The sequence below is a fragment of the Crinia signifera genome, unplaced genomic scaffold (genome assembly GCF_055691185.1).
Source record: "Crinia signifera unplaced genomic scaffold, ASM5569118v1 HAP2_SCAFFOLD_83, whole genome shotgun sequence".
Taxonomy (NCBI): domain Eukaryota; kingdom Metazoa; phylum Chordata; class Amphibia; order Anura; family Myobatrachidae; genus Crinia; species Crinia signifera.
In genome coordinates, this window is record NW_028142741.1 from 96,269 (window position 1) to 168,357 (window position 72,089).

Below are 72,089 nucleotides of genomic sequence, written 5' to 3' on the forward strand. Positions count from 1 at the left end.
ACCAGTTTGATTAAACAATTGAGGTGACGTCACCTTGGTATAGAGCTCAGTCCAGGTCAACCTGTGCACGGGGGTTGGGGAGGAGTCAAGTCCACGAGGGCCCCAATATACCAAGTACTTGGATATCCTTTAGGTTGCCGGAATCGTGGGCCAAAAGGTCAGTTACACCAGGTCCCTACTAACGCTGGGGTGGAGTCCCTGGATTGACCACCAGGTGGCGCCGTCTGCCTAACAAGCGGAAGGAATCTAGAAAGGCAAGTCGGCTGGGCAGATTACACTAGGCTATGGGCACCAAGCCCATGGAGTTTCTCCATAAAAGCGCTCCCAGTCTCAGGGAGACTCTGAGCCTGTTGGGGCTTAATTACAGGGCCTCCTTTGGAGAGTGGCCTGGGCCTGTCCTTAGCCCTCCAAAGTAACCAATAGAAAAGTGCCGGTGGGCAAGTAGGGTCTGTAGGCAGGGTCCCAGGGGCAAGTGTAGCGAACGCAGGGGAACGCAGGGGAAGGCTGCTGGCGGGGCCAGGCTGGGGATGAGTACCTGGTGACTGGATGCTGGTGCAGGCTCCTGCCCGTCACGAGCTGCGACTCTGCGTTCCCTGGTGCGGGGGATCTCTGCTGGGCGTTGTCTGCTTCAGGGGGGGCGCACTAGTGGGGGCGCTGCAGCCGCAGCGTTGCCGCACTCCGTGGCCCCTCCGGCTTCCGATTGTTGGCTGGGAGACAGCTGGGGCGATCAGTCTCCGGCGCCGGCGGCTGCTTGGGCGCGTCACCGCCTTCCGTCCTGTCGCCTGCCTCTGTGTCTCTCCGGTCTTCTCCTCCGCGTCGTCTAGCAGGTCACTCGGCCGGCGTTGGGGTCACTGCAGATCAGCTGCGACGCTGCTTCCCCGCGACGCCCGGCTAGCGTCGTCCTCCGCTCTCTGTCTCGCGGCTTCCAGCTGCTCTTCTCCTCCACCACGCCGCCGTCCACACGCGCGCTCTCCTCCCCAGCACGCCCTGAGCTTCCCTTCTCTCCTCCTCTTCGGCCTTCCCAGCCAATCCCTGCCTGTCTTAGCCCATCAGTCACTCTCTGCGGCGCGAAAACCCTGGGGCACTGTTAACCCCTGGCGCCCTGGCTGTTAACCCCCCTGGTGTCCTGCAATGGGGGTGTGTTTGCACAGTCCTGGGGCACCACATTCACCCCCGCTTTTTCGGATGCGTGTCCCCGCGCATCATAACACCACAAATAATTGTTCTGGACGATCACATGACATTTATAATGGTAGCAATGACAGTGCTTTACATTTCACAGTACATACACAATGGGTTGTGGGACGGTATCTAATCCTGGTACCGCCGGGGAAGTGTACCCCGGGTACTCCTTTCGGAGCGCCTTAGCTCAGGCTCGGGGGCCACCTCCTCGGCCGCGCGAGGCGCGATTAATTCAACTGGCGGCCTAGGCTGGGCTTGCCGTGGCATAATGGACCAGCCCACCATCATCAATAGCTCGAGAGGGTCAGTGGGCAGTGGAGGCGAGAGGATTGCTCCACCCTTCGGCTCTTCATCCCCATCATCCTTTGGTGCTTCCTTTAGCTTTTGGTCCGGTCTTAGGCGGAGCCTGTGCTGACTTCTGTGGGCCGATGCTAGAGGGGCGCCGTCGGACTTCGAAGCCTGGCCACCCGCCACTATCAACATGGATTCGACTGCGTGCGAGTTCAGCCCCCGCTTGGGGTTCACTTTGGTATGTGGCCGCTTCTTCCTCATTGGCTCACTCGGTACTCGAACCGGAGAGCTCTGTTGGCCACATCCGTACGCTTTCCCGTTACTTCTTCCTACCCCATCTTCTGTTCCCTCGGGGTACACACCACTCCGTTGGGGCGGATCTTTCGGGGGGTAGTACCGTGGATGACTTCTGTGGCTGGGGTAATTCCAACGGCGCTCTCTTCTTGCGGCATATCGGGTGCCTCTGACTGGAACGCCACCAGGGCCAGTGACGTCGACTGCCCGGGGGCCCTTTCTTCCCCTGATGATGTCGAACTCCACCGGCTCCCCGACTTCGAGGCTTCTGTAAAGATCTCTCGCATTCTTCTTTGGGATAGCTGTGAAGTGGACGAAGACATCCCTTTCTGTATCGGCACAATTGATAAAACCGTATCCCCGTCGTACATGGAACCAGACCACCCTTCCCTGGTTCTTTACGCGAGCTGAAGGGTACCGATCCGATGTGGCAGGTGATTCGCTCGCACTTATATAGCATTGTCTGCCATAGCAAGCCTGCCCATCTTCTGGGGCTGGACCTAAGCTTCCCGTGCTCCCCGAGGTTCGGCCCTCGACCTCGGGGTGTTGGTGTTTAAATCTTCGTCCCGGTTGCCGTCTCTCTCTGTGCTTCCGGCCTCCTGGCTTCGGTAGTACGTCGGACGTCCCTGCCCCTCCAACCGGTCAGGAGGCTGCCGCCCATACTCTCGGGGCGGTTCCCACCTGCTTCGGGCCGGACTTTGTCTTTCGGTTCTCCATCTTGGTTCTGCATAGCTCGGTGCCGGTGCACTCGCCATCCGACGCATTTCTTTCTGCATCTCCGCCATCCCAGCAGTCAGTTCCTCCATTTGCTTCTGGAGCGTCTGCATCGCATCTCTGTCGGGCTGCTGGCCACCTTGCACCGCCAAGCCTTGGGTCTGTTTTGCCCTGTCAGTGGGACTGGCCGTGGCTCCGGTTGAGTTCGCTCCTTCTTTGAAGCCGATCAGTTCTGGATACCCCTCTTCCCTATTTTTGGGGTTACCAATGATAGCGAGGGCCGCCGTCTTGAAGTCCCGGAAGGTCTTGCCAGGTATCTGTGACCTCAGCAGCCGTAACTGGACCTTGACATTTTCTTGGGCCACCCCTTCGACAAATTGAACTGTTAAGGCCTCGTCGGCGTTTCGCACCTCCTCCGGGTCCACTGCTTGGATAGCCTTTAACGTCTCCTGTAGGCTCAGGGCATAGTCCCGTAGGGACTCATTTGGCTGTTGCTTGCGAGCATACAATTTCATCTTCAGCTCAGGGATGGTCTTCGTTTCAAATGTCGTGAAGATTTTCTTTAGCATGTCTGTCGCACTTTTTCTATCTTCCGTTGACCATGAGGCCACTTCTCTGCGTGCCGATCCAGTCAGCTGCCCCATCAGCATTTCCACCTTCTGCCGTTCGCTAGGCTTATACATCCGGAACGTGGATTCTATGTTGTTCCTGAAGTCCGCGAATGTGGTTTTCTGTAGCTGGTCATCGTCTCCGCTATAGGTCAGGAGCCACGGGGCTCCGAAATAGTACGGTAGGGTGATGGCCGCGGCCGGTGTTGCATCTTCTGCGTCCTGTTCTTGATCCTGTGGGTTTGGCGGTTGTGCCGCCCCTCCTCCTTGTTGCTGCTCCATCTTTCACCGAGCTGTCACTCTCCTGATGCACCCGTATCCTGTTCGTTGTGACGCCAAGTTTTATGTGGTGGCCGGTGCACGAAGGGAACGGGTTCCCCTTACCTTACTGCTTCAGTGGCGACTCGGGTTCGGCTGTTCTTCTGTCTTCCGGTGGCTGGAGGGACACCTCAATGAAAGGGGACAATGTTCTGCGGTACAACTCAAATTTATTAGGAAACAAAGGCAACTTGTGCCCACTGACCCTCACGGTGGAGCAGTGACTGCGGGTTAAGGCAACGAACAACAGGTAATTATGAAACAAGTATCCTGATAACGGTTGGTTATCACACAACAGTAATACAGAGTCAGAATACATACATACCCACTGGGGCCCATAGGCTTCACGTGTTCAAGGTACCGTGACGGCGGTCTGGGTCAAACACCCCTACTTTAACGTTACTACTGGATCAGTTAGTCGACACGGTAACATTGACACTGAAGTCTACTCTTGACATATTCACACATAAAACCACAACAATAATTATGACAGTAGCAATAAATTGAATAACTGGTGCACCAGTTTGATTAAACAATTGAGGTGACGTCACCTTGGTATAGAGCTCAGTCCAGGTCAACCTGTGCACGGGGGTTGGGGAGGAGTCAAGTCCACGAGGGCCCCAATATACCAAGTACTTGGATATCCTTTAGGTTGCCGGAATCGTGGGCCAAAAGGTCAGTTACACCAGGTCCCTACTAACGCTGGGGTGGAGTCCCTGGATTGACCACCAGGTGGCGCCGTCTGCCTAACAAGCGGAAGGAATCTAGAAAGGCAAGTCGGCTGGGCAGATTACACTAGGCTATGGGCACCAAGCCCATGGAGTTTCTCCATAAAAGCGCTCCCAGTCTCAGGGAGACTCTGAGCCTGTTGGGGCTTAATTACAGGGCCTCCTTTGGAGAGTGGCCTGGGCCTGTCCTTAGCCCTCCAAAGTAACCAATAGAAAAGTGCCGGTGGGCAAGTAGGGTCTGTAGGCAGGGTCCCAGGGGCAAGTGTAGCGAACGCAGGGGAACGCAGGGGAAGGCTGCTGGCGGGGCCAGGCTGGGGATGAGTACCTGGTGACTGGATGCTGGTGCAGGCTCCTGCCCGTCACGAGCTGCGACTCTGCGTTCCCTGGTGCGGGGGATCTCTGCTGGGCGTTGTCTGCTTCAGGGGGGGCGCACTAGTGGGGGCGCTGCAGCCGCAGCGTTGCCGCACTCCGTGGCCCCTCCGGCTTCCGATTGTTGGCTGGGAGACAGCTGGGGCGATCAGTCTCCGGCGCCGGCGGCTGCTTGGGCGCGTCACCGCCTTCCGTCCTGTCGCCTGCCTCTGTGTCTCTCCGGTCTTCTCCTCCGCGTCGTCTAGCAGGTCACTCGGCCGGCGTTGGGGTCACTGCAGATCAGCTGCGACGCTGCTTCCCCGCGACGCCCGGCTAGCGTCGTCCTCCGCTCTCTGTCTCGCGGCTTCCAGCTGCTCTTCTCCTCCACCACGCCGCCGTCCACACGCGCGCTCTCCTCCCCAGCACGCCCTGAGCTTCCCTTCTCTCCTCCTCTTCGGCCTTCCCAGCCAATCCCTGCCTGTCTTAGCCCATCAGTCACTCTCTGCGGCGCGAAAACCCTGGGGCACTGTTAACCCCTGGCGCCCTGGCTGTTAACCCCCCTGGTGTCCTGCAATGGGGGTGTGTTTGCACAGTCCTGGGGCACCACACAGACACCTCACTACCAACCAGTGATGCCCATTCATCCTTATATCAGGAGAGATACCGATGCTTATGATTCCAGTTGCTTGTAATCGCTTTCGGTTGTGTACATAGGGGTATGGGTCATAGGGTCGACATATATTTAGGTTTTGACCACTTAAGAGCAACACATGAAATAGGTAGACGTGGGTCGGAAAGTCAATACAACTGATACATTAAGTCGACATGAGTTTTTCACGTTTTTTTGTTTTGTTCTGAATGTCGACATGAACCCCATATCAGTGTACCGCGTCCCTTCGCATGGCTCGCTGTGCTTCGGATCCTATCGTATTCGCCTTCCACGCCCTAGTGGATGGTCAGGTCGGCTAAAAATAAAAACCATGTGAAAAACGCATGTCGACTCTCCCATTGTCGACCTAATGCTTGTGTAGACCTAAGACCTGTCAACCGTTAGTGGACGACCTAATGTATGTTGACCTTCATAGTGTCAACCTAGCGGCTGTATCCCGTACACAGATGCGGACTCTTTAACCTTTACATCTGCACACTATTCCTTGTGCAGATTGTGATAGTGATTTGTGTGCACATTACACAGCTGCAAATGTATTTATTTTTTGTGGACTTTGGACTTGCTAATCATGTCAAGTGAAGTGAGGCAAACGCTCACATCACATCCACCAGCGCCATGGCAACTGCATACATATACTCAGCCTTGGCGCAAAAGCATAGGGCCTAATTCAGACCTGGTTGCTCATCTGCAAAGTTGCAGATGACTGCAACTAGATAGCCGCCGCCGAGACAGACAGAAAACCTGCGCAAATCTGTGAGTTCCAGTCTGTGTACATGTGAGTAAGTCTGACCCTTCTACAGTTCTGCGACAGGCAGACCGAAGCACGCACTGGCGTCACACATCCTCCCTTAAAACGCCTGGGCAGGCCTGCATTTTTCTTTTTGGACACTCAGTTAAAAAAAAAAAAAAGTTTGGTTACCACCCCCCAAACGCCAGCTTCCTGTCAATCCAGTTTGCTATTTGGGCTCGCGCATGCACACTACGATTTGTGCACATGAATGTCATTCCATGATCAAACGGATTGCAAATTCGCACAACAGCGATCAACTTTGAATCAGCCCCATAGACTTCCGAAATGAGTGTCTGATCATGAAGAGTGGACGCGCCAATAGAGACACTGGAGGCGTGTTTCTCTATGTACATGATCTCATCTGATTATGGAAACTGGATTGATACGCATTTCTGCTTGCAGACATTCCCTGTTTCCTACCTTAAACAATACCTTCCTGTCAATAACTGCGCTGAAATTCTCAGCGAGAGCGGCATCGCAACTCTACCGCGGTGCATGTACAGTCTACCATTAATTGCTCAGTCTTGTGGACATTGACCATGTATTCAAGCTGGAATTGGGCCCTGTGTGTATTGTGTTTTCTCCTTTGGACTCTTTAGCAAACAAAGCACTTTTTTTTTTTTTTTCTCAAATGGACAAAACCATGCTGCACTGTAGGTGGGGCAGATGTAACGTGGGAACCAACCCCCAGTGCTGTGAGGCAGTAATACTAACCATTACATCGTCCATGCTGCTGTTTTTGTTCCTACACAATTGTTAAGTTCTGGGTAGCACAGTAATCTGTCCCTCTCCCCCTCTAATTCTTGTGTTCAGCTAAGAACATGTAAGACATGGGTCTTCAACCTGTGGCCCCCCAGATGTTGTGAAACTACATGTTCCAACATGCATTGCCACATTTTTTTCCTATGAGAGCATACCAAAACTGTCAGTGCATGCTGGGACATGTAGTTCTACAACATCTGGAGGGCCACAGGTTGAAGACATGTGATGTAAGATAAATGTGTAACTGGTGATTGCACAAGGAAGCAGGTGGAGATCCTGAGGTCCAACGGCACCGTGCTCCTCTCTGGTGTAGTGTGATTTCCCAGCATGGTTTATTTTATATGTATATGAAATTGCCTACTTCTGGTTATTTGTAATGTGTCACATGAGCTTTGCTGTATTGGTCACATTGTGTACTGTTGCAGGTTGGACAGGCGGCCTACTCTGCCTCCAAAGGGGGAATTGTAGGAATGACCCTCCCTATCGCTCGAGATCTGGCTCCACTTGGCATCAGAGTCGTGACAATCGCTCCTGGTACTTTCCTTTTTATATCTGTTTTACTTGCATAAATGTGACCTGCTAGGGCAGGGAAGGGGAACCATTGGCCTTCAACTGTTGTTAAACTACACATACAAGAATGCCGTGCAACTATTGAGCATTGTCAAAAAGCAAAACTGTAGCAGAGCATGCTGGGATGTTTACTTCAGCAACAACTGGGAGCCAAAGGTTCCCCATCCTTGCACTAGGGAACCATTTGTTTATACTACCTGATGCCTACACATAGTGAAGGCAGCCATTTTGTGTCCAGCACTAATGTTCTTGGGAATGATGCCTAGTCATACATCTATGACCAGCCCTACATGGATAGTAGTTGGGGGATTCTTCATTGAGGTCATTTATTGCTGGCAATAAAGTTACGTTTGCCAGGCATCCTTGTGATCCCCCCCCCCCCCCCCTCAACTTAGTCATATGGGACACCTGTAGTAAAGAAAGAGGGTCCCAATTATACAGATATAAGTAGTTTACATAAAGTGTCAGCAGCCATTTTATTTCTTAAGCAACTCTTTATGCAATTGCAGCCAGGAAATTCACTACAATCTATAAATTCTGATTAGAGTTTTTGTGAAATAGAATGCATTACCACACAAAATGGCTGCCTATGTTGTGTCTGTGACTGATGCTCTCTGTGAGACTGTTACAGCTGAGGAAGCCTGATACAGATGTGTTTGCAGTGCTAACAAAGCAGCAGCAAACTGTGAGGCAGCCGCCTACAAGCAAACAAACGTCCACCAAAGCCATCACAACATGCTCGGCAACTGAGTGCGAGTGGTCCCATTGTGCCTTCATGGCTGTTCAAGAATATACATGGGAGTTGTGATGTCGCCATTTTTTGTATGCATATAAGATCGCCTTCTTTTTGCAGACACTCCCCGCTATCTCCGTGACTGAGTTTTCACTGCGAGCAGCATTGCAAGTTTACCTTGGTGCCGTGTGCTGTCTCCCTGTTGTACACTTCCTCCTTAGTCAATACTAGATATGAGTGACTTTTTTCGTTGTGCTGTTCTTACTCTAGGAAAGGTTTAAATTATTAATAATGACCCTTTTTTCTTGTGAGGCGTTATGGAGTCTGGTCCCCCCCGCTAAAGCCCCATACACACTGGGTGATTTTGAGTTTAAAGCAGCTCAGTTTGTTGTACCAGCTGCTTTCCGCTCCAAAGCGGCCTAGTGTGTACGGGAGAGTGGTGATGCGCGCTCTGGCATCATCGCCAGCCGCGCCACTCATCTGCTGGTATTACCAGCAGATGAGACAGGGTGGACATCTTTCAATAGCGTCCGACTATGGAAAGCTGTCCACGCCCTGGAGAAATCACTGGGCAGGGGGAAATCGCTTGGTGTGTATGCACTTTGCTTGAACACCGTTGGCTTATTTAGTACCTTCAATTTTTATATTTAAACATCTGTTCTCAAGTATGAATATTGCAAAAACCTAGACAGCTAGTGAGCCTTGGGGACCAATATTGGAAAACACTTTTTTTTTTTTTTTTGTGTAAGATTTTTCTGTGCTCCGGAACACTGCAAAATGTCACCGAATATTCTGTCTTTCCAGGCTTGTTCGCAACCCCTCTCCTCCTTGGTCTCCCTGAGAAGGCAAGAGAATTCCTGGCCAAGCAAGTACCTTTCCCCAGCCGACTGGGCCACCCTGAAGAGTATGCCCACCTGGTACAAACCATTGTAGAAAACCCCATGTTGAATGCAGAAGTCATTCGTCTGGACGGTGCCCTTCGTATGCAGCCTTAAGAAAGTTAGAATCTTACGGGGAACCACCAAACCTTCCGTCCACGTCTTAAAGCATTGCTACCGGGTTACACTAGGAGTTGTAAGGCTATTGTGGCATTGATGCCAGGAATGTACCCAGAAATCTATCACTAGATTATTCTAGAAGATGTGTAAGGCCAGCCAGATTTTCTGGAACTGTGATTTTGACCTAATTCTGTTTATGCGGTTTGTAGGATAAAATTAGTTTTCTGATTATCGGATGCTTCTGCTCTTTGATTCATTTTGTTCTTCTCATTGAACATAACAAGTGTTCATTTGGTGTGGGTGGAAATGCATAAGGAACACCATGTGATACATAACACCAATGGAAACAAATAAACTATGGAAATACATCAGATAACAAAGGTGCATTTTTTTTTTTTTTTAACAATTTTATTTACAGTTTCTTATATAGCGCACACATATTCGGCAGCGCTTTTACAGAGAATATTTGAACAATCACATCAGTCCCTGCCCCAGTGGAGCTTACAATCTATATTCCCTACCACATGTACACACACATACAGACATTCTAGGGTTAAGGGATTGTGGCAGGAGTACCCAGAAGAAACCCACACAGATGCGGGAGAATATACAAACACCGCACAGTTAAAGCCATGGTTGGAATTGAACCCATGACCTCAGTGCTGTGAGGCAGTAATGCTAACCATTACACCCATCCATACTGCCCACTTTGCAATATTAACATGGCTGTGGAATCATGTTACCATGGGCGTGGGGTGGGGTGGCTGAGGTAGGGGTTGTTTAATGGGTAGCAGGGAGTGTGTGATGGGGGGCAGAGAGTGCAGTGGTTGGGGCAGGGTCTGTGTGATTGGGAGAGGGGGGCATGCAATGAGACACAATTGCATATGAAAAATCTCATCGAGGGTAATCTAACTGACTATGGAACTGGAGAAATGTTCTAATACCCAGAATACTAATGATTCCCTCAAATTTACCGTTTAATTTTAAACAAGTCCAGTTCCTGATACGTTTGCTTTGCCATGACCATAAATAAAGCACAAGATCAAACACCTAATGTAGCTGGAGTTGATCTAAGTGGGAAATGTTCTTCCCAGGACAACTTCTTGTGGCCCTTTCGCGTGTTACATAAAAATATATATATATATCTTTTTGTATTCATGTCCAGAGGAAAAATTACAAATGTGGTCGATTTAAAGAAATATATTATAAGGCACTAATTTTTTTTTTTTTTATGTAAAAACATCACTGTTACTAGAAATAATGTACCTGTGCAAAGCAGAAGGGCGGCTCACTAGTAAGGAATAAGAACAAGGCTTTCCCTTTAGTGTAGAAACAAGTCTGCAGGTGACCACTAGGTGCCGCTAATGCCTAGCAATGCTTTGTAATCAAAATTGGGCCAAATTCACTAAGGTAGCATTAGAACAAGAAAATATAAACATATCTACAGTAATTCAAGAATATACTGTTTTTATTATAGGCTGTATAGTTTATAAAGTAGAAAACCATTTTCAAGAAAGCCCTTTTTTTTTTTTTTATTATGAAAAATTTCTGGTGAAAGCATACCTCCCAACATTTTGATTTTAGAAGTCTGGATGCTCGCATGGCTGAAAAAGGGGTGTGCCCTATGTCACAGGGGTCACGGCCTTACAGGGATACTGTCACTACAGGAGCATGGCCAGCTCTGTGTAAGCTGTCTCTGTCTCATGCAGTGCGGTCCTTTTGCCTGCCGGTGCGGTCCTTTTGCATGGGATTTATCGCATGCGATCCCACAGATTGCTTCTGCAGCAGGGACGACTGCTGTCAATCACATTCAATTTGGATGCTTTTCATGCGTTTGATCGCTGCAATCGCATGCAAAGAGCCCAAATTGCATGTCAATAATCCTATAGTATGGGGACCTGACCCCTCCCTTCTATAAAGGCCCCATATACTTGTGTAACATATCTACGGCTCAAGTCGCATGTGATTTCCCTTGAACTCCCCCGGCAGCTTCTTGGAAGTTCTTTAATGCAATTTTGTAGTTGATGTGCTATTGTCACATGCAATTCACATTGCCATACATCTGATGCGCTGGACTACAGGGTGCTAGCTGGTTGACAAATCATAGCTGTAAGTGCCCAAACACACCCCGTCCTCCTGGCTGCACACTAAACTGCCCACATACTCTCAGAATGTGGGCAGACGGGATTGAAATGCCGGCATCCTAATTGATGTTGGAATTCTGGCATCGGTCTTCTGACTGTTGGCATCCCATTGAAAGATGAGAGCATGATGGTCTGGTCTGCAACAGACATCAGATGGAACACCAGTTCAGTACACAAATAGCGTACTGGACCGATGGCGTGCATGCGCATAAAGGCTGAATGTATTATACTTTTATGGTAGTGACCACCATACTTTTTGAGGCTTCAGCTGTCATGGTTCCATGATTGTATTCCCCCCCCACCGCCCATTACGCCAACCATTACTCTCCCCCCCCCCCCCCCCCCGATTATTACAAGGCAATACTATAATCTCCAAAAAATCACTTTAAAAACAAAAACTTAATGGGCTAATATTTTTCCAAATATGCTGATATTTGTTTAATTAAACCAAGCATACCTCCAAACATCTTCAATGTAGAAATCACACGGCTCAGGAAAATGGGTGTGGGCCTATGCCATAGGGGGATCCACATTTTACATCACTACGGGTGCATGGCCAGCACTGTCATGCTGGTCATGCCCCCAGCCCCTCTGCCTCTCTAAATAGATGCTGGACGGTCCTGCGATAAGCGAGACAGTTGGGGGGGAATGAATTATATTAAAGCTATTTAATCTTTATTTAGTATAATTTTATGTACATTTTTCATATTTGTCAATAAAATGAATACGGTTAAATATCTATAGTGTACATAATTTGGTCATTAAAAATATATCTACAAATGTGCCCTAGACATTAGATAAGAGGTGGGCAGAGCCTGGCAGCTGCTGGAAGGTTAGTTTCCAACAGGTAATGGCAGGCCCTCAGGGGCTACTGTACTGCCAGAACTTCCAGACCAGCAGCCACAATGGCCGCTCTTGAATGGCTATTGGTCTGCGGCCTCCTCTTGGCTCACGACTGGTTCCATATGTAAAATGCCACCAATGCTGTCTCTGCCTGGCTGACATTTGTTGCTCCAACTGCAATAAGATGGTGGCGGGGACCTATCCCAGGTTCCCCAATTTCTGGTGGCAGGCTCCTCTGAAGCGGTCACAGCCAATGCCCTGCTGCATGGCATTTATGTGTTTTCTCCACAATTGTACAAGATCGCAGGCTACAACCCTTCCCTCATTCAGTCCAGAGGAAGAGTACCGATACTTGGTAATGTGACTGGATAGAGCTACACCTCCAGTCCCCCACAAGACAATAGGCCCATCATGACGGTATGATGATGACACACATCCAGCTGGTCACATGGTTGTTAATAAGTCAAAAGTGTACAAAATTGTATTTCTACTTTCTTCCCAACATTTTTCTATTATTATTCAAGGAGACATTGTGGCATATAGTAATCACTACAGGCCCATGTAGCCTTATATCCAGCACAGCATGCAGGGGAGTGGCAAGGGGCGATACTGGTGGAGCATGAGCTCCAGTTGCCAAAAACTTCAGAGGCTGCGCTGCAGGCTGCTGCCAGGACCATTACCCACAGTGCAGCTACCTTGGCCCAGCCAGTGCTGGGCTCTTCCCTGATACAGCCCTGGTTGAGCACACACCAACGATCATGTCACCACACATAGGGGGTATTCTGGTTGATTCCATCAGATGCAAATTCGCACCCTTGTTAGTCAACTAAACCCTGCCTTGAGAATGGTGGTATGCTGGCCCACCATTTGCAAGGCACATTAGTTCGCACTGGCTTTGAATGGATGTTTTACATAAACATCCATTTGCAGCCTGTGAGGTAATACCCAAATCATTCGATGGTCAGTGACCATCGAATGAGGTGGAACATGCACGCATATCTAAGGTTGCTCTGAACAACCTTACATATGCGTGCATGTTCAGAAGGCAGTGGGCGGGCTGCTGACATCTGGTGATATTAGCTGCCCGCCCCCACGTGATCGGCCCATTAGCATGAGAATGCCCATGAAACGCTGGACGCTCCCATATGCTAATGGGACGCACCACGGTACTGGCTCATTTGCTGGTATAAACAATACAGGCCTGATTCAGGACCTTGGAGAGTGCCCTGCATTTGTTCCTGAGCCCTCAATAACAAGGACTACAGCATCTAGACCACTAGGGACACAGCCGATATAGGGGCAGATGGATCGGGTGCCGGACGGGGTCCCCGACAGGCATTTTTTATCCGACGTCGGGATCCCAACTGTCAAAACACCGACAGCCGGGTTCCCGACGGCCGTCGGCTATTTTCCCTCGTGGGGGTCCACGCGAGCCACTGTGCCCGCAGCAAGCCCGCAAGGGGCTATGTTGCGCTTGCCATGCTGTCTGGGTACGGCCAGTCGGGATCCCGACATTGGGCTAATGACTGTCGGGATCCCGACTGTCGGACCCCTATACCACACCCGATGTATTAAGTCTGGAGAAGAGATAAACTGGAGATAGAGTGAAAGCAGATAAAGCACCAGCCAATTAACTGTGTTTGAAAATGACAGTTGGGAGATGATTGGCCGTTGCATTATCTCCAGTTTATCTCCAGTATATCTGTTCTCCGGGCTTAATACATCTGCCCCATAGTTAACTAGTTACCGATATCATTTCGTGACATCACACGCGGACGTTGAACATGCAGGTTGTTAGCTTCATGGCCAAAATTTACCTGCACGTTCTGCCGACGAGCTGGGTGATTAACGTTAACGATGCGTGGGAAGTGCGCATGGTTAATGATACTGAGTGTACACACTAGATATTTTATTCTTCTGAGTAATATCTTTTAAAAGGTTGTTTAGTGTATATGGGGTTTATGGGGCCCATGTACCCATGTACTGTGATAATATCGGCTGAATTTGCAATATGATTATTGATTACATCGCATGGATGTAAACAATAAACCAAAGTGAATATCGCTTCAGGTCCACTGACAAATATAAAATATAACCATGCAGCTAGATAAAACAGAAAGCTAATAAGTATTCATAAAATGACATTCATCTCGTATTTGGAAAACCATACAGAAATTCACATAGGTTAATCTTAAATGGATCTCGACTCCTTTGGTATTCAAACAAAGGGGGTTATTTTGGTTCACTCTTTCTGACAAAATTCCTTCTTAGATGGACAAAACCATGTGCACTGCAGGGGGGCAGATTTAACATGTGCAGAGAGAATTAGATTTGGGTGAGTTATTTTGTTTCTGTGCAGGGAAAATACTGACTGCTTTATTTTTACGCTGCAATATAGATCTCACTTTGAAGTAAAACCCCACCCAAATCTAATTCTCTCTGCACAAGTTATATCTGCCCCACCTGCAGTGCACATGGTTTTGTCCATCTAAGAAGGAATTTGTCAGAAAGAGTGAACCAAAATAACCCCCAAAGGGACATCAATAACACAGATGTGATTGTATAGCAGTGCTGCTCAAACACCAAGCAACTTCCATCGCTAGGGGATCAACCACAAACAGTGCTTTGGTGTGGAAGAAAGTGCATCCGTGCTATCACAAATAATTTCTGGTAAAATCCCCAGCAGGACGACAACGTTACCCAATTAGTGTATATAGGGGGTGATTCTGGTTGGTTTGCAAAAGCAAACTCCTTCTGCAGGTGGGGCAGATGTAACATATGCAGAGAGAGTTACATTTGGGGGAGTTATTTTGTTTCAGTGCAGAGTAAATACTGGCTGCTTTATTCTTATGGTGCGTACACACGGGGCAATATGATCGCTGGCAATATATTGCTCAGCAATCATATTGCTCAGTGTCCCGTTTTCATCTGCGACCAGACATGGTCGCAGACGAAAATGTCACACGTCGGGAGAAAAGGCAGGCGATGTCGCTGGTCGGAGGAGCATGCTCCCACGAGCAGCGACCATTCAGGGGCTGAAAACAGGAGCGCGCACTTGGCGATTTATCGCCGGTGCACACTCCCATCGCTGGCAATATGGTCGCTCGGCGACCATATTGCCAGCGATATTTGCAATAATCGCCCCTGTGTACACACCATTACAATGCTATTTAGATTTCTGTTTGAACACACCCCACCCAAATATAACTCTCTCTACACATGTTACATCTGCCCCACCTGCAGTGCAGCATGGGTTTGTGCATTAAAGAAGGAGTTTGCTTTTGCAAACAAACCAGAATCACCACCGTAATCCATTTTGTGCTGCTTAGCAAGATGTCCTCGCAAAGATTGCAGATAGTTGGTAGATGGTGTAAGAATCCTCATTGTTGTGCAATAAGCTGGTGCGGATAGTGGAATTTCCCACAACTTGCTCAGGTGGGAAAATGGCATTAAGCCACTATGAGAGAGACACATGGGTTTAATTAACCATGCCACGTGGAGATTTAAGCTCATAAAAATAAAGTAAAAACTGTATGTATAGCAAACCATCACATATAGACATTGAACCCTTTCACACTAAACCCAGGTCGCCCATTATATACAAGGTAACCCGGGTTTAACCCTTCTGACAAGGGCATAACTGCCATAGGTGCAGGGGGTGCAGCTGCTATGGGGCCCAGAGCTGAGAGGGGCCCATCTTTACTGTCTAAGTAATGTTTTACATACATTTATTACCATCAGTTGCTAAATAGGGGGCCCTTACAAACTTTTGCTATGGGGCCTACGCATATATATATATATATATATATATATATATATATATATATATATATATATAGTTACGCCTCTGCCTTCTGATGACCAGGGTCAAATTGTCAAATTGGTCGACCCGGGTTATTCAGTTTGATGTTATCACACTGCACCTTGACCCGTCAACCCGGCAACAACCTGGGATTTAGTTGCAGTGTGAAAGGGGTATAGGTGATTACCGAATGTCCAATCAAAAAGAGAAGGAAAGACACCAGAGGTCGGGGTCACTAGGAAGAGGAGGGCACCATCCTTTGTTTCCCCTGAATGCCGGGAATGAGGCAGTGCAGGGCCAGATTAACTAGCCCCTCGGGAACCGGAGATACCGCCAAGCAAAGCTGGAACGTTTTCCCCATAGGACCAGGTTCCAATGGCTGCCATTTCCTGCCTGGCATCACTGGTAGAACTCAGTCAAACCCAAATCGCTGGGCCTTCAGTCTGATACCAGGCTGGTCCATATGAGTTCATTCTAGAGATATTGCGGGTAAAGTGATTTTTATCATTTCTGAAATGTAATTTCATGGCTGTTCATGTTGTTTGAGGACAGATTTCTCTGTAACCAAACAGCCCAGTTTCACAGGACCAAAATCATTCAAAGCCTACATGTAAATGGGTCAGTTGGTTCTGAAGATATAGCTGGTTGTTTAAGGGGGGGGGGGTGTTCTCTCCCCCTCACACCAGAAAATGCAGGTACTAGGCTGATGTAAAAGGGGCCAGCCCGGGAATGTCCCTGCATGATCCTGGGACCATATTCCCAGGTAAATCCCTGCATTTTCTGGTGTGAAAGGGGTATTATTTCAAATAGCCGGGACCTGCAGTGCTCTGAATACAGCCGGGCAGCCCCCGGCTGTCAATGGCTGTCCTTTCTGCCAGCGGCGGCTGTCCCCCAGTTACCGCGAGCATGTATTCCCCCCTTGGCAATGAGCATGTAATCCCACAGGGCAACACGCATGGAACCCCTGGCAATGAGCATGTAGGTAAACAGCACTTATGTAGCATAATTTTAATAGGCATTATGGTGTTAGGCATAATACGTAGTGTGGCTGAACATGTAATAGGCATTATGGTGTACATTTTTAATGCGCAATGCCCCTGTTTATGAAGCATATTGTGCTTTATTGCTCAATCTTTTTGGTATAGTGTGTATTTTGGCTCAATCCATGTGGCAAAATGTGAATCCTGCCTTAATCTGTGTGGCATAGTGTGAATTTTGACTCAGTCGGTGTGAATTTTGGCTCATTCCATGTGGCATAATGTGTAAGAGGCAAATACAGTACAAGGGGGTTACTATTGTGTTGCATGATTTGTAGATGGGGTATATGGTGTGGTAAACTTAGGTGACCACATAAAAGGTGCTGAAATGTTGTCTACCAAGTTTCAGCTTTCAGTATTTTCTTTTTATGACTGGAGTGCCGCCTCATCCCGCAAGTATCTTAGTACCTTTGGGGGGCACCCGCCAATATATCTCCCTACATTTGTCCTATGCCAGCACCCTGCCTTTTCCAGGTATATATAATAAGTTGAAAGTATTTACACAAATAGAAACACACCCATGAGCAGACCACCCAAACAGAACATTGGTCACACCACCCACATTATTAGGTGCTGGCCACCACCCCTATTATTGTGCATAATAGGTCCTTGATCATTTTTAGCTCCTGGCCCATTTAGACCTTAATCTGACACTGGCGACTGTATACGGATAACACAATAATGCAGAGACACGGCACAGACACACAGGAAACCGGATACTGTATACTGAGTGAGATACAAGATCGCGACTGTATACAGAGAACACAATAACACAGACAGACGGTGCGGACACACAGGAAGCTGGATACTGTATACTGAGTGAGATACAAGATGGCAGCTGATACGGATACGGAGAAAACAATAACACAGACACATTCCTCCCAACTGTCACGATTACAGTGGGACAGTCCCGATTTTCGGGTCCTGTCCCGCTGTCCCACCCGCGGCAGTCATTGTCCCACTGCGGGGGGTGGCAATCTAATAGAATAGACGCTGTGCGCACACGCACAGCGTCTATTCTCGTATGAAAATGAGGTTGCGGCTAATTAGCATAAGCCGCACCCTCATTTGCATACGCCCTGCCCCCTTTTCGGCTTCGCCGCGCGAGTGTCCCTATTTCATCATCACAGAAGTTGGGAGGTATGCAGACAGATGGCGCAGACACACAGGAAGCCGGATACTAAGTGTAGTCCAAGATGGCGACTGTATACATAAAACACAATGACGTAGTGACATGGCGCACCAAATAAAATATAATAATGACACATTTCAGGTCAATTTTCTCTTTACACACTTCTTTATATTACACTATTTCTCTGGTGTATTAGTTATGTAACAATCAGTTTTATGATAATTAATACTATTTATATGTTAAACAATTGTATTACACAAATGCCACCACCAGCCTCTGTCCTTCCCCCACTTATTCTTCTCGGGTATATAGATAAAATTATCTATACAGAATATTTCCTGCTGAAAATAAATGTATAGATAATATTATCAATATATAAAAATAAAAATCAGGTTGTTTCGATGTGTCCCTCCCTTGCCACGTGCTGGGTCTCGGGACTCGAACCTGCAACCTGTGGCTCCCCGTAGCTTGGACTAATAGACACGCGCCACTGTGCCAACCAGCCAGAAGAGCCTCTCTGTGTAACTTGTAGCTCTACTGCAGTGACGTCATCCGCTCTGTGCTGCACCATCGCCACCTATTGGCAGCTGCTGGAACTACACCCGGAACGACTGTGTAATCCGTGCATACAGTCATGGCCGCCGAGAGGGGGGGGGAGAGGGTACATTTTACCTGGGCCCGGGCCTATCAGGGGGCCCGGGGCCCGAGAACACATAAAAAAATTTTTTTTTTTTTTTTTTTTTACTTTAAGTGGCGCGGTGCCTTCTAGCGGGAGTCGGGACTCCGAGCGTGGGCGGCGGTACATGAAAGCAGAGGCCGCGGTGAGCGGGGGGCTGCTTACTTTATAGTCTATATCACACACTGCACTGTGTGTGTAGTGCTGTGCAGCCGGCAGCGCCGCGGCTTTCCACCGCTGCGGAGCTTCCGACGTGCAGAGAGACTCTCGCGAGATGATGTCATCATCTCGCAGGTCTCCTGCCTGGATCTCCTGCCGGACCGGATGCTGTCAGCAAAAGGAAGGGGAAGGTGTGCGTGTGCAGTCAGCGTGAAGCCGGAGGAGCTCAGAGGCTGAGCTCTGAGCAAAGTGTTTGACAGTCAAACACCTGTCTCCCAGTATAAAAACGCTGCTATCAGTAAGTTTACTTTTCTCCTGCCTGGCTTAATATCTATGATTTATTTGTATGTATATATATATATATATATATATATATATATATATATATACATACATATAATCTATATATATACATATAATCTATATATATATATATATATATATATATATATACATATATATATATATATGTAATCTATATATATATATTATATATATATATATATATATACATATATATATATATATATATATATATAAAATATATCTATATACATACATGGCCGCCGAGAGGGGGGGGAGGGTACATTTAACATATACAGATGGGGCAGGCCTCATCCTGGCTGGCGAATCGCCAGAATGTCCCCGCTGGCGATCCGCCAGCAGCCTCGCCAGCCATCAGACTGAGATGCGCGTGCGTCTCAATCTCCGTCGGCGGGGCGACGGAAACCCTGTCCGTCTCCGCCTCAGGGAGATGGACAGGGTTGGGGGGGGGGGGGGTGCGGGCAGGCGGTGGGGACCCCGGGTTACCGCCGACAAGCCGGCGGGGACCCGGGGGAGCAGCTGGAAGCGCCGTCGGAAGGGGACGCGCGTGCCTCTCGTGCGCGCACGTCCCCTTCTCGTTATACAGATGGTGCTGGTGGGGGATGGCGGCTGGCGTCGCCATCGCCATCCCCTGCCAAGATGGGACCTGCACCATCTGTATATATACACATGGTGTGTGTGAGTCAACATTTCGGGCGGGTAGCCCTTTATCAAGACAGTTGCTCCCTTGACATTACCATACGTTCCTGCTGCCTCTGTCTTTGCAATTAGCGCTGTCTCTGTATTGTCACCCCTCTGTATTGCCACCATTTGGATTTTTTTATATATATATATATATATAGTTCAATAAATCAGCGGGACTCGCGGGCAGGTGCAGAACCTTGAAAACAGGGGCTGTGTACCCCCGAAATGTCGGTCTCATTTTGGGATTAAAACCTTTTTTGTACTTTTCTAAAGCCCGCGAGTCCCGCTGATTTATTGAACTATATATATATATATATATATATATATATATATATATATATATAATCCAAATGGTGGATGTCACTCGAATATATAAATGACAACAAGAGGCAGTAAGTTGGACCAACTTACTGCCTCTTGTTGTCATTTATATATTCGAGTGACATCCACCATTTGGATTTATATGTATTACCTAGGATGCGCACCGAAGCCTGCTGTGTTATGTTATAGAGTGCCGGACCCTCTTGAACACATATAAATATATATATATATATAGAGAGAGAGAGAGGAGAGAACGGATCGGCACTCCAGCAAATACCCAGTCAATATGAACATCAAATGCCCGGGTGCCTGTGGGGGGCAAAGACTGCCCAGTAGTAGCAGATTGGGGGCAAAGGCACTCCAGGGTCTTAGTAATAACGGAAGCAGACACAGGGGTGCAACGTTTCGGTCTTTATTTAACCACAGTTAAGCACCTTCTCCTTTCTGCTTAACTGTGTCTCATGATGTTTTGGTTACGTTATCCTAGGCATGTTCATTATCGTATATTTCATATGTCCTGTTTATTCTCTGCATTATTGCCTGCTAGGATACATTGTTAGTTTTGCTGTGCCCATTTTTTAACGTGATATTCACTCTTTGTTATTTTTAGGTCGCCTAGCAACCAGTCAACGTCCTGGCATACCGGCTGGTATGCGTCGCTGGCTAGTGACGTCACCGTGACTTGGACCTGCGGCGGTGAGCGGGCGACTTTGCACATGGTGTTTGGTGAAGGTATAAAGGTATGTTTTTGTATTGTTACTGGTGAGCTTGAAAAAGGTCAAATAAAGACCGAAACGTTGCACGGACCCCTGTGTCTGCTTCTGTTATTACTAAGACCCTGGAGTGCCTTTGCCCCCAATCTGCTATATATATATATATATATACATATATATATATATACATATATATATATATACATATATATATATATATATATATATATATATATTTTGGTTAGGGGGGATCCGGCTCTGCTTGTTTTGAAGCTGCTGCGCTGGGTGCCAGCATACAATTTGTACAATAGATGGGGGAGGTGAGGTACTCCTAGCAGCTTGTCCAAGTAAATCACTTAATGCAGCATCTTGTGACAATGTTTCATTGCCTTTATTATGGCAATTTCTTCAGGTGATATACACGCGCCCTGCCCTTATTTTGTGCGGTAATGTGCGCCCTTCCAGAACCCACCACAGCACTGACAGGACTTTGTTATCTGCAGCTCTTCCTGCTGCCCGCTGTGCTGAAAGGCCTGCCTCTCTCAGCCCTCCGGTGTTCCCCGGCGCCTCCGCCGCTGCAGCTGCAAGTGTATGACAGCGGAGCACAGCACCGCAGGCTTCTCCCACCCCTCTCGGCCATTTCAAATGCTGTGTGATTCCTGAGCCAATCAGAGCTTGCATACTGGCAGCTGCGGTGATTGGCTGCCAGGCCGCGAGCTCTGATTGGCTCCCTAGTCAGCACACCATATTTGAAATGGCTAAGAGCCACCGAACGGGTGAGGAAGCCTGCGGCGCTGCGCTTCGCTCTCATACTCAAAATGGTGGAGGGGTGAGTCTGCACTACAGGTGGCATTAAGCAGAGGCTTAATGTGTGAATTTGCAGTCATGCGATTAGGCCTAAATTGGGCCCTATGTGAGTGTGTTCATGTGTACAGACATGTCCCTCTATGTTTTTTGCATCTTATCGTAGCGGTATTGGTATGTGAAAACAGGATGGCATGCTGCACTCATTTACATCACAGCCAGCTCTTATAATAGAATATATGGGAGCCGTTTATCATACAATAAATGGGCACCGTGTACGCACATTTTTTGTTTTTGCAGAAAATACATCTAGGTTTTCTCGTATTGCTTGATTTAACAGTTTTTTTCTGAATGACCTTTTGGGGGAAATTTACTAAAGTAAATTTGTAAAAAAATAGGTGTATTTGTATTCAGAAATACACTTATTTTTGATATTTACTATCCCAAAAATATGGCAATTCGTATTCGTATTGATAGCACTTCAATACGAATTGCCGTATTTTCGGGATAGTAAATGTCAAAAATAAGTGTATTTCTGGATACAAATACACCTATTTTTTTTACAAATTTCCTTTAGTAAATTTCCCCCTTTTTGTCTGTTTTCCATGTTTGGGAAGGGGCGGTAGGTTTCCATTTGCTCACAGGAATTGCCAGATTTTCGTTCCAACCAGTCAGATTGGAGGGAATGATCTTATAGGCCCTTACTCTGATTGAGTCGGACAGCTACACATTTGTTCAGATGGCCAATGTATTGTATTTGCGCATGTGCAGAGACGTTGCACACGTCCGAATACGGCGTAAATTCCATACAGAAAATGATCGGTCTGAATATTTCAAGCAGGGGTTGGAGAGGGGCGTGAAGGGCTGTTTGGGCTCATTATCATATGTGTACGCCCTGTGTTTCATGGACGTTCCCATGAAAACGCTGGGCGTACATATGGTAATCCGGCCGTGACGCACGTGTGGGGGGGCGGACAGCTGACATAGCCGGATGTTAGCTGTCCGCCCATATCCCTGCTTTCATACGGAAAAATGTCAGAGTGGTCTGGAGCGGTCTGACCGCTCGTTCCATTATTCGATGGTTGGCAACCATTGAAGGATGGGGGAGGTTCCCACAGATGGGGGAGTTGTTCACATGAAACATTCACTCACAGCCCATTCACTCTGCATCTCACCGCATTTGGACAGTGTGAGCGATCTGTACGGTGGCAGTCCGAAATACGCATCCATCCGAGTCAACTAGAATAAGGGCCATAGTGTGTATCCTGTGCTCTGTTTTAGTTCTTTAGATACTGTTATGTGTCGTCCTGTGTACCCTGCATTGTTCTAATTATGTGACCTATGTAAGGCGCTGCCAACCACTTGTGGTGCCTTATAAATAATATGCAATAATAATAATGTTGGATATTGATACCTTTGTTTTTCTCCAGTAAAACCGTTCCCTCCATAGCGATAGTGGATGTGATTGTGGATACAGTTAGCAGCATGAGTGAAAGATATGGGCACTGGATACAGCAGTGAGGTAACAGTTGTTCAAAATAGATTATTTTTGTGAACTTGATTTAATGAAGTTTAAATGACACATGAGAAGTCGGAATTGAATATTGGACATTGACATTACTTTTTCCCTCCAGTACAACAGTTTTTTCCACCTGAGTTGTGCATGCGACTGGATGCAGTAGCAGAGTGAGTGAACGTGAGGACTACAGTGAGGTAAAAATTTCTTGATAGTTAAAAACATTTTTTTTGTATGTGGGAAAATCATATTGACTTGTAGGTATATCTATTTAATTCCAAAATTAGAATCTATTTCTAATTGGGCCTACACACATAGAGATGTGTGCTAAGCTATTTGGGGTAGCCAATTTCCTGGTGTCCAGATCTCCCATGGAGAGCACATACACAGTTTTTCTAATCAACTTTGCTTAAGCAAAAAAAAGGCAGGATAGTGGTTCAGAATGACTGATTGCGATCAGTATCTCTCATTTTGTACACACAGAGCGATTCCAGTCACTTGCTAAGCAATTTGACTAGATTTTAACTGCATGCCTAGTTAGCACGCAATAGCTGCACATCGCTATCGCTTGGGGCATACACACGGAGAGATCTGTGCTTACTTTCTAAGCAATCTAGTCAGATTGCTTAAAAAATAGCACAAAATTTCTCTGTGTGTATGCCCCTTAACACTGTAATTGTTAGAAAATGTAATAGTGCTCTTTTAAATGTATATACAATTTTACTAATTAATAGTGTGGCTGTGTATTAGTTCTATTAACCAATAAATTTACCCCCTAGGGAGGAAGGTTTCGGATTAGTATTTTAGGGCATGCTGAACCTTGTAGTACCATATTAGGGGAGTCTCTTAGTGAGTTAGCTTTCAAATTCGAAATATACTGTATACACGCATGTGGTTTTATACAAGAAAATACACAAATATATGACCAAAAGTGTGTTCTGTTATCATACAGTGTTAGGACCACCATAGCAGAGACATCTAGAAGTGGTTTTTGTTTCACCATACCGTATGTTTGCAGGTATATGCAACTGAAATTTCTGCATTCCTATTATGTAGAATAGTCATTTGCAGTGTGCTGGAGGAATTTTAGCTTTTTAAGGTGTTCTATAGTATATTGTCCATTTTCCTGCAGTAAGTTGCAGAGTAAGGTGCATGAAACTGTTAATACGGCAGATAACTAATTAGCAATTCCTCCTACTTACCCCTTTATATATATACAGGGTTACATCTGTGAAATCCTCATTGTAAACATCAGTTGATGTTGGATCATCATATTATTTGTATAATTGTCTTCTGGATTGTAAAATCGTAATTTGAACTGAAAATCCATGTACCAATGTGTTGAATAAAACTACCTTTTAAAAGTTTGTGTAAATTCGGAGGTGAAAAAATAACGTAGGGCGCACATCTATTCCTTCTTCTTTGCATTTCTATCTTTCGTGCCTTTAGAAACAGCAGGCACTATAGAAGTGCTGCCCCACCATTAGCGGAGTAAAAGGCCACATCTCTTTCCCCATATATATATATTTATACATATATAGTGCAGCGGCACCCGGAGGCAATAAAAAGGCAAGACTGCATCAGAATTAGATCATGCTGCAGTCTTGCTTTTTTATTGCCTCCGGGTGCTATATATGTATTATGGAGGACCCAGGAACGGCACCAGAGCAGAGTACCTTTTGAAGTTTGGGAGCGTCGCCCTATACTTTGCATATACTGTATATTTATATATATATTTATTTTAGGGATTTGTTGCCATGGATTTTTATCACCATAAATCTGGTTCCCAAAAACGGAAAGAAAAAAAAGCAAGAGAGAAAAGGAGTGCTGAAGGCCTGAGGACTCTTGAAAGTGTAGGATTTACCGTTTCCTCCCATTCATCTACGCATGAAAGTCAGACTGATGATCTATTATCAACAATAACAAGTGAACTTGACCTCGATAAAGTAAATGAAAATGAAACTGTTATTGTTGTTGATGATGATGATGATGATAATGATGAAAATGGTGGTGGTAGTTGTTCAAGTAGTATGATAACGTGTACTTCTGGTGCAGACACTACACTAATTTCAGAACCACAATCAAGCAATGTACCTAAAGGTGGTGTCACTGACGCTTGTTCCACATCAACCTCAAATGTGGCATCTAATATTGAAGTAGATAGCAACAAGAAGCTATTTAATTTTGATATAGGCCTTCTAAAACCTGGTTTCTCAGTAACCGAATTAGAAGATGCAATTCAGCGAGGACCAGAACCATACCCAACAGTTTTTCCCCCTGATAAAGATGGCATCCAATTTCCGACTTACATACTAAATCTTCGTTTACAGAATAAAGAACTTGTTCCCCGTGATTGGTTAGTTTGGAGTAATACTAAGAAAGCATTGTTTTGTTTTCCTTGCTGTTTATTCAGCAAACTCTCAGATACACATCGCTCAGTTTTGACAACAGATGTCGGTTGGGGACCTTCTAAAGGTTATAAGAAACTTTACAACAAAATACCTGACCATGAAAATAGTCATACTCACAGAGCATGTTATGTTGAGTGGAAAAGTTTGGAAAACAATCTTGATAAAAATACCACAGTTGATAGTTTACTATTGCAAAAAATACAGAATGAAACACAACGCTGGAGAGCTTTATTGCAAAGATTTCTTGTTCTTGTTCTGTTCATTGCAGAACGTGGTTTAGCTTTAAGAGGAACAAGCAACCTAATTGGACATCCAAGTAATGGCAATTTCTTAGGAATGTTAGAAGTTCTTAGCTACGTTGACCCTTTGCTAAAAGAGCATTTGAGAAAAGTGAAGCAGGCACAGATGGATAAAAAAAGATTGCAAGTGCATTATTTGTCAGCCGATATTCAAAATGAATTCATTTCATGTTGTGCCGAATATGTTTTTAAAGGCATTCTAAAGGAAAGAGAAACTGCTAAGTATTTTTCCATCATGGTAGATGCCACACCCGACTCAGCACACATGGAACAGACCACATTCATTTTGCGTTATGTGCTTTGCGGAAACAATGAATATGATATTGTAGAACGGTTTTTGAAATTTGAAAATTGTAATAAAAAATCAGGGGAAGCCATTGCAGATTTAATTCTACAAACACTTGAAAGCCACAGTATTCCAATAAGTGATTGTCGTGGACAAGGCTATGACAATGGTTCTAACATGAGTGGAGCTTACAAGGGTGCCCAAGCTAGAATTTTACAAGTTAATCCGCTGGCAATTTTTTCTCCCTGTGCCTGTCACAGTTTAAATTTATGTGGTAGCCATGCAGCAGAATCTTGTGCTGAGGTTGACACATATTTTGGTATAGTGCAAAAGCTGTACAATGTATTTAGTAGCAGTCCACAGAGATGGGAGATTTTGAAAGAAAACATTGGAGCTTCACTCCATTCTATGTCCAAAACACGTTGGTCTGCAAGGGTAGAGAGTGTCAAACCCGTTGCTGAAAGACTTCCAGGGATCCAGAAGGCAATCGAGGCAGTGCTAGAATTAAGTCTAACATCAGAGATGCGAATAGACCTAAAGGCTGTAAGAAGCTACATGATGTCATTTGATTGTGTTTTGATGTCATCTATTTGGCTAAAAGTTCTTACAGCTATAAATTACAGAAGTACAGTTTTGCAAGCACGGAAGGCCACAATCGACATAGAAGTTGAAAACCTTATCAGTCTTCTAGAAGATTTAAAGATAATCAGAGATAATTGGCAAGCCATCTTAAACGATTCCAGACTGGTTGCTGAGAACCTTGGCATAACAACTGATTTTAAATATTTTCAGGAAAGCCGACAAAGAAAAAGGACACGATTTTTTGATGAGTCACCAAGTGAAGATTTTTCTGACTCGTCTCCAGAGGAGATGTTCAAGTGGAAAGTATTTTACGTTCTTTTGGATGATGTCATTGGCAATCTGACAACACGATTTGATGCAGCAAAAGCCATAAATTCATTATTCAGTGTTTTGTGGACCTTCCGTACCTTAGCAGAAGAGGAAGTTCGAGAAAAGGGAAAGCAACTTCAAAAAAGATACAAAGATGATATTAATGAAACAATTTGTGATGAGCTAATACACCTTAAATCAATAGCTCATTCAAATTTAGGGAAAGATTCTCTTTCACCTTTCAAACTCCTAAACCAACTGATGCATGTGAAACTTGACCGCCTGTTTCCAAATACAGTCATTGCTTTAAGGCTGTTTTGCACCATACCTGTAACAGTGGCTCAAGCTGAACGCTCTTTCAGTTGTCTGTCGAGAATAAAAGATGTTTTAAGATCGACAATGACCCAAGATCGGTTAAATGCTTTAGGTTTACTAGCAGTAGAGGCTAAAATGGCAAGAAATTGTGATTTTTCTAGTGTCATCAACTTGTTTGCAAGTCGCAAAGCTCGAAAAGCTCCATTGTAATAAGCAAGTATGACACTGTAATTTAGAGCTGCTGAAAATCCAGGCACTTATACTTTTGACATATCTGCAATGTGTTATATTATGATCCTGTGAGGTTGTGAAAATGTTTAGATTTTGAAGGTTCATAACTTTATAGTTATTTATATGTTGCACTTTTGTAATGAACCAAACTGGGTTCAAAATTATTTAAGTTGTTTTGATTAGATTTTGAAGGTTCATAACTTTATAGTTATTTATATGTTGCACTTTTGTAATGAACCAAACTGGGTTCAAAATTATTTAAGTTGTTTTGATATTTATATACTAGAAACCCTGTCAGATGTAATGGCAGTTTTGGAATTTAATTTGTAACTTGATTTTCTTTACCACTATAATGTGTTCATGCAGGTCATACACGTAAACTTGGTTTTGAAATGGTGTATTTATTGTAGAACGGAGTTATCTCAACCAAACTGTTTGGATAGTTATGTCTAAAATTTGCTTTTGTTAGGCCAAAATATGTTACTATTTCTTTACTAACCAAAATTGCATTTTATTTATTTAAATGTTATTTATATAAAACGTGTAAAATAAAGTTGTTACACTTTAATTTTTGTCTGTTTCATTATAACATCAAAATATATCCAGCTAACAATGCAGCTTTTATGGGGCTGTTGTGTCATTCTAATAGGGAATACTTATGACCCAGCTACTGGGAGGTGTGCCATGCTCCTGTGAGTGGGTTCTTCTTATGTGCTAAACACGCCCCCAACATGCAGTTTCACCACCCCCCCCCCCCTTCCCCCCATGGGGGCCCTGGGAAGTTGTTGTACCGGGGCCCAGGATTTCTCTTGGCAGCCCTGCATACAGTACACTGAGCTCCGCTCCCGGTCATCTCGCTGCTCCTGCGGAAGTAGGGTCAGAGTGTCTGCTCCTGCCGCTGCTCCAGTGATGTGGGTCCCAGTACCTTGGATGAAAGAGGCTTTCAGAATATCAGGCTCATGGGGAGGTAAGCAGGGGGGAGGACATTTAACTCCTAGCAGGTTACTATGTGGAAGGGGGTGGGGGTCTTTTGTGTACACTTGTATAATCATGCTACAAATAAGATGTAATAACAGGCCTGGGGGTTTGGTTACTGAAGTACTGCTGGTCTTCTGGAGGGGGGACTGGAAGTGATGCTTTTCTACTTGGGGAGGGTTTACTGGAAGTGCTGCTGTTCTGTACGAGAGTCCCAGTCTGTATCAGGGTCTGGCATTCTGTACACAAACCGTGCATAGTCCTGGTGTGTGATTGTGTCAGCACAATACCTTTCATACTACTGGCAAGCAGTGATGGTCCCTTTAAGACTGCGCTGCATTGCTTTTTTCACCCAGCCATTTAGCTTTTGGATAACTGCAGATGTAATAATTGTTTTCATTAGTTTTAAAGTTAGCTTAAAATGATGTTTGCTTTTCTCTGATTAGCTAACTTCTTATCTTCTATGCAATAGATTGGCTGCTGGTTCATCTGTCAGGGATCTCCTTGTGGAAACATGGCGAACTTGAGAAGCCTGAAGGTGAGTGGCTAGGGAAGAGGACCATGTGACCAGTACCGTGGGAGGTATATACAGAATGTGCTGCAGCTCCCACGGAAAAGCAAGTAGCCCCCTGCACCATTCACTCTTTCATCCAAGCTTCTGCCCAATGGCTGGCAGTGTGTGTGTGTGTGTGGGGGGGGGGGGAGTCTTCCTGCAGATTCCCTCCAGTGGCAGACTGGTGGTGACTGTATCATAGCAGGGTCAGCAGCATTGGTTATATCTGGGGCTCCCTCTCCCACGCTGCCTTTGTATACAGCTGGGCACCAGGACCCAGCCGTCGATATGCTTCCACAACAACCATCGATGATCACCAGCTGCACCAAGGGTGACCATCGATTGTTAACCATTAACCTGTTTGAAGTCTGTATAGCAGTGATTTTTTAACTCTGCACACCAAAGAAGAATTTAAAATTTACCAAGGTACACAATCAGACCCCCACCTGCAAAAACACATTGGCTCCCCACAGGATAAATAAACAAACCCATTGGTCCCCATATGAAAAATAATAATCACACAGTCCTCACAGGTATCAAATATAAATACATTGGCCCGCACATGAAAACTAATATCACATTGGTACCTACATAAAAAAAAAAATGATCATTGTTCCCCAATGTCTCCCATGGAACACAAAATGTAAACACATTGTGCCCCAGATGAAAACAATACAATCTGTGCTAGTCTCCTCTGCTTCCACAGAACAGACTTTCTACCAGGGGGGTGTGATATAGGTGAACGCAACTAAGCCCCTTGCGAGCTAGCTGCGTGCACGGTGGCTCTCTACGCATTCTAGTCACCCTCTATGGGGGTCGTGGACCCCCACGAGGGAAAATAGCCGACAGCCATCGGGAACCCGGCTTTCGGTGTTTTGACCCCGTCCGGCACCCCTACCAGGGTGTAGAGTTAAAAATGCCCTAATGTGAACACCATAACCGTCACTGCTTACCTGTCATTATGTTCTCCTAAGGAGCTAGTGTGGACAGTATAACCGCAGGACACCTGAGCAATTCCTCCTTTTAGCTCCCTGTGACTCGTCTTTAAATCTGATTCATGTCCTATGCAATCTCCAAGCAGCTTCTTAAGCAACGGGCCCTAGAACCCAGGACTGACACGGACATCAGTAGGGATGGCCATCGCTGCAATAGTGCAAACAGCCATTGATGGTGGCATACTATGCAATGGATGATGGTTTTACCTATCGATGATCATCTTTTTAGTTTGACTGATTGGCCTATGGGCCAATCAGAACCTTGGGCTTTACGGGTGTCGGGAGTAAACTATACTCCGTGTCCTGGCCCCTTGGGGAGAAAAAAAATGATTCAGTTATGCTTGCAATCAATGGAGGAAAATTTAGACGGCAAAAATGTAATTTCCTCCATAGTGCAGTAAACCAATCGGTAAGGTCCCTGTAAATTGGTAGCTGCATCCTCATGAATTATGCTTTAGGCCATGTATATATTGTTTTAATGTATTTATTGTATTCCTGTAATTCTTTCTACAATGAAAGTGCTGTTGTTCCAGGGCCTGGTCGGAATTGTCACTGGGGGAGCCTCGGGTCTTGGTCGGGCCACAGTGGAGCGGTTAGTTTGTCATCCTTGATTTACCAAGCACTGACGGGAGCAGCGTAGCGCAGTCTCTTGGAGAGAAATGTGCATTTGCTCCGACTGATGTAGGTATAAATAAACTAGAGATGTGCACCGAGCTCCAGGTCTTGAATTTGGAATAATGTTCTTGTTTTGGATTTATTTATTTTTAAAGAAAAAAGCTAAAATCAGGGCGGCTTCATATATCTGCCCAATGAAAGCGATCCAGCAACGTGATCTTATTCACTAACACTGCCAAGATCTCATTACAAATACAATGCTTAATGCATGGTCCCCGCAAGGACAGGGTGGTTTAAGCGTTGCATTTTGCGCTCGATGCAATTAGTCACTTGCAGCATTTAGTAAAGCTATATGCATTAAATAAGTAGCAAAGGACAGCTCTCCTGGTAAACGCTAGGAATGGTCATCGTTGCAATTTTTGTGTTTGTGGCTTCAAGAGGTTCATCTGAATAGTGTTAATTGAGCATGTATTTCCCAAGCCCCCGTAGAAGTAAGTTGGTGCTGGTAAGTCTGGCTCTTGTAACTGCCTTAATGCGACTTTTTCCATCATTTCAGTCCTGCAAAAGGATACGAAAGTTTTGGGGAAAAACGTAAGGTATATTAACTCCATTTTATAAGTTTGTTTATGCTGTAAACAGTGTCAAAACTATTATTTATTCGGGTAGTTATAGCTTTGGACGAATATTCCTATATGTATGCAGATAATGCACTATGGGGCAGATTTATTAAGCTCGGTGAAGTGATAATATGGCTGGTACTTTATCACCGGCCAATCATCTTTTAATTGTGAAGTTACAGGCTTAGTTTGAAAAATGACAGGTAGGAGCTGATTGGCCGGTGATCAAGACCAGACACTTTAGCACTTCCCCAAGCTTAATAAATCTACCCCTATATCAGAGCCGGCCTTATCCAATTTGGTGCCCTAGGCAAAAAATTTTTTGATGCCCCCTAGCAGATGATACCACCACAAAATTTAGTGTTTACACACAAAAAATAACATGCTGGTTTATGACATTTTTATTGTTAAAGAAACAGGTGCTAAACGCAATATATATATATATTAGTGTAGGTATCAAGATCAAGTCCCCAGACTCAAGACTCACAGTTACACTGGCTGGCTGGAAGAATCACAGGGGCAAGGCACAGGCGCTGATGATGGTGGCGTTTCACCTGCCACCATACACTCCATTTGCTGCTGCGTGGCTCACTGTCGCTGTCCCTCCTCCACTACTCCCAGCACGCGCCGCGGCGGCTGGAGGAGGTGGGACAGAGTGTGGGATGTGAGGGCGAGCACTGAGCCGCCTGCGTCACCGCGTGTGTCACGTGGGGGTGCGCCGCGGCTGGCCGGGCCGATGTGAAAACATTAAGCTGCGCCCGACATCATTGCGAGGGCAGCGGGCGGCGGGCAGCGGACGGGGGGGGGCGGCTGCTGCGGCGCGTGAGCCACTACCGTACAGTACGAGTGTGACCTGCGGTATGTCTCCCAGCCCCAGCTTAACGCAATGCTGCCCCTAGGCATAGGCTGCTGCCCTAGGCAATTGCCTAGCCTGCCTATGCCTAGGGCCGGCCCTGCCCTATATACTTATGTTCTGTGACTAGCTGACTATATTAACGATTAACTTCCTTTAGAACAGATGTGACCTGACACTTGCATAATCTAAAATCTCAATCACTTGTTTGCTGATATTGCTATTAGGCCAAGTAATTCCCAGAATGGACTGCCAGCCTTCCAAAAAATGGTCCCCAACCCAGGAACTATCTCCAACTGGCCATTAACCCCTACACATACCATTTTGTTTCTTAGAATTGCAAGGACATCTCAATGAGATGTTGCCAACTCCATTGACATATATTATTTGTCTCAAAAAGCACTGTTCTGAAAGTTATAAAGATATGACCATATATGTATTTTATCCATATTAGGAAATATCATGATATAATTATGGGGAGGTTAATATTAAAATGTTATGCCTTTTTATATATTCAAGTTCTGGGGACAATGCATCAGGTATTCTGTCTTTGATACTTGCCCAGAGAGTGTCCTTTTTGCTGTCTAATGTGGGTGAGGTTTTTTTATTCAATAAAAATACTTCTTTAAGAATCGGACTCCTGATATTTCTTGCATCATGATTGCGACAAAATAGAAGGAAATTCATTCCATACCCATTAACTTGAGCTGTGGGTCAGTAATTTAGGTGTATTATCACACTATTAACTGGACAAAAAAGTCCTACTTAGCAAACGGGCTTCGGCCTCTCCCTTCCTAGAAACTGTTAAGTCTAGGCTTATGCAACTTTTATTTTGATTAAAATCTTACAAGTTTTTGAAACCACCTGATGGTTTTTGTACTGTCACATTACTTTCAATTTTGATTACATGGGATGATCGTACTAAGGGTCATCAGTTTATTACGATTTTGTATAGTCTTAAGCAGGGCTATGTTTCAGCAGGCTCCAGCAGGAACTGAGGCCCTTATTCTAGTTCACTCTTTCTGACAAAATATTTCTTAGATGGACAAACCATGTGCACTGCAGGTGAGGCAGGTATAAAACCCCACCCAAATCTAATTATCTCTGCACAAGTAACACCTGCCCACCTGCAGTGCACATGGTTTTGTCCATCTAAGAAATATTTTGTCAGAAAGAGTGAACTAGAATAAGGGCCTCAGTTCCTGCTGGAGCCTGCTGAAAAATAGCCCTGGTCTTAAGGCCTATATGCAATTTGGGTCCGATTTCATCCAATTCTGGCAGTCCCGTGTGCAGTGGAGGTGGAGATACGTACTTGCATTCCTGCCGCCAGGTCTGCCCCTCTCTTCGCGGCAGGAAACTGGGATCTCGTGATAAATCTCTTGTAGTAGTACCGCAGGCTCCCAGCTGCTCAAGGGGAATTCAGTGCGAGTTCCCCCACAGAAGTCGAGTAGGGTATGGGACCCTTAAGGTTTACAAGGATAAGTGTTTTAGGAGTCTTTTTCTTGCTATTCTCCCCCCATCATGGCCTATGTTATTCTATTGGGGTATTTCAATTAATGTTTTGTATGTTTCCTAATGTTTTCATTGTGATTTTTAACTATTGATAATGAACAGTCTATGAAAAAACTAACAAACAGTCCCTTTATAATCCGAGGAAAGTGCCTAAATCTTCCAACCACTGCACCCCTTCACCCGGCCGAACGCTAACCCCCCCCCCCCCCCCCCTTGCACACTTCCTATCAGGATATTCCAGCAGTTGGGATTCAGACACCGGCTGTTAGCTGGAACGCTGGCATCGGGATTCTGACTGCCAGTATCCCACCCACCGTGATATTAATCATCTCTCAAATCCGAGAAGCAGTGAAACCAGTGCTAGTTTATATACATTGGGCTTTATATGGTAAAGAAAAGGCATATATGTGAGAAGGTATAAATGCAAGCACGATCTAGACCACGTGTATTGGTATTTCTTCCTCGATTCCATATGAGACTGTCCAAACAGTCCGTGCAGCAAACAAATTTGGGTACTTATGTAGTATCTGGGTGCCCGATTTTTTGATTGAATGCCTTAAGTTAAGGCATCAAAGGATTTTTATGGTCTGCAGAGTACTGGCGCAAGGGTGTTTGAGCTGATATGTTTAAAAAGAATCTGGACCCGTGAAGGGAATATAATGACCAGAAAATTTTATTGTACACACAATTAAAAACAATTTAAAAAACAATAAAAAGTGCAAGTGCCAATTTTTTACAAAAGTGCAAATGCAATACATATACAGTGAATGTATACACAAAAAACGGGGACAGATAGGGTATGGATCTCACCATACCACGTCTGAAGAAGGAGTTATCTCCGAAACATGTTACGCGGGATGCTAATACAGTGACGGGAGACTTTCCATCTGATACCTGGTATTGATCAAGCCTGTGCGGTGGTGCACCCAGCTGCTTCCCCGGGGCCACCAACTGCTAAGCACCAAGCCCACCGCACCACCTTTGTTTGGTGAGATCCATACCCTATCTGTCCCCGTTTTTTGTGTATACATTCACTGTATATGTATTGCATTTGCACTTTTGTAAAAAATTGGCACTTGCACTTTTTATTGTTTTTTAAATTGTTTTTAATTGTGTGTACAATAAAATTTTCTGGTCATTATATTCCCTTCACGGGTCCAGATTCTTTTTAAACATATCAGCTCAAACACCCTTGCGCCAGTACTCTGCAGACCATAAAAATCCTTTGCTGCATTACATAAGAGTCAGTGTTGCTCTTAAATTTTTGGTCAGCAGAGGGCAGCAGAGTGAGAGAGTTCAAATAGTGCGCAAGCAGTATCATCCAAAACCCACTTGAATATTAAGTTAAGGCATACAATCAGATGCGATGACCCGATTTTTCCATAGGATTCAATGTTAAAATTAACTGAGTCCATTTTAACATGGAATTCAATGGGGAAAAAGGGGTCCTTTTCATACCCCTACTATCCAAGTGGGCATGGAGTTGGATACAAACCTGTGGCGAGCGTAGCGAGGCGAGCGGACGGTATTCTGTGTCCCCTCGCGGGGCTCGCCACACTTCGGGCTCGGTGGCTCGCTACGCTCGCCACAGGTTTATATCCAACTCCATGCCCACTTGGATAGTAGGGGTATGAAAAGGACCCCTTTTCCCATTGAATTCCATGTTAAAATGGACTCATTCCATTTTAACATTGATTCCTATGGAAAAATCGGGTCATCGCATCGCATCTGATTGTATGCCTTAACTTAATCCGATTTGGTCGCATGCGATCCAATCCGATTTCTAAATCTGGCGCCCAGATACTACATAAGTACCCAAATTTGTAGATGAATGGGAAAGATCCACTGGTATTCAGAATGTTCCTAGGTGAATGGCAAAGTCCATTTCAGTAACAGGAGTCCAGGTACAATGTTAATGCATTACTCTGGGCTATGGTGACTCAGCTTCCTCAGGAGAAAGTCCCAATTAAACACTACCTGTCTGATTTTTATTTTTCAGCCCAAATAATCCCGCTTACCTCTCCTTAGTGGAAAATCACTTTTTTCTCTCTGCAAGATGCTGATACAGGGTCAGGTTGAGAAAGGGCAGAGCAGCCCAGACCATCCAGTTCTGCACATTTACAGGGCTACAGTGGCCGATGACCATTCAGACAGTTTGACAGGTCCCCAACTTGTCTCTCTACACTCCTGTCTGTCACATCCAATCAGCAGCTGTTCCCATTTTAATGGGCCACTGGTTGCCTAAGACGGCCATTGTCTCACATAGCAGACATTGACTGGATCAGTCAGAAGACAACTTTATAGACCCAAACTCTGAGATCTGACTCCACTAAGATGATGTTTTGTTTCATTCCCAATTCCGAGTCTGGAAGGACAACGTGCCGGCACTCGGATCTGCTCCGGAAGTCCTGAGTTCGGGTGGGTTTGGTTCCAGGAAATCAAACCTGCTCATCTGTAATATAGATATGTCTCACCTAAGGTGTACTTGTGAAGCTGGTGGCCATACTGTATTAAATCTTTTAAAGGACCATGTTTGACTTTAACAACAAACAAAGTTTGCCTGCTTCCACTTTTAAATAAAAACATGCAACCTCTTTTTATACATAAATGTTTTTAATATTTTTTATTTTTTTTGCGTCAATATTAATCTGTTGTGTGATTTGCTTTCTGCCGGTAATTGAATGTAGGTGACCTCAGAGTCCGATGTGACAAATGCGTTGGAGGTGGCCCGTTCCAAGTTTGGAGGAGCGAATATTGTGGTGAACTGCGCTGGGATTGCCGTAGCTATAAAAACCTACAACAAAAGCAAACAGAGGCCACACAGTTTGGAAGATTTCCAGAGGGTCATAAATGTAGGTTTAAACGATATTAGAACTTGATTTTCTATTTTCTCTGTTTGTATAAGCTATTGTATTAAAACCTGTATTTTGGAAGAATTTCTACAGTTTTCAATCATTTTGAGTGTGAACAAATAATGGGCCTGATTCAGACCCGATCGCAGGGCGGCCGATTATCGGACCACTGCACATGGTATGCGGTTAACATGCGCAAGGTCCCCCTGTGAATGAATACAGTCTGTATCAAGGCCAATATACGCTGCAGCATCAAACATCAACTTGGATAATTTAGCGATTAAATTACATTAGTACTTGTTTTTGGTGGTAAGATAAAAGGGGATGCGGTCAATATGCCGGCGGTCGAAATATCGACGCTGCAATGCCGGCACTTTGTCCACGACCCCCATAGAGGGAGAATAAAATAGTGTGCCGAGCCTTGTCGGCATTGCTGCGTCGGTATTCCGACCGCCGGCATATCATACCGGACCCGATAAACGGTGTTGAGTTATATTTTATTTGCTGTTCTCTTAGGTGAACATTGCCGGAACTTTTAATGTTATTCGTCTAGCGACAGCAGAGATGGTGAAGAATGAGCCAGATGTTGATGGACAGAAAGGAGTCATCATTAATACAGCCAGCATCGCTGCCTTTGATGGACAGGTCAGGCGCTTCTTTTTATGTAATGACCTAAAATTTTGGAGTATGAGAAAGATGTATTGTGTCATCAGTATGTATTTGTGTGTTGTATACATTCCTCCTACAGTAAATGGAGGGTCTGTCTCTGAGTTGACCTAGAGCGGTGGCAATTCCAGCTAGAAGAAATCCATGCGACTATCCCCCTGAATTCAGCGACCATGACATCTCTGCAGCCTTCAGCTTGTGACAGCGGCATCATTACATTCCTTTGCATCTGCCCCAACCCATTCCTTCATGTGGGAGATCCTCCTGAAACCTCTAAATAGGCTGCAGCTTTGTATACATGGTCAGGGGACACTTATACTAGTTGCAGACACCTCACTACCAACCAGTGATGCCCATTCATCCTTATATCAGGAGATACCGGTGCTTATGATTCCAGTTGCTTGTAATCGCTTTCGGTTGTGTACATAGGGGTAAGGTCGACACATGAAATAGGTAGACCTGGGTCGGAAAGTCAATACAATTGGTACATTTGGTCGACAGTCAAAAGGTCGACATGAGTTTTTCACGTTTTTTTTGTTTTGTTCCGCAATTCGGCGTAAGTCTACATGAACCCCATATCAGTGTACCGCGTCCCTTCACATGGCTCGCTGCACTTGCCATGCTTCGGATCCTATTATATTCCCCTTCCACGCCCTAGTGGATGGTCGGGTATGAAATACCGCCTGTCGGCACAAGTCGGCTAAAAAAAAAAGTGAAAAACTCATGTAGACTCTCCCATTGTCGACCTAATGCTTGCGTAGACCTAAGACCTGTCAACTGTTAGTGGACGACCTAATGTATGTTGACCTTTTATAGTGTCAACCTAGCGGCTGTATCCCGTACACAGATGCGGACTCTTTAACCTTTTACATCTGCAAACTATTCCTTGTGCAGATTGTGATAGTGATTTGTGTGCACATGCGTACACAGCTGCAATGTATTTATTTTTTGTGGACTTTGGACTTGCTAATCATGTCAAGTGAAGTGAGGCAAACGCTCACATCACATCCACCAGCGCCATGGCAACTGCATACATATACTCAGCTTTGGTGCAAAAACATAGGGCCTAATTCAGACCTGGTCGCTCATCTGCAAAGTTGCAGATGACTGCAACTAGATAGCCGCCGCCGAGACAGACAGAAAACCTGCGCAAATCTGTGAGTTCCAGTCTGTGTACATGTGAGTAAGTCTGACCCTTCTACAGTTCTGCGACAGGCAGACCGAAGCACGCACTGGCGTCACACATCCTCCCTTAAAACGCCTGGGCAGGCCTGCATTTTTCTTTTTGGACACTCGGTTAAAAAAAAAAATTCGGTTACCACCCCCCAAACGCCAGCTTCCTGTCAATCCAGTTTGCTATTTGCGCATGCGCACTACGATTTGTGCACGTGAATGTCATTCCATGATCAAACGGATTGCAAATTCGCACAACAGCGATCAACTTTGAATCAGGCCCATAAACTTCCGAAATGAGTGTCTGATCATGAAGAGTGGACGCGCCAATAGAGACACTGGAGGCGTGTTTCTCTATGTACATGATCTCATCTGATTATGGAAACTGGCTTGACACGCCTTTCTGCTTGCCGACATTCCCTGTTTCCTACCTTAAACAATGCCTTCCTGTCAATAACTGCGCTGAAATTCTCAGCGAGAGCGGCATAGCAACTCTACCGCGGTGCATGTACAGTCTACCATTAATTGCTCAGTCTTGTGGACATTGACCATGTATTCAAGCTGGAATTGGGCCCTGTGTGTATTGTGTTTTCTCCTTTGGACTCTTTAGCAAACAAAGCACTTTTTTTTTTTTTTTTCAAATGGACAAAACCATGCTGCACTGTAGGTGGGGCAGATGTAACGTGGGAACCAACCCCCAGTGCTGTGAGGCAGTAATACTAACCATTACATCGTCCATGCTGCTGTTTTTGTTCCTACACAATTGTTAAGTTCTGGGTAGCACAGTAATCTGTCCCTCTCCCCCTCTAATTCTTGTGTTCAGCTAAGAACATGTAAGACATGGGTCTTCAACCTGTGGCCCCCCAGATGTTGTGAAACTACATGTTCCAACATGCATTGCCACATTTTTTTCCTATGAGAGCATACCAAAACTGTCAGTGCATGCTGGGACATGTAGTTCTACAACATCTGGAGGGCCACAGGTTGAACACATGTGATGTAAGATAAATGTGTAACTGGTGATTGCACAAGGAAGCAGGTGGAGATCCTGAGGTCCAACGGCACCGTGCTCCTCTCTGGTGTAGTGTGATTCCCCAGCATGGTTTATTTTATATGTATATGAAATTGCCTACTTCTGGTTATTTGTAATGTGTCACATGAGCTTTGCTGTATTGGTCACATTGTGTACTGTTGCAGGTTGGACAGGCGGCCTACTCTGCCTCCAAAGGGGGAATTGTAGGAATGACCCTCCCTATCGCTCGAGATCTGGCTCCACTTGGCATCAGAGTCGTGACAATCGCTCCTGGTACTTTCCTTTTTATATCTGTTTTACTTGCATAAATGTGACCTGCTAGGGCAGGGAAGGGAAACCATTGGCCTTCAACTGTTGTTAAACTACACATACAAGTATGCCGTGCAACTATTGAGCATTGTCAAAAAGCAAAACTGTAGCAGAGCATGCTGGGATGTTTACTTCAGCAACAACTGGGAGCCAAAGGTTCCCCATCCTTGCACTAGGGAACCATTTGTTTATACTACCTGATGCCTACACATAGTGAAGGCAGCCATTTTGTGTCCAGCACTAATGTTCTTGGGAATGATGCCTAGTCATACATCTATGACCAGCCCTACATGGATAGTAGTTGGGGGACTCTTCATTGAGGTCATTTATTGCTGGCAATAAAGTTACGTTTGCCAGGCATCCTTGTGATTCCCCCCCCTAAACTTATTCATATGGGACACCTGTAGTAAAGAAAGAGGGTCCCAATTATACAGATATAAGTAGTTTACATAAAGTGTCAGCAGCCATTTTATTTCTTAAGCAACTCTTTATGCAATTGCAGCCAGGAAATTCACTACAAACTATAAATTCTGATTAGAGTTTTTGTGAAATAGAATGCATTACCACACAAAATGGCTGCCTATGTTGTGTCTGTGACTGATGCTCTCTGTGAGACTGTTACAGCTGAGGAAGCCTGATACAGATGTGTTTGCAGTGCTAACAAAGCAGCAGCAAACTGTGAGGCAGCCGCCTACAAGCGAACAAATGTCCACCAAAGCCATCACAACATGCTCGGCAACTGAGTGCGAGTGGTCCCATTGTGCCTTCATGGCTGTTCAAGAATATACATGGGAGTTGTGATGTCGCCATTTTTTGTATGCATATAAGATCGCCTTCTTTTTGCAGACACTCCCCGCTATCTCCGTGACTGAGTTTTCACTGCGAGCAGCATTGCAAGTTTACCTTGGTGCCGTGTGCTGTCTCCCTGTTGTACACTTCCTCCTTAGTCAATACTAGATATGAGTGACTTTTTTCGTTGTGCTGTTCTTACTCTAGGAAAGGTTTAAATTATTAATAATGACCCTTTTTTCTTGTGAGGCGTTATGGAGTCTGGTCCCCCCCGCTAAAGCCCCATACACACTGGGTGATTTTGAGTTTAAAGCAGCTCAGTTTGTTGTACCAGCTGCTTTCCGCTCCAAAGCGGCCTAGTGTGTACGGGAGAGTGGTGATGCGCGCTCTGGCATCATCGCCAGCCGCGCCACTCATCTGCTGGTATTACCAGCAGATGAGACAGGGTGGACATCTTTCAATAGCGTCCGACTATGGAAAGCTGTCCACGCCCTGGAGAAATCACTGGGCAGGGGGAAATCGCTTGGTGTGTATGCACTTTGCTTGAACACCGTTGGCTTATTTAGTACCTTCAATTTTTATATTTAAACATCTGTTCTCAAGTATGAATATTGCAAAAACCTAGACAGCTAGTGAGCCTTGGGGACCAATATTGGAAAACACTTTTTTTTTTTTTTGTGTAAGATTTTTCTGTGCTCCGGAACACTGCAAAATGTCACCGAATATTCTGTCTTTCCAGGCTTGTTCGCAACCCCTCTCCTCCTTGGGCTCCCTGAGAAGGCAAGAGAATTCCTGGCCAAGCAAGTACCTTTCCCCAGCCGACTGGGCCACCCTGAAGAGTATGCCCACCTGGTACAAACCATTGTAGAAAACCCCATGTTGAATGCAGAAGTCATTCGTCTGGACGGTGCCCTTCGTATGCAGCCTTAAGAAAGTTAGAATCTTACGGGGAACCACCAAACCTTCCGTCCACGTCTTAAAGCATTGCTACCGGGTTACACAAGGAGTTGTAAGGCTATTGTGGCATTGATGCCAGGAATGTACCCAGAAATCTATCACTAGATTATTCTAGAAGATGTGGAAGGCCAGCCAGATTTTCTGGAACTGTGATTTTGACCTAATTCTGTTTATGCGGTTTGTAGGATAAAATTAGTTTTCTGATTATCGGATGCTTCTGCTCTTTGATTCATTTTGTTCTTCTCATTGAACATAACAAGTGTTCATTTAGTGTGGGTGGAAATGCATAAGGAACGTCATGTGATACATAACACCAATGGAAACAAATAAACTATGGAAATACATCAGATAACAAAGGTGCATTTTTTTTTTTCTTTTTAACAATTTTATTTACAGTTTCTTATATAGCGCACACATATTCGGCAGCGCTTTTACAGAGAATATTTGAACAATCACATCAGTCCCTGCCCCAGTGGAGCTTACAATCTATATTCCCTACCACATGTACGCACACATACAGACATTCTAGGGTTAAGGGATTGTGGTAGGAAACCGGATTACCCAGAAGAAACCCACACAGGTGCGGGAGAATATACAAACACCGCACAGTTAGAGCCATGGTTGGAATTGAACCCATGACCTCAGTGCTGTGAGGCAGTAATGCTAACCATTACACCCATCCATACTGCCCACTTTGCAATATTAACATGGCTGTGGAATCATGTTACCATGGGCTAACAGAGTGGGGTGGCTGAGGTAGGGGGTGTTTAATGGGTAGCAGGGAGTGTGTGATGGGGGGCAGAGAGTGCAGTGGTTGGGGCAGGGTCTGTGTGATTGGGAGAGGGGGGCATGCAATGAGACACAATTGCATATGAAAAATCTCATCGAGGGTAATCTAACTGACTATGGAACTGGAGAAATGTTCTAATACCCAGAATACCAATGATTCCCTCAAATTTACCGTTTAATTTTAAACAAGTCCAGTTCCTGATACGTTTGCTTTGCCATGACCATAAATAAAGCACAAGATCAAACACCTAATGTAGCTGGCGTTGATCTAAGTGGGCAATGTTCTTCCCAGGACAACTTCTTGTGGCCCTTTCCCGTGTTACATAAAAATATATATATATATCTTTTTGTATTCATGTCCAGAGGAAAAATTACAAATGTGGTCGATTTAAAGAAATATATTATAAGGCACTAATTTTTTTTTTTTTTATGTAAAAACATCACTGTTACTAGAAATAATGTACCTGTGCAAAGCAGAAGGGTGGCTCACTAGTAAGGAATAAGAACAAGGCTTTCCCTTTAGTGTAGAAACAAGTCTGCAGGTGACCACTAGGTGCCGCTAATGCCTAGCAATGCTTTGTAATCAAAATTGGGCCAAATTCACTAAGGTAGCATTAGAACAAGAAAATATAAACGTATCTACAGTAATTCAAGAATATACTGTTTTTATTATAGGCTGTATTGTTTATAAAGTAGAAAACCATTTTCAAGAAAGCCCTTTTTTTTTTTATTATGAAAAATTTATAGTGAAAGCATACCTCCCAACATTTTGATTTTAGAAGTCTGGATGCTCGCATGGCTGAAAAAGGGGTGTGCCCTATGTCACAGGGGGCACGGCCTTACAGGGATACCGTCACTACAGGAGCATGGCCAGCTCTGTGTAAGCTGTCTCTGTCTCATGCAGTGCGGTCCTTTTGCCTGCCGGTGCGGTCCTTTTGCATGGGATTTATCGCATGCGATCCCACAGATTGCTTCTGCAGCAGGGACGACTGCTGTCAATCACATTCAATTTGGATGCTTTTCATGCGTTTGATCGCTGCAATCGCATGCAAAGAGCCCAAATTGCATGTCAATAATCCTATAGTATGGGGACCTGACCCCTCCCTTCTATAAAGGCCCCATATACTTGTGTACCATATCTACGGCTCAAGTCGCATGTGATTTCCCTTGAACTCCCCCGGCAGCTTCTTGGAAGTTCTTTAATGCAATTTTGTAGTTGATGTGCTATTGTCACATGCAATTTATCGCAATGCATTCACATTGCCATACATCTGATGCGCTGGACTACAGGGTGCTAGCTGGTTGACAAATCATAGCTGTAAGTGCCCAAACACACCCCGTCCTCCTGGCTGCACACTAAACTGCCCACATACTCTCAGAATGTGGGCAGACGGGATTGAAATGCCGGCATCCTAATTGATGTTGGAATTCTGGCATCGGTCTTCTGACTGTTGGCATCCCATTGAAAGATGAGAGCATGATGGTCTGGTCTGCAACAGACATCAGATGGGACACCAGTTCAGTACACAAATAGCGTACTGGACCGATGGCGTGTATGCGCATAAAGGCTGAATGTATTATACTTTTATGGTAGTGACCACCATACTTTTTGAGGCTTCAGCTGTCATGGTTCCATGATTGTATTCCCCCCCCACTGCCCATTACGCCAACCATTACTCTCCCCCCCCCCCTGATTATTACAAGGCAATACTATAATCTCCAAAAAATCACTTTAAAAACAAAAACCTAATGGGCTAATATTTTTCCAAATATGCTGATATTTGTTTAATTAAACCAAGCATACCTCCAAACATTTTCAATGTAGAAATCACACGGCTCAGGAAAATGGGTGTGGGCCTATGCCATAGGGGGATCCACATTTTACATCACTACGAGTGCATGGCCAGCACTGTCATGCTGGTCATGCCCCCAGCCCCTCTGCCTCTCTAAATAGATGCTGGACGGTCCTGCGATAAGCGAGACAGTTGGGGGGGAATGAATTATATTAAAGCTATTTAATCTTTATTTAGTATAATTTTATGTACATTTTTCATATTTGTCAATAAAATGAATACGGTTAAATATCTATAGTGTACATAATTTGGTCATTAAAAATATATCTACAAATGTGCCCTAGACATTAGATAAGAGGTGGGCAGAGCCTGGCAGCTGCTGGAAGGTTAGTTTCCAACAGGTAATGGCAGGCCCTCAGGGGCTACTGTACTGCCAGAACTTCCAGACCAGCAGCCACAATGGCCGCTCTTGAATGGCTATTGGTCTGCGGCCTCCTCTTGGCTCACGACTGGTTCCATATGTAAAATGCCACCAATGCTGTCTCTGCCTGGCTGACATTTGATGCTCCAACTGCAATAAGATGGTGGCGGGGACCCTGCCTAAATTGTCTATCCCAGGTTCCCCAATTTCTGGTGGCAGGCTCCTCTGAAGCGGTCACAGCCGATGCCCTGCTGCATGGCATTTATGTGTTTTCTCCACAATTGTAAAAGATCGCAGGCTACAACCCTTCCCTCATTCAGTCCAGAGGAAGAGTACCGATACTTGGTAATGTGACTGGATAGAGCTACACCTCCAGTCCCCTACAAGACAATAGGCCCATCATGATGGTATGATGATGACACACATCCAGCTGGTCACATGGTTGTTAATAAGTCAAAAGTGTACAAAATTGTATTTCTACTTTCTTCACAACATTTTTCTATTATTATTCAAGGAGACATTGTGGTATATAGTAATCACTGTAGGCCCATGTAGCCTTATATCCAGCACAGCATGCAGGGGAGTGGCAAGGGGCGATACTGGTGGAGCATGAGCTCCAGTTGCCAAAAACTTCAGAGGCTGCGCTGCAGGCTGCTGCCAGGACCATTACCCACAGTGCAGCTACCTTGGCCCAGCCAGTGCTGGGCTCTTCCCTGATACAGCCCTGGTTGAGCACACACCAACGATCATGTCACCACACATAGGGGGTATTCTGGTTGATTCCATCAGATGCAAATTCGCACCCTTGCTAGTCAACTAAACCCTGCCTTGAGAATGGTGGTATGCTGGCCCACCATTTGCAAGGCACATTAGTTTGCACTGGCTGCGAATGGACGTTTTACATAAACATTCATTTGCAGCCTGTGAGGTAATACCCAAATCATTCGATGGTCAGTGACCATCGAATGAGGTGGAACATGCACGCATATCTAAGGTTGCTCTGAGCAACCTTACATATGCGTGCATGTTCAGAAGGCAGTGGGCGGGCTGCTGACATCTGGTGATATTAGCTGCCCGCCCCCACGTGATCGGCCCATTAGCATGAGAATGCCCATGAAACGCTGGACGCTCCCATATGCTAATGGGACGCACCACGGTACTGACTCATTTGCTGGTATAAACAATACAGGCCTGATTCAGGACCTTGGAGAGTGCCCTGCATTTGTTCCTGAGCCCTCAATAACAAGGACTACAGCATCTAGACCACTAGGGACACAGCCGATATAGGGGCAGATGTATCGGGTGCCGGACGGGGTCCCCGACAGGCATTTTTTATCCGACGTCGGGATCCCAACTGTCAAAACACCGACAGCCGGGTTCCCGACGGCCGTCGGCTATTTTCCCTCGTGGGGGTCCACGCGAGCCACTGTGCCCGCAGCGAGCCCGCAAGGGGCTTTGTTGCGCTTGCCATGCTGTCTGGGTACGGCCAGTCGGGATCCCGACATTGGGCTAATGACTGTCATGATCCCGACTGTCAGAGCCCTGTACCACACCCGATGTATTAAGTCTGGAGAAGAGATAAACTGGAGGTAGAGTGAAAGGAAATAAAGCACCAGCCAATTAACTGTGTTTGAAAATGACAGTTGGGAGATGATTGGCCGTTGCGTTATCTCCAGTTTATCTCCAGTATATCTGTTCTCCGGGCTTAATACATCTGCCCCATAGTTAACTAGTTACCGATATCATTTTGTGACATCACACGCGGACGTTGAACATGCAGGTTGTTAGCTTCATAGCCAAAATTGACCTGCATGTTCTGACGACGAGCTGGGTGATTAACGTTAACGATGCGTGGGAAGTGCGCATGGTTAATGATATTGGGTGTACACACTAGATATTTTATTCTTCTGAGTAATATCTTTTAAAAGGTTGTTTAGTGTATATGGGGTTTAAGGGGCCCATGTCCCCATGTACTGTGATGATATCGGCCGAATTTGCTATATGATTATTGATTACATCGCATGGATGTAAACAATAAACCAAAGCGAACATCGCTTCAGGTCCACTGACAAATATAAAATATAACCATGCAGCTAGATAAAACAGAAAGCTAATAAGTATTCATAAAATGACATTCATCTCGTATTTGAAAAACCATACAGAAATTCACATAGGTTAATCTTAAATGGTTCTCAACTCCTTTGGTATTCAAACAAAGGGGGTTATTTTGGTTCAATCTTTCTGACAAAATTCCTTCTTAGATGGACAAAACCATGTGCACTGCAGGGGGGCAGATGTAAAATGTGCAGAGAGAATTAGATTCGGGTGAGTTATTTTGTTTCTGTGCAGGGAAAATACTGACTGCTTTATTTTTACGCTGCAATATAGATCTCCCTTTGTAGTAAAACCCCACCCAAATCTAATTCTCTCTGCACAAGTTACATCTGCCCCACCTGCAGTGCACATGGGTTTGTCCATCTAAGAAGGAATTTGTCAGAAAGAGTGAACCAAAATAACCCCCAAAGGGACATCAATAACACAGATGTGATTGTATAGCAGTGCTGCTCAAACACCAAGCAACTTTCCATCGCTAGGGGATCAACCACAAACAGTGCTTTGGTGTGGAAGAAAGTGCATCCGTGCTATCACAAATAATTTCTGGTAAAATCCCCAGCAGGAGGACAACGTTACCCAATCAGTGTATATAGGGGGTGATTCTGGTTGGTTTGCAAAAGCAAACTCCTTCTGCAGGTGGGGCAGATGTAACATGTGCAGAGAGAGTTACATTTGGGGGGAGTTATTTTGTTTCTGTGCAGGGTAAATACTGGCTGCTTTATTCTTACACTGGAATTTAGATTTCTGTTTGAACACACCCCACCCAAATATAACTCTCTGTACACATGTTACATCTGCCCCACCTGCAGTGCAGCATGGTTTTGTGCATTAAAGAAGGAGTTTGCTTTTGCAAACAAACCAGAATCACCACCGTAATCCATTTTGTGCTGCTTAGCAAGATGTCCTCGCAAAGATTGCAGATAGTTGGTAGATGGTGTAAGAATCCTCATTGTTGTGCAAGAAGCTGGTGCGGATAGTGGAATTTCCCACAACTTGCTCAGGTGGGAAAATGGCTGTAAGCCACTATGAGAGAGACACATGGGTTAATTAACCATGCCACGTGGAGATTTAAGCTCATAAAAATAAAGTAAAAACTGTATGTATAGCAGACCATCACATATAGACATTGAACCCTTTCACAATAAACCCAGGTCGCCCATTATATACAAGGCAACCCGGGTTTAACCCTTCTGACAAGGGCATAACTGCCATAGGTGCAGGGGGTGCAGCTGCTATGGGGCCCATCTTTACTGTCTAAGTAATGTTTTACATACATTTATTACCATCAGTTGCTAAATAGGGGGCCCTTACAAACTTTTGCTATGGGGCCTACGCATATATATATATATATATATATATATATATATATATATATATATATATATATATATATATAGTTACGCCTCTGCTTTCTGATGGCCAGGGTCAAATTGTCAAATTGGTCGACCCGGGTTATTCAGTTTGATGTTATCACACTGCACCTTGACCCGTCAACCCGGCAACAACCTGGGATTTACAAATGGAAAAATAGGTTTTTAAGATCCAGAAACAGTTCACAGCGCTAACAAACTAAATAAAAAATCAAATAAAAAATCGTGAAAAATAAAGTGAACAAAATCAATGTGGGATTTAGTTGCAGTGTGAAAGGGGTATAGGTGATTACCGAATGTCCAATCAAAAAGAGAAGGAAAGACACCAGAGGTTGGGGTCACTAGTAAGAGGAGGGCACCATCCTTTGTTTCCCCTGAATGCCGGGAATGAGGCCGTGCAGGGCCAGATTAACTAGCCCCTCGGGAACCGGAGATACCGCCAAGCAAAGCTGGAACGTTTTCCCCATAGGACAACATAGGACCAGGTTCCAATGGCTGCCATTTCCTGCCTGGCATTACTGGTAGAACTCAGTCAAACCCAAATCGCTGGGCCTTCAGTCTGATACCAGGCTGGTCCATATGAGTTCATTCTAGAGATATTGCGGGTAAAGTGATTTTTATCATTTCTGAAATGTAATTTCATGGCTGTTCATGTTGTTTGAGGACAGATTTCTCTGTAACCAAACAGCCCAGTTTCACAGGACCAAAATAATTCAAAGCCTACATATAAATGGGTCAGTTGGTTCTGAAGATATAGCTGGTTGTTTAAGGGGGGGGGGGGTGTTCTCTCCCCCTCACACCAGAAAATGCAGGTACTAGGCTGATGTAAAAGGGGCCAGCCCGGGAATGTCCCTGCATGATCCTGGGACCATATTCCCAGGTAAATCCCTGCATCTTCTGGTGTGAAAGGGGTATTATTTCAAATAGCCGGGACCTGCAGTGCTCTGAATACAGCCGGGCAGCCCCCGGCTGTCAATGGCTGTCCTTTCTGCCAGCGGCGGCTGTCCCCCAGTTACCGCGAGCATGTATTCCCCCCTTGGCAATGAGCATGTAATCCCACAGGGAACCCCTGGCAATGAGCATGTAGGTAAACAGCACTTATGTAGCATAATTTTAATAGGCATTATGGTGTTAGGCATAATACGTAGTGTGGCGAAACATGTAATAGGCATTATGGTGTACATTTTTAATGCGCAATGCCCCTGTTTATGAAGCATATTGTGCTTTATTGCTCAATCTTTTTGGTATAGTGTGTATTTTGGCTCAATCCATGTGGCAAAATGTGAATTCTGCCTTAATCTGTGTGGCATAGTGTGAATTTTGACTCAATCCGTGTTCCATAGTGTGAATTTTGGCTCAGTCGGTGGGAATTTTGGCTCATTACATGTGGCATAATGTGTAAGAGGCAAATACAGTATAAGGGGGTAACTATTGTGTTGCATGATTTGTATAAGGGGTATATGGTGTGGTAAACTTAGGTGACCACATAAAAGGTGCTGAAATGTTGTCTACCAAGTTTCATCTTTCAGTATTTTTTTTTTATCACTGGAGTGCCGCCTCACCCCGCAAGTATCTTAGCACCTTTGGGGGCACCCGCCAATATATCTCCCTGGATTTTTCCTATGCCAGCACCCTGCCTTTTCCAGGCATATATAATAAGTTGAAAGTATTTACAGAAATAGAAACACACCCATGAGCAGACCACCGAAACAGAACATTGGTCACACTACCCACATTATAAGGTGCTGGCCACCACCCCTATTATTGTGCATAATAGGTCCTTGATCATTTTCAGCTCCAGGCCCATTTAGACCTTAATCTGACAATTGGCGACTGTATACGGATAACACAATAACGCAGAGACACGGCACAGACACACAGGAAACCGGATACTGTATACTGAGTGAGGTACAAGATCGCGACTGTATACGGAGACCACAGTAACACAGACAGATGGCGCAGACACACAGGAAGTCGGATACTGTATACTGAGTAGGGTGGCCAATCCCGGGATCGGCGGGATCCCGGGATTTGGCCCCCAAAACGCCGGGATTTCAATCCCGGGATTGGAATTTCCGATCCCGGGATTTCGGGATTAAACTGCGCATGCGCAGTTTAATGCCGGGCAGCGTCTGAGCACTCAGACGCTGCCCGGCTTCTCCCATACCCCGCAGTGCGCAGCGTGACGAGGTCACGCTGCGAGGTCACGCTGCGCAGGGCACAGCCGCACGTCCACGGCTGCCCGCCCGCCCAGCGCTCCCGGCCACCCGCCCGCCCACCCAGCGCTGACGGCCGGCCACCCGCCCACCCAGCACTCACGGCCGGCCACCCGCCCGCCCACCCAGCGCTCACGGGGACCCAGCGGCAGCGGTCCCTGTCCCTGCCACCCACCCAGCGGTCCCTGCCACCCACCCGCCCACCCAGCGGTCCCTGCCACCCACCCGCCCGCCCACCCAGCGGTCCCTGCCACCCAGCGGTCCCTGCCACCCACCCGCCCGCCCACCCAGCGGTCCCTGCCACCCAGCGGTCCCTGCCACCCAGCGGTCCCTGCCACCCACCCAGCGGTCCCTGACACACGCCCACCCACCCAGCGCTCGGGCGGCCAGGGTGTTTTTTATTATTAGGGAAGCCAATCCCGGGATCCCGGGAATCCCGGGATTGAGCATTTTTCAATCCCGAATCCCGGGATTGAAAAAATGCCCCGGGATTGGCATCCCTAATACTGAGGGAGGTAAAAGATGGCGGCTGTATACGGAATCCGGATAACACCAAATAAAATATAATAATAACACAATGACAATTTTCAGGTCACTTTTCTCTTTACGCACTTCTTTATACAGATAGAGTGGGCCTTGCTCTTGTAGGTGACGTCGGAAGATTCGCCATCCGCCATCCCCCGCCAGCTGCCGTGTCCCCGCCGCCTGCCGACGGACGCCCCGGGTCCCCGCCACCCCCCCCCCCCCCCTAACCCTGTCCGTCTCTCTGAAGTGGAGACGGACAGGGTTCCCGTCCCCCTGCCAACGGGAAACTGAGACGCGCGTGCGAGACGCACGCGTCTCAGTCAGATGGGGTGCCTCTCGCCAGATTTTGGCGCTGGCGCAGCGGCAGCAAAAATGAGAGGCGCTCCATCTGTATCACACTATTTATCTGGTGTATTAGTTATGTGACAATCAGTTTTATGATAATTAATACTATTTATATGTTAAACAATTGTATTACACAAATGCCACCACCAGCCTCTGTCCTTCCCCCACTTATTCTTCTCGGGTATATAGATAATATTATCTATACAGAATATTTCCTGCTGAAAATAAATATATAGATAATATTATCAATATATAAAAATAAAAATCAGGTTGTTTCAATGTGTCCCTCCCTTGCCACGTGCTGGGTCTCGGGACTCGAACCTGCAACCTGTGGCTCCCCGTAGCTTGGACTAATAGACACGCGCCACTGTGCCAACCAACCAGAAGAGAATCTCTGTGTAACTCGTAGCTCCACTGCAGTGACGTCATCCGCTCTGTGCTGCACCATCGCCACCTATTGGCAGCTGATGGAACTACACCCGGAACGACTGTGTAATCCTTGCTTGCATACAGTACACTGAGCTCCGCTCCCGGTCATCTCCCTGCTTCTGCGGAAGTAGGGTCAGAGAGTGTCTGCTCCTGCCGCTGCTGCAGTGATGTGGGTCCCAGTACCTTGGATGAAAGAGGCTTCCAGAATATCAGGCTCATGGGGAGGTAAGCAGAGGGGAGGACATTTAACTCCTAGCAGGTTACTATGCGGAAGGGGGGTGGGGGTCTTTTGTGTACACAATCATGCTACAAATAAGATGTAATAACAGGTCTGGGGGGTTTGGTTACTGAAGTACTGCTGTTCTTCTGGAGGGGGGGGGGCGTTGGACTGGAAGTGCTGCTTTTCTACTTGGGGAGGATTTACTGGAAGTGCTGCTGTTCTATTGGGGGGGGGGGTGGGTGTACTGGAAGTGCTGCTGTTCTGCTGGAGGGGGGTACTGGAGGTGCTGCTGTTCTACGGGGGGGGGGGGTGCTGGAAGTACTACTGTTCTACTGGGGGGTGGGATACTGGAAGTGCAGCTGTTCTACTGGAGGGGGGTCTGGATGTGCTACTGTTCTACTGGAGGGGGGGACTGGAAGTGCTGCTGTTCTACTGGAGGGGAGTACTGGAAGTGCTGCTGTTCTACTGGGGTGGGTGTATGGAAAGTGCTGCTGTTCTACTGGGGGGGGGGGGTTACTGGAAGTGCTTCTGTTCTACTGGGGTGGGTGTATGGGAAGTGCTGCTGTTTTGCTCGAGGGGGGGGGTGTACTGGTAGTGCTGCTGTTCTACTGGGGGGGGGGTTATTGGTAGTGATGCTGTTATAGTGGGGGGAGGGGGCACTGGAAGTGCTGCTGTTGTGCTGGGGGGGGGGGTACTGGAAGTGCAGTTCTACTAGGGGAGGACACTGGGAGTGCTGTTCTTCTATGGTTGCGGGGGGGGGGGGGGGGGTGATATTTAAGCTGCTGTTGAGTGATCGTGGGGTGGTGGTAAATTACCTGTGCTGCTGAAGCCTCTCACATCCTGCTCTGTCCCACACTTATAAAATCTTTCACACCTGACCACGCACTCCATCTGTAGCCTTTGCTGCCGTGCCTGCCTCTACCTCCATTGCCATGGCCCTGGCTCGGTCTGGGAGGCGAGGCTCCGGACTGCATGAAGGAATTCCTATTTCCAAACTTATGTAAAGTGCAACGGAATATGCTGCGCTATATAAGAAACTGTAAATAAATAAATAATATGTGTTTCAGCACTGTATATGTATTCTCTATGTGTGTGTGTTGGCAGTGTGTATATACTGTATGCTATATATCGCGTGAACATCCCATTTTTTTGGGACGTTCCGGGGCCGGCAGTGGCAGGGGGGTGAAGTTGGTAGTCCCCCGTATTACCCGACGCTGGGCGCATCTATTCCTGCAGGCAGAGGGACTGACTGGCCAGCAGCTCACAGCGCATAATATGATGTAACAATGGGCCTTATTTTGGTTCATTCTTTCTGACAAAATCCTCTGGGCTATGGTGACTCGGCTTCCTCAGGAGAAAGTCCCAATTAAACACTACAGGAGCCTGTCTGATTTTTATTTTTCAGCCCAAATAATCCCGCTTACCTCTCCTTAGTGGAAAATCACTTTTTTCTCTCTGCAAGATGCTGGTACAGGGTCAGGTTGAGAAAGGGCAGAGCAGCCCAGACCATCCAGTTCTGCACATTTACAGGGCTACAGTGGCCGATGACCATTCAGACAGTTTGACAGGTCCCCAACTTGTCTCTCTACACTCCTGTCTGTCACATCCAATCAGCAGCCGTTCCCATTTTAACGGGCCACTGGTTGCCTAAGACGGCCATTGTCTCACATAGCAGACATTGACTGGATCAGTCAGAAGACAACTTTATAGACCCAAACTCTGAGATCTGACTCCACTAAGATGATGTTTTGTTTCATTCCCAATTCCGAGTCTGGAAGGACAACGTGCCTGCACTCGGATCTGCTCCGGAAGTCCTGAGTTCGGGTGGGTTTGGTTCCAGGAAACCAAACCTGCTCATCTGTAATATAGATATGTCTCACCTAAGGTGTACTTGTGAAGCTGGTGGCCATATTAAATCTTTTAAAAGACCATGTTTGACTTCAACAAAAAAAAGTTTGCCTGCTTCCACTTTTAAATAAAAACATGCAACCTCTTTTTATACATAAATATTTTTAATATTTTTTATTTTTTTGCGTCAATATTAATCTGTTGTGTGATTTGCTTTCTGCCGGTAATTGAATGTAGGTGACCTCAGAGTCCGATGTGACAAATGCGTTGGAGGTGGTTCCAAGTTTGGAGGAGTGAATATTGTGGTGAACTGCGCTGGGATTGCCGTAGCTATAAAAACCTACAACAAAAGCAAACAGAGGCCGCACAGCTTGGAAGATTTCCAGAGGGTCATAAATGTAGGTTTAAACGATATTAGAACTATATTTTCTATTTTCTCTGTTTGTATAAGCTATTGTATTAAAACCTGTATTTTGGAAGAATTTCTACAGTTTTCAATCATTTTGAGTGTGAACAAATAATGGGCCTGATTCAGACCCGATCGCAGGGTGGCCGATTATCGGACCACTGCACATGGTATGCGGTTAACATGCGCAAGGTCCCCCTGGGAATGAATACAGTCTGCATCAAGGCCAATATACGCTGCAGCATCAAACATCAACTTGGATAATTTAGCGATTAAATTACATTAGTACTGGTTTTTGGTGGTAAGATAAAAAGGGATGCGGTCAATATGCCGGCGGTCTAAATATCGACGCCGGAATCCCGACCGCCGAAATGCCGGCACTTTGTCCACGACAACCATAGAGGGAGAATAAAATAGTGTGCCCGTGCTACGGTGTGCCCGCAAGGGGGGTCGTTCCACAGCCCCCCCTTGTTGGCATTGCGGCGGTCGGGATTCCGGCGTCGGTATTCCGACCGCCGGCATATCATACCGGACCCGATAAAAGTTGTTGTTTTATGTTATTTGCTATTCTTAGGTGAACATTGCCGGAACTTTTAATGTTATTCGTCTAGCGACAGCAGAGATGGTGAAGAATGAGCCAGATGTTGATGGACAGAAAGGAGTCATCATTAATACTGCCAGCATCGCTGCCTTTGATGGACAGGTCAGGCTTTTTTTAATTTTTTTTTATGTAATGACCTAAAATTTTGGAGTATGAGAAAGATGTGTTGCGTCATCTATATGTATTTGTGTGTTGGATACATTCCTCCTACAGTAAATGGAGGGTCTGTCTCTGAGTTGACCTAGAGCGGTGGCAATTCCAGCTAGAAGAAATCCATGCGACTATCCCCCTGCATTCAGCGACCATGACATCTCTGCAGCCTTCAGCTTGTGATAGCGGCATCATTACATTCCTCTGCATCTGCCCCAACCCATTCCTTCATGTGGGAGATCCTCCTGAAACCTCTAAACAGGCTGCAGCTTTGTATACATGGTCACGGGACACTTATACTATGTGCAGACACCTTACTACCAACCAGTGATGCCCATTCATCCTTAAATCAGGAGAGATACCGATGCTTATGATTCCAGTTGCTTGTAATCGCTTTCGGTTGTGTACATAGGGGTATGGGTCATAGGGTCGACATATATTTAGGTTTTGACCACTTAAGAGCAACACATGAAATAGGTAGACGTGGGTTGGAAAGTCAATACAACTGATACATTAAGTCGACATGAGTTTTTCACGTTTTTTTGTTTTGTTCCGAATTTCGCTGTAAGTCGACATGAACCCCATATCAGTGTACCGCGTCCCTTCGCATGGCTCGCTGTGCTTCGGATCCTATCGTATTCTCCTTCCACGCCCTAGTGGATGGTCAGGTCGGCTAAAAATAAAAACCATGTGAAAAACGCATGTCGACTCTCCCATTGTCGACCTAATGCTTGTGTAGACCTAAGACCTGTCAACCGTTAGTGGTTGACCTAATGTATGTTGACCTTTATAGTGCCAACCTAGCGGCTGTATCCCGTACACAGATGCGGACTCTTTAACCTTTACATCTGCAAACTATTCCTTGTGCAGATTGTGATAGTGATTTGTGTGCACATGCGTACACAGCTGCAAATGTATTTATTTTTTGTGGACTTTGGACTTGCTAATCATGTCAAGTGAAGTGAGACAAACGCTCACATCACATCCACCAGCGCCATGGCAACTGCATACATATACTCAGCCTTGGCGCAAAAGCATAGGGCCTAATTCAGACCTGGTTGCTCATCTGCAAAGTTGCAGATGACTGCAACTAGATAGCCGCCGCCGAGACAGACAGAAAACCTGCGCAAATCTGTGAGTTCCAGTCTGTGTACATGTGAGTAAGTCTGACCCTTCTACAGTTCTGCGACAGGCTGACCGAAGCACGCACTGGCGTCGCACTCTGCGACAGGCTGACCGAAGCACGCACTGGCGTCACACATCCTCCCTTAAAACGCCTGGGTAGGCCTGCATTTTTCTTTTTGGACACTCAGTTAAAAAAAAAAGTTTGGTTACCACCCCCCAAACGCCAGCTTCCTGTCAATCCAGTTTGCTATTTGGGCTCGCGCATGCGCACTACGATTTGTGCACATGAATATCATTCCATGATCAAACGGATTGCAAATTCGCACAACAGCGATCAACTTTGAATCAGGCCCATAGACTTCCGAAATGAGTGTCTGATCATGAAGAGTGGTTGCGCCAATAGAGACACTGGAGGCGTGTTTCTCTATGTACATGATCTCATCTGATTATGGAAACTGGATTGACCCGTCTTTCTGCTTGCCGACATTCCCTGTTTCCTACCTTAAACAATACCTTCCTGTCAATAACTGCGCTGAAATTCTCATCGAGAGCGGCATCGCAACTCTACCGCGGTGCATGTACAGTCTACCATTAATTGCTCAGTCTTGTGGACATTGACCATGTATTCAAGCTGGAATTGGGCCCTGTGTGTATTGTGTTTTCTCCTTTGGACTCTTTAGCAAACAAAGCACTTTTTTTTTTTTCTCAAATGGACAAAACCATGCTGCTGTAGGTGGGGCAGATGTAACGTGGGAACCAACTCCCAGTGCTGTGAGGCAGTAATACTAACCATTACATCGTCCATGCTGCTGTTTTTGTTCCTACACAATTGTTAAGTTCTGGGTAGCACAGTAATCTGTCCCTCTCCCCCTCTAATTCTTGTGTTTAGCTAAGGACATGTAAGATAAATGTGTAACTGGTGATTGCACAAGGAAGCAGGTGGAGATCCTGAGGTCCAACGGCACCGTGCTCCTCTCTGGCGTAGTGTGATTTCCCAGCATGGTTTATTTTATATGTATATGAAATTGCCTACTTCTGGTTATTTGTAATGTGTCACATGAGCTTTGCTGTATTGGTCACATTGTGTACTGTTGCAGGTTGGACAGGCGGCCTACTCTGCCTCCAAAGGGGGAATTGTAGGAATGACGCTCCCTATCGCTCGAGATCTGGCTCCACTTGGCATCAGAGTCGTGACCATCGCTCCTGGTACTTTCCTTTTTATATCTGTTTTACTTGCATAAATGTGACCTGCTAGGGCAGGGAAGGGGAACCTTTGGCCTTCAACTGTTGTTGAACTACACATACAAGCATGCCGTGCAACTATTTAGCATTGTCAAAAAGCAAAACTGTAGCAGAGCATGCTGGGATGTTTACTTCAGCAACAACTGGGAGCCAAAGGTTCCCCATCCTTGCACTAGGGAACCATTTGTTTATACTACCTGATGCCTACACATAGTGAAGGCAGCCATTTTGTGTCCAGCACTAATGTTCTTGGGAATGATGCCTAGTCATACATCTATGACCAGCCCTACATGGATAGTAGTTGGGGGATTCTTCAGTGAGGTCATTTATTGCTGGCAATAAAGTTACGTTTGCCAGGCATCCTTGTGATTCTCCCCCCCCCCCCTCAACTTATTCATATGGGACACCTGTAGTAAAGAAAGAGGGTCCCAATTATATAGATATAAGTAGTTTACATAAAGTCAGCAGCCATTTTATTTCTTAAGCTACTCTTTATGCAATTGCAGCCAGGAAATTCACTACAAACTATAAATTCTGATTAGAGTTTTTGTGAAATAGAATGCATTACCACACAAAATGGCTGCCTATGTTGTGTCTGTGACTGATGCTCTCTGTGAGACTGTTACAGCTGAGGAAGCCTGATTCAGATGCGTTTGCAGTGCTAACAAAGCAGCAGCAAACTGTGAGGCAGCCGCCTACAAGCGAACAAACGTCCATCAAAGCCATCACAACATGCTCGGCAACTGAGTGCGAGTGGTCCCATTGTGCCTTCATGGCTGTTCAAGAATACACATGGGAGTTGTGATGGTGCCGTTTTTTTTATGCATATAAGACCGCCTTGTTTTTGCAGACACTCCCCGCTGTCTCCGTGACTGAGTTTTCACTGTGAGCAGCATTGCAAGTTTACCTTGGTGCCGTGTGCTGTCTCCCTGTTGTACACTTGTAAAATTGTTCCTCCTTAGTCAAGACTAGATATGAGTGACTTGTTGTGCTATTCTTACTCTAGGAAAGGTTTAAATTATTAATAATGACCCTTTTTTCTTGTAATGTTCCCAGTGAGGCGTTATGGAGTCTGGTCCCCCCGCTAAAGCCCCATACACACTGGGTGATTTTGAGTTTAAAGCAGCTCAGTTTGTTGTACCAGCCGCTTTCCCCTCCAAAGCGGCCTAGTGTGTACGGGAGAGTGGTGATGCGCGCTCTGGCATCATCGCCAGCTGCCGGCACTCATCTGCTGGTATTACCAGCAGATGAGACCGGGTGGACCGCTTTCCATAGCTTCCTACTATGGAAAGCTGTCCACGCCCTGGAAAAATCACTGGGCAGGGGGAAATCGCTTGGTGTGTATGCACTTTGCTTGAACACCGTTGGCTTATTTAGTACCTTCAATTTTTTTTATTTAAAATCTGTTCTCAAGTATGAATATTGCAAAAACCTAGACCGCTAGTGAGCCTTGGGGACCAACATTGGAAAACATTTTTTTTTTTCTTGTGTAAGATTTTTTCTGTGCTCCGGAACACTGTAAAATGTCACCGAATATTCTGTCTTTCCAGGCTTGTTCGCAACCCCTCTCCTCCTTGGGCTCCCTGAGAAGGCAAGAGAATTCCTGGCCAAGCAAGTACCTTTCCCCAGCCGACTGGGCCACCCTGAAGAGTATGCCCACCTGGTACAAACCATTGTAGAAAACCCCATGTTGAATGCAGAAGTCATTCGTCTGGACGGTGCCCTTCGTATGCAGCCTTAAAGTTAGAATCTTACGGGGAACCACCAAACCTTCCGTCCACGTCTTAAAGCATCGCTACTGGGTTACACATGGAGTTGTAAGGCTATGGTGGCATTGATGCCAGGAATGTACCCAGAAATCTATCACTAGATTATTCTAGAAGACGTGGAAGGCCAGCAAGATTTTCTGGAACTGTGATTTTGACCTAATTCTGTTTATGCGGTTTGTAGGATAAAATTAGTTTTCTGATTATCGGATGCTTCTGCTCTTTGATTCATTTTGTTCTTCTCATTGAACATAACAAGTGTTCATTTGGTGTGGGTGGAAATGCATAAGGAACGTCATGTGATACATAACACCAATGGAAACAAATAAACTATGGAAATACATCGGATAACAAATGCATTTTTTTTCTTTTTAACAATTTTATTTACAGTTTCTTATATAGCGCACACATATTCGGCAGCGCTTTTACAGAGAATATTTGAACAATCACATCAGTCCTTGCCCCAGTGGAGCTTACCATCTATATTCCCTACCACATGTACGCACAAATACAGATGTTCTAGGGTTAAGGGATTGTGGTAGGAAACTGGAGTACCCAGAGGAAACCCACACAGGTATGGGGAGAATATACAAACACTGCACAGTTAGAGCCATGGTGGGAATTGAACCCATGACCTCAGTGCTGTGAGGCAGTAATGCTAACCATTACACCCATCCATACTGCCCACTTAGCCCATGGTAACATGATTCCACAGCCATGTTAATATTGCAAACGGGGTGTGTGATGGGGAGAAGGGGGTGTAGAGTGAGGTAGGGGGTGTTTAATGGGTAGCAGGGAGTGTGTGATGGGGAGCGGGGGGCAGAGAGTGTGGTGGCTGGGGCAGGGTCTGTGTGATTGGGAGAGGGGGGCATGCAATGGGACACAATTGCATATGAAAAATCTCATTGAGGGTAATCTAACTGAGTATGGAACTGGAGAAATGTTTGAATACCCAGAATACCAATGATTCCCTCAAATTTACCGTTTCATTTTAAACAAGTCCAGTTCCCGATAAGTTTGCTTTGCCATGTCCATAAATAAAGCACAAGATCAAACACCTAATGTAGCTAGAGTTGATCTAAGTGGGGAATGTTCTTCCCAGGACAACTTCTTGTGGCCCTTTCGCGTGTTACATAAAAAAATATATATATATATCTTTTTGTATTCATGTCCAGCGGAAAAATTACAAATGTGGTCGATTAAAGAAATATATTATAAGTTTTATGTAAAAACATCACTAGAAATAATGTACCTGTGCAAAGCAGAAGGGCGGCTCACTAGTAAGGAATAAGAACAAGGCTTTCCCTTTAGTGTAGAAACAAGTCTGCAGGTGACCACTAGGTGCCGCTAATGCCTAGCAATGCTTTGTAATCAAAATTGGGCCAAATTCACTAAGGTAGCATTAGAACAAGAAAATATATAATTCAAGAATATACTGTTTTTATTATAGGCTGTGTAGTTTATAAAGTAGAAAACCATTTTCAAGAAAGCCCTTTTTTTTTTATTATGAAAAATTTATAGTGAAAGCATACCTCCCAACATTTTGATTTTAGAAGTCTGGATGCTCGCATGGCTGAAAAAGGGGTGTGCCCTATGTCACAGGGGGCACGGCCTTACAAGGATACCGTCACTACAGGAGCATGGCCAGCTCTGTGTAAGCTGTCTCTGTCTCATGCAGTGCGGTCCTTTTGCCTGCCAGTGCGGTCCTTTTGCATGAGATTTATCGCATGCGATCCCAGAGATTGCTTCTGCAGCAGGGACGACTGCTGTCAATCACATTCAATTTGGATGCTTTTCATGCGATTGATCGCTGCAATCGCATGCAAAGAGCCCAAATTGCATGTCAATAATCCTATAGTATGGGGACCTGACCCCTCCCTTCTATAAAGGCCCCATATACTTGTGTAACATATCTAAGGCTCAAGTCGCATGTGATTTCCCTTGAACTCCCCCGGCAGCTTCTTGGAAGTTCTTCAATGCAATTTTATAGTTGATCTATTGTCACATGCGATTTATCGCAATGCATTCACATTGCCATACATTTAATCTGATGCGCTGGACTACAGGGTGCTAGGTGGTTGACAAATCATAGCTGTAAGTGCCCAAACACACCCCGTCCTCCTGGCTGCACACTAAACTGCCAACATACTTTCAGAATGTGGGCAGACGGGATTGAAATGCCGGCATCCTAATTGATGTTGGAATTCTGGCATCGGTCTTATGACTGTTGGCATCCCATTGAAAGATGAGAGCATGATGGTCTGGTCTGCAACAGACATCAGATGGGACACCAGTTCAGTACACAAATAGCGTACTGGACCGATGGCGTGCATGCGCATAAAGGCTGAATGTATTATACTTTTATGGTAGTGACCACCATACTTTTTGAGGCTTCAGCTGTCATGGTTCCATGATTGTATTCCCCCCCCACCGCCCATTACGCCAACCATTACTCTCCCCCCCCCCCCTGATTATTACAAGGCAATACTATAATCTCCAAAAAATCACTTTAAAAACAAAAACCTAATGGGCTAATATTTTTCCAAATATGCTGATATTTGTTTAATTAAACCAAGCATACCTCCAAACATCTTCAATGTAGAAATCACACGGCTCAGGAAAATGGGTGTGGGCCTATGCCATAGGGGGATCCACATTTTACATCACTACGGGTGCATGGCCAGCACTGTCGTTCTGGTCATGCCCCCAGCCCCTCTGCCTCTCTAAATAGATGCTGGACGGTCCTGCGATAAGCGAGACAGTTGGGGGGGAATGAATTATATTAAAGCTATTTAATCTTTATTTAGTATAATTTTATGTACATTTTTCATATTCGTCAATAAAATTAATATGGTTAAATATCTATAATGTACATAATTTGGTCATTAAAAATATATCCCCTAGACATTAGATAAGAGGTGGGCAGAGCCTGGCAGCTGCTGGAAGGTTAGTTTCCAACAGGTAATGGCAGGCCCTCAGGGGCTACTGTACTGCCAGAACTTCCAGACCAGCAGCCACAATGGCCGCTCTTGAATTGCTATTGGTCTGCGGCCTCCTCTTGGCTCACGACTGGTTCCATATGTAAAATGCCACCAATGCTGTCTCTGCCTGGCTGACATTTGTTGCTCCAACTGCAATAAGATGGTGGCGGGGACCTATCCCAGGTTCCCCAATTTCTGGTGGCAGGCTCCTCTGAAGCGGTCACAGCCGATGCCCTGCTGCATGGCATTTATGTGTTTTCTCCACAATTGTACAAGATCGCAGGCTACAACCCTTCCCTCATTCAGTCCAGAGGAAGAGTACCGATACTTGGTAATGTGACTGGATAGAGCTACACCTCCAGTCCCCCACAAGACAATAGGCCCATCATGATGGTATGATGATGACACACATCCAGCTGGTCACATGGTTGTTAATAAGTCAAAAGTGTACAAAATTGTATTTCTACTTTCTTCACAACATTTTTCTATTATTATTCAAGGAGACATTGTGGCATATAGTAATCACTACAGGCCCATGTAGCCTTATATCCAACACAGCATGCAGGGGAGTGGCAAGGGGCAATACTGGTGGAGCATGAGCTCCAGTTGCCAAAAACTTCAGAGGCTGCGCTGCAGGCTGCTGCCAGGACCATTACCCACAGTGCAGCTACCTTGGCCTAGCCAGTGCTGGGCTCTTCCCTGATACAGCCCTGGTTGAGCACACACCAACGATCATGTCACCACACATAGGGGGTATTCTGGTTGATTCCATCAGATGCAAATTCGCACCCTTGCTAGTCAACTAAACCCTGCCTTGAGAATGGTGGTATGCTGGCCCACCATTTGCAAGGCACATTAGTTCGCACTGGCTTTGAATGGATGTTTTACATAAACATCCATTTGCAGCCTGTGAGGTAATACCCAAATCATTCGATGGTCAGTGACCATCGAATAAGGTGGAACATGCACGCATATGTAAGGTTGCTCTGAGCAACCTTACATATGCGTGCATGTTCAGAAGGCAGTGGGCGGGCTGCTGACATCTGGTGATATTAGCTGCCCGCCCCCACGTGATCGGCCCATTAGCATGAGATCGCCCATGAAACGCCGGCCGCTCCCATATGCTAATGGGACGCACCACGGTACTGACTCATTTGCTGGTATAAACAATACAGGCCTGATTCAGGACCTTGGAGAGTGCCCCGCATTTGTTCCTGAGCCCTCAATAACAAGGACTACAGCATCTAGACCACTAGGGACACAGCCGATATAGGGGCAGATGTATCGGGTGCCGGACGGGGTCCCGACAGGCATTTACCCGACGTCGGGATCCCAACTGTCAAAACACCGACAGCCGGGTTCCCGACGGCCGTCGGCTATTTTCCCTCGTGGGAGTCCACGCGAGCCACCGTGCCCGCAGCGAGCCCGCAAGGGGCTTTGTTGCGCTTGCCATGCTGTCTGGGTACGGCCAGTCGGGATCCCGACATTGGGCTAATGACTGTCGGGATCCCGACTGTCGGACTCCTGTACCACACCCGATGTATTAAGTCTGGAGAAGAGATAAACTGGAGATAGAGTGAAAGGAAATAAAGCACCAGCCAATTAACTGTGTTTGAAAATGACAGTTGGGAGATGATTGGCCGTTGCATTATCTCCAGTTTATCTCCAGTATATCTGTTCTCCGGGCTTAATACATCTGCCCCATAGTTAACTAGTTACCGATATCATTTCGTGACATCACACGCGGACGTTGAACATGCAGGTTGTTAGCTTCATGGCCAAAATTTACCTGCACGTTCTGACGACGAGCTGGGTGATTAACGTTAACTATACGTGGGAAGTGCGCATGGTTAATGATACTGAGTGTACACACTAGATATTTTATTCTTCTGAGTAATATCTTTTAAAAGGTTGTTTAGTGTATATGGGGTTTAAGGGGCCCATGTACCCATGTACTGTGATAATATCGGCCAAATTTGCAATATGATTATTGATCGCATGGATGTAAACAATAAACCAAAGCGAACATCGCTTCAGGTCCACTGACAAATATAAAATATAACCATGCAGCTAGATAAAACAGAAAGCTAATAAGTATTCATAAAATGACATTCATCTCGTATTTGAAAAACCATACAGAAATTCACATAGGTTAATCGTAAATGGTTCTCAACTCCTTTGGTATTCAAACAAAGGGGGTTATTTTGGTTCACTCTTTCTGACAAAATTCCTTCTTAGATGGACAAAACCATGTGCACTGCAGGGGGGGGGGGGCAGATGTAAAATGTGTAGAGAGAATTAGATTTGGGTGAGTTATTTTGTTTCTGTGCAGGGAAAATACTGACTGCTTTATTTTTACACTGCAATATAGATCTCACTTTGAAGTAAAACCCCACCCAAATCTAATTCTCTCTGCACAAGTTACATCTGCCCCACCTGCATTGCACATGGGTTTGTCCATCTAAGAAGGAATTTGTCAGAAAGAGTGAACCAAAATAACCCCCAAAGGGACATCAATAACACAGATGTGATTGTATAGCAGCGCTGCTCAAACACCAAGCAACTTTCCATCGCTAGGGGATCACCCACAAACAGTGCTTTGGTATGGAAGAAAGTGCATCCGTGCTATCACAAATAATTTCTGGTAAAATCCCCAGCAGGAGGACAACGTTACCCAATCAGTGTATATAGGGGGTGATTACAAGAAAAAGAGAGAAAGTAGTCGTAGCGGATGCACACCTTATCAAGACTGAATTGTTTATTTAATCTTAATGATTCATGATTTGTATTTTATCTTGAGTGGGGAATCCTTTTAATCTTTATTAGGGTTAGGGATTCAGGAAATACCCACTATAGTATGGCGAAATAGAAGAGGTTAAAAGGTTTTTTTACACATAATACATACATACATTTGGTGACAAAAGGTAGAAATAGGTGTATATAATAGTTTTAAAAATATAGGCAGACCTGGCTATATGGTGTGGTGCCTGTTTATAAGCTCAAAATATGTATTTCCAGATTGCACGGTATGTAGGAAATTTTAATGCCAATGTTGGCTGGTTAGTGCTCCATTCCGTGCAGCTATACTGGACCTCAGGTGACCCTTAGTTTGGGGGGAATATTCCAAACTCTAACAGTCCGTGGTGTATGTATTAGATTCGCCACAAAATAGGGCTGATCTTGTATGCTAAGCTAGGTTGCAGTGTTTATTAATTTCCCAATGCAGCCTAGATATATGGACTGCTGGTATTTGGTTTTAATCTCCAATTATTTCCTGGGTTTTTAGTATGCAGTGATTTTAATAACACCTGCTGTTATAAAGAACCGATTTAGTATGAGGTTTTATGTAACCAGGTTGGATCCTTTGGAGTATACTGCAACTGTAGCGTTTTTTGTGTACATACAGATATCACATATGTTAGAGAACTGTTGGTTTCCCTTTGATGTCCGTTTGATATTATTGGTCTATCATACACAGTATAATACTGCCACCTACTGGTGTGGTGACCAATACATAGATATCAGTAACAGAACTGGGTCAGCGAGTGTGAGCTTCAAAAAGACAAATCTATTTGTCTTTTTGAAGCTCACACTCGCTGACCCAGTTCTGTTACTGATATCTATGTATTGGTCACCACACCAGTAGGTGGCAGTATTATACTGTGTATGATAGACCAATAATATCAAACGGACATCAAAGGGAAACCAACAGTTCTCTAACATATGTGATATCTGTATGTACACAAAAAACGCTACAGTTGCAGTATACTCCAAAGGATCCAACCTGGTTACATAAAACCTCATACTAAATCGGTTCTTTATAACAGCAGGTGTTATTAAAATCACTGCATACTAAAAACCCAGGAAATAATTGGAGATTAAAACCAAATACCAGCAGTCCATATATCTAGGCTGCATTGGGAAATTAATAAACACTGCAACCTAGCTTAGCATACAAGATCAGCCCTATTTTGTGGCGAATCTAATACATACACCACGGACTGTTAGAGTTTGGAATATTCCCCCCAAACTAAGGGTCACCTGAGGTCCAGTATAGCTGCACGGAATGGAGCACTAACCAGCCAACATTGGCATTAAAATTTCCTACATACCGTGCAATCTGGAAATACATATTTTGAGCTTATAAACAGGCACCACACCATATAGCCAGGTCTGCCTATATTTTTAAAACTATTATATACACCTATTTCTACCTTTTGTCACCAAATGTATGTATGTGTGACAAAGCCCCTGGAGGGGTGACGTGCGATGGTGTACCTGGACTCTGGACTTGCCGACTTCAGATCTTCACGGCTTCTTCTCGGAAGAACCTGTGGCAGGGGATGTCACAACCCAAGGAGAACCCCCAGAAGCGACACTACTACAATTTAGCAGTGACAAATATTTATTTAACGAAACACCTGTGCTAGTCACTGCGATGCATTTGTACACATATGCAGAAATCAATAAGAAAGAGGTGCAGCATGTAAACATTTACTTTAAGGCATTAGACACTCAATAATCACAAATACATTTAAAGAAAACCATATCAGAGAAAGCAATATTACGTCACTAAAAACACTGTACTGTACATGTGACACGGTAACACCAAATGTCCGCCAGGTGGCGCTTCACACCCTGTGGATGCTGAACTACAGTCTCTGCCTTAAGCAAAAGTCATTGACTCAGAAATGGTCCCGCGAAGGAGGATCCTCACGAATAAAGAGTTAGGCCCTATCTTAGTGTGCACACTAACTTATTAAAAAAACGGACAAAGGTGAACAGTCCTCTCTCTCCAGAGGGACAGGCGAGCCCCCGTTCCCTGGGGTGGCTCCCTGTAGGGAATACAGCGAACAGGTTGTAGGGGTCAGTAGCCACAGGATGTTCTGGTACAACCACATTTATCACTGTCCTGCTCAATAGCAAACAGCTCAGTCCCTGGAGCAGGGGATAGTACCCGTGTTATTAGATAGGTGGCCTGGGTATGGAGGGGCCTCTCCAGTGGCTCTCCTCACTGGTAACGGGGGGTAACTGGGGATTGCTGTGACAGTATAGCGTGGGTCAGACTGAGGCTAATGATGCTCTGTACTAAGGAGCAATCTGTGGGATTGACTTAATAGGGATAGTCTCTGGCGTGGTGCAGACCAATCGTTGGGGCATAGGGCACCCCGGTACCTTAAAAGCAGCTGCAGGTGCCGGCTCCGGCCGGAAGCGACTCCCGCTGTGCGGCTCCTGGCCTGGCTCCTCCTCCGGCGCTGGCAACCTCCTCTGGCAGCATTCTCCCTGGCTTCACAGCTGGCACCCTGCAGGGCCTCCCTCTTGCATTCTCTGTGTGGCCAGCACTGGCTGGACATCACTCCCCAGCGGTAGCTGTCTCTCCCTGCTCTGGGCGGCAGCTCCTTTGATCCCTGTCTCCTCTCTCTGTGCAGCTGTCAATCACTGCCATGTGCTGCGGCTGTGAGCGGCTCCTCTCTGGTCTCTCCCGGCTGCTGTATTACTCTCTCCTGCCCAGGTGCCAGAGGTCACTGTCAGCGGGTCCCGTCTCTCTGCTGCATGGGTCTTTTAGTCTGCACTCAGTCTCTCAGCTCCTGCACGTGCCAGACCTTTCTCTTCCTTCCAAGCTGCTGGGATCACCTCTGACCTCTCTCTTCCTGTCACACTCTGCTGATGCTCCTCACTAGAGTGCTCCCCCCTCAGGAATGCAGGTAGGGACAGATACAGCAGGGTCCTAGCTCCTGCTTTGGCTGTTTAACCCTTCCTGTCCTGGACAGTGGACAGGGGTCTTCTTAGGCAGCGTTGGCTGCCAATGTTTAGGTCCTTTGGGGCACAGGGGCACACCAGAGGTACCCTGGAGTGGGGTACTACATGCCACCCCGCTGGAAATTTGCCTGTCCTCAGGCAAACAACAGGGGCATTAAGTCCTTTCAATGTCCATGACACCACATTGAACCAATGAAAGAAAACAGATGCAAACAATTATACATTACATGACAAATACACGTTAATACCTTTCTGCTGCCACCTGGCTATCTAAAGTGGGCTCCCTGGGTCAACCATCCCTCCGCCATAGGACTCCCATCCCTCTGCGGTCCAGGTGCTTCAATGATGAGCATGGATGTCGCCCACTCTCACAGTGCGACTGGCACTAAACACGTCTCGCCTCTTGGTCTCGCCTCTTGGACCTCTGTATCGCCTGTTGTATCCTGAAGACAAACTCTTCTCCAGAGATGGTCATATATTCACTGTTTGTCACAGGCCTCACTTCGGTGAAACAGGTCTCGGCCTTCTCAGCTGTCTTTGTGATTTCAATAGTGGCCTTTGCTTTGGGCGGTGGTATAGTTGCCTTTGGGCTTTCAAGTTCCAATGGCTCCATTTTCTTTGCCACGGTCATGTGGGCCACAACTTCGAGGCATCTCTTCCGTTCAGCGTTACTGGCATCTGTCTGCTGGAGGCTTGCTGTCTGGTCACCCGAATTTACCATTCTTGGGGTGTACTCCTTTTCGGTTCCTGGCCTCACTTCTTTAGGCTGAGCTTCGGCCTTCTCCGCATTCCTTGAGGTTTCCACAGAGCCATTAGGTTGAGACGGTGGCCTAGTGGGTTCTGGAGGACACTGCAGTCTAATGGCATTTTCATGGCACTGTTGCACTGCCTCATTCTGACTCCGTAGGTCTGTTCTCTCAATGATCTCCAGCCGTCCCTTTCTCATTGAGCCTTTAGGTTCTGGTGATCGTGGCATCTGGTCAGGCCGGGGGTGATTACTGATGGGCCGGTCAATCTCGCTACAAACATCCTGCAACCTTCTCCTCTTCAGGTGGTGCTGACCATATGGCTGGTGCATGAAGCGTCGATGTTGACTGTGGATAGTTGCATATCTGCTGCCTCTTACTGCAGCACCACCGGGGCCTGTTACGTTGGTTGCCTTAACACCTCTCCTTCCATTGGTCACTTCAAATTCGACCCATTCTCCTTTTTCCAGGCTTCGGAAGTATTTGTTCCTAGGGGTCTTCTGGATACCGGTATAGTGCACGTATACGGTTCTCCTATTGTCTGCCCTTATGAAGCCATAGCCACGTGCTACACTGAACCACGATACTTGGCCGGTCAAGTTTCTTGTTCTGACTTGCCGCTCCTCAGTGTCAGGTGGTATTCTTGCCGTGGTCTGACTTTGCATGAGTTCTCGCTGACCTAGTAGTGGGTCTCTTCCCGAGGGTCGGTCCTCCTCGTCGAATTGACCGGTAAAGCGTCTTCCCGTTTCTCTATACATACTCCTCCGAGGTCGGCCTCCTCTCTCCCTTCGTGGACGCCATTTCTGGTGTCTGGATTCGCTCTGTTCCAGTCTTTGCCCCATTCGGGCGAGATCTAAGGCCAGTTCTGTGAGCTTACTGTTAATGGCGGACAATGGGTCTGGGCCTACTGGTGATTGCGCCTCTTGAAGTACTGTTCTCTTCTTTACACTACCAGGTCCCTGGCGTTTGGCTTCCCAGTGATCCTCCGCCTCTTCTTCTTCCACCGTAGCTCCTTCTTCTGGCTCTTCATTCTGGACTTTTTCCAACACCTGTAGTGCCGATTCCTTTAGCTCCTCAAATGTGCAGCCTTGTTCTTGCCGCTTTATCATTCGGAGCTGGGCGCGGGTGGTCTCTTCTCTTGCCCCTTCTACGAAGAGGTCTATCAGCATTTCCTCCGCTAGAGGTACTTCTCTCGGGTCTGCGGCTTGTACTGCCTTCATGGCCTCGTGTAATGCCAGTGCGAAATCACGCAGTGATTCTCCCTGTTTCTGCTTCCTGGCATATAACCTGCTCTTCAGCACTGGCACGGTTTTGGCATCGAAGATCTTTGCCAGTTTTTTCAATATCTTGTCCGCCGTCTCCTTGTCGCCTTCTGACCATGATTTGACTTCTCTCAGGGCGGACCCTCTCAGTTGCGCCAGCAATATTTCTTTGCTTTGTTCTTCGTTCAGTTGGTATAGGGTGAACGTCGAATTCATGCGGTCCTTGAATGCCTTAAAAGTGCTTGTGCCTTTCGTCCGCGTATCTCCCGAGAATGTGAGTAGCCACGTGGCTCCGAAGTAGTAGGGCATCGTGATCTGTGCCGCCGCTGTCTTCGGCGGTTCTCTGTCCTCTGGTAGTAGCGGAAGACGTCTGCGGGGGGACAGTGGTGGAGTGCCGGTTTCCGACATGTTTCCGATCCTGTTCGTGACGCCACGTGTGACAAAGCCCCTGGAGGGGTGACGTGCGATGGTGTACCTGGACTCTGGACTTGCCGACTTCAGATCTTCACGGCTTCTTCTCGGAAGAACCTGTGGCAGGGGATGTCACAACCCAAGGAGAACCCCCAGAAGCGACACTACTACAATTTAGCAGTGACAAATATTTATTTAACGAAACACCTGTGCTAGTCACTGCGATGCATTTGTACACATATGCAGAAATCAATAAGAAAGAGGTGCAGCATGTAAACATTTACTTTAAGGCATTAGACACTCAATAATCACAAATACATTTAAAGAAAACCATATCAGAGAAAGCAATATTACGTCACTAAAAACACTGTACTGTACATGTGACACGGTAACACCAAATGTCCGCCAGGTGGCGCTTCACACCCTGTGGATGCTGAACTACAGTCTCTGCCTTAAGCAAAAGTCATTGACTCAGAAATGGTCCCGCGAAGGAGGATCCTCACGAATAAAGAGTTAGGCCCTATCTTAGTGTGCACACTAACTTATTAAAAAAACGGACAAAGGTGAACAGTCCTTTCTCTCCAGAGGGACAGGCGAGCCCCCGTTCCCTGGGGTGGCTCCCTGTAGGGAATACAGCGAACAGGTTGTAGGGGTCAGTAGCCACAGGATGTTCTGGTACAACCACATTTATCACTGTCCTGCTCAATAGCAAACAGCTCAGTCCCTGGAGCAGGGGATAGTACCCGTGTTATTAGATAGGTGGCCTGGGTATGGAGGGGCCTCTCCAGTGGCTCTCCTCACTGGTAACGGGGGGTAACTGGGGATTGCTGTGACAGTATAGCGTGGGTCAGACTGAGGCTAATGATGCTCTGTACTAAGGAGCAATCTGTGGGATTGACTTAATAGGGATAGTCTCTGGCGTGGTGCAGACCAATCGTTGGGGCATAGGGCACCCCGGTACCTTAAAAGCAGCTGCAGGTGCCGGCTCCGGCCGGAAGCGACTCCCGCTGTGCGGCTCCTGGCCTGGCTCCTCCTCCGGCGCTGGCAACCTCCTCTGGCAGCATTCTCCCTGGCTTCACAGCTGGCACCCTGCAGGGCCTCCCTCTTGCATTCTCTGTGTGGCCAGCACTGGCTGGACATCACTCCCCAGCGGTAGCTGTCTCTCCCTGCTCTGGGCGGCAGCTCCTTTGATCCCTGTCTCCTCTCTCTGTGCAGCTGTCAATCACTGCCATGTGCTGCGGCTGTGAGCGGCTCCTCTCTGGTCTCTCCCGGCTGCTGTATTACTCTCTCCTGCCCAGGTGCCAGAGGTCACTGTCAGCGGGTCCCGTCTCTCTGCTGCATGGGTCTTTTAGTCTGCACTCAGTCTCTCAGCTCCTGCACGTGCCAGACCTTTCTCTTCCTTCCAAGCTGCTGGGATCACCTCTGACCTCTCTCTTCCTGTCACACTCTGCTGATGCTCCTCACTAGAGTGCTCCCCCCTCAGGAATGCAGGTAGGGACAGATACAGCAGGGTCCTAGCTCCTGCTTTGGCTGTTTAACCCTTCCTGTCCTGGACAGTGGACAGGGGTCTTCTTAGGCAGCGTTGGCTGCCAATGTTTAGGTCCTTTGGGGCACAGGGGCACACCAGAGGTACCCTGGAGTGGGGTACTACATATGTATTATGTGTAAAAAAACCTTTTAACCTCTTCTATTTCGCCATACTATAGTGGGTATTTCCTGAATCCCTAACCCTAATAAAGATTAAAAGGATTCCCCACTCAAGATAAAATACAAATCATGAATCATTAAGATTAAATAAACAATTCAGTCTTGATAAGGTGTGCATCCGCTACGACTACTTTCTCTCTTTTTCTTGTAATCATTGCTTTTAGTCGACAGGATAGCACCCCCCGCCAATTAAATAGAGCGGACAATACCCTGATTCAATAAGGGTATAAAACCATTTTTCTCTTTTGTGTGCAGATTCTAACCAAAACCCTCACCCTATATAGGGGGTGATTCTGGTTGGTTTGCAAAAGCAAACTCCTTCTGCAGGTGGGGCAGATGTAACATGTGCAGAGAGAGTTACATTTGGG

At 46.0% G+C, this 72,089-nt stretch overlaps 1 protein-coding gene, 2 long non-coding RNA genes and 1 pseudogene across 3 annotated transcripts; all 4 read left to right on the forward strand.

Annotated features, from left to right (window-relative positions):
* Positions 1-6,585: 6,585 nt before the first annotated feature.
* LOC146056584 (uncharacterized) lies at positions 6,586-9,237 on the forward strand. The gene is made up of 2 exons (XR_014469358.1): positions 6,586-7,239; positions 8,813-9,237. It is a non-coding gene; the product is annotated as an uncharacterized LOC146056584 (long non-coding RNA).
* Positions 9,238-20,777: 11,540 nt separating this feature from the next.
* LOC146056578 (uncharacterized) lies at positions 20,778-27,336 on the forward strand. Its single transcript, XR_014469355.1, has 4 exons — positions 20,778-20,868; positions 23,076-23,167; positions 23,280-23,358; positions 24,907-27,336. It is a non-coding gene; the product is annotated as an uncharacterized LOC146056578 (long non-coding RNA).
* A 1,532-nt stretch (positions 27,337-28,868) lies between these two features.
* Positions 28,869-41,702, forward strand: LOC146056585 (3-hydroxyacyl-CoA dehydrogenase type-2-like; annotated as a pseudogene).
* A 9,869-nt stretch (positions 41,703-51,571) lies between these two features.
* LOC146056596 (3-hydroxyacyl-CoA dehydrogenase type-2-like) lies at positions 51,572-59,197 on the forward strand. Its single transcript, XM_083168421.1, has 5 exons — positions 51,572-51,721; positions 53,802-53,962; positions 54,545-54,673; positions 56,944-57,052; positions 58,639-59,197. The coding sequence occupies exons 1-5, from the start codon at positions 51,664-51,666 to the stop codon at positions 58,827-58,829; spliced, it is 648 nt and encodes a 215-aa protein (XP_083024547.1). The 5' UTR covers positions 51,572-51,663; the 3' UTR covers positions 58,830-59,197.
* The last annotated feature ends 12,892 nt before the right edge of the window (positions 59,198-72,089 follow it).

Excerpts from the sequence above, each read along its gene's own strand:
- LOC146056596 (XM_083168421.1), top strand. The coding sequence starts at position 51,664 with ATGTGGGTCCCAGTACCTTGGATGAAAGAGGCTTCCAGAATATCAGGC. Across the intron at positions 51,722-53,801 it reads AATATCAGGCTCATGGGGAG|GTGACCTCAGAGTCCGATGT; the intron begins GTAAGCAGAGGG and ends AATTGAATGTAG. Across the intron at positions 53,963-54,544 it reads ATTTCCAGAGGGTCATAAAT|GTGAACATTGCCGGAACTTT; the intron begins GTAGGTTTAAAC and ends TGCTATTCTTAG.